Source organism: Pelodiscus sinensis, chromosome 3 (genome assembly GCF_049634645.1).
Source record: "Pelodiscus sinensis isolate JC-2024 chromosome 3, ASM4963464v1, whole genome shotgun sequence".
Lineage (NCBI taxonomy): Eukaryota > Metazoa > Chordata > Testudines > Trionychidae > Pelodiscus > Pelodiscus sinensis.
This window is the reverse complement of record NC_134713.1, coordinates 994661-1054899: the sequence shown is the minus strand read 5'-3', so window position 1 is coordinate 1054899 and position 60239 is coordinate 994661. Positions and strand designations below refer to the sequence as shown.

Below are 60239 nucleotides of genomic sequence, written 5' to 3'. Positions count from 1 at the left end.
TAACAGAACAGTATCTCACACTTGTTGATAAGCTGTAATTCTATCCACAAGAAGTACTGAGAAACAGGAAGATACTAGAGTATGTTGACAATAGCTGAATTCACCAATGAGATAAATTTAACATCAAAGAAGCATGCATAAATCAAACTATCACGCTCACTTCATATTGTCCATATTCCATACATTCAAGTTTATACAAGGTCAAACTTCAGAAATGCCAGTGTCCATTTCAGAGTTGTTATCTGTGGTCTGTATGGGAGGTGTATTCTCTTCGGGACTCCCAATAATTTATGGTAGTCCTTGAAAAACAGTCCAGTAAAACGTGATCCCTGATTGGATTCCACCTATGCAGGGGTCCCCCCATCAAGAGAAGACCTGATCTATGAGGGCCCTGGCTGTGGCTTTTGCAGTAATGGCCTTTACAGGAAATGCCTTTGCCCCCCTTGAAAGAGGATTGACAACCACCAAAAAGTATCGATTACCTCTGAATCCTTGGTAAAAAATATTGCCTCTCCAGGAACTGGTTACAAAAACTTCCTCCCAAAATCCTAATACCCAGATTTTGGGAAACTTGCTGCCACCAAGTGCTTTTGATTCCCAAAATAAAAAAGCAAGCAGGGGTGGACACTTGAAACCAACCCCAGGATACCCCAAGTTCTCTTTCCCCAAAAGAGCTTTCTCTTTTCCCCAAAAGAGAAAACCAAGCTGCAGTCTGTGGTAGCCGACCCCTCAGTCAGGAATGGAGATACAGACAGACATAGACAGGCCTTCCAAGACACAAGAATCAACCAATACCAGCTAATTAGAGAAAAAAAACCAGGCTTTTATTATCAAAACAAAACTACAGTTGCAAGCATAGTAAATTGGCTGGATGGACAGAGCCACTATTCTCATTCTCTCTCTCTCTCTCTCTCTCTCTCTCTCTCTCTCTCTCTCTCTCTCAAAGTCCCTGGGCTGTAATCCTTAGTTACAAAAGATAAAAACACTTAGCCAGCTCAGACATGATTTCCAAACCCCCAAAGAAGGAAAACAATAAACCCTGATGGGCTAACTAAACTTTTCCCTGCTTACACATTTCAAGAAGTCTCAAGTCTGTTCTTGGAGAGAGAAGTGATGCCCATCTCCCTTAATAGCTCCGAGAAACTGCTCTGATCTCAAATATAGAAGAGAGAGATGTAACATTAGTTAGAACCAAGGGCTTTGGTTCAGACTAACATGTCCCAGCGTGTAGTTCCTGGTTCAAATCAGCTGCAATTTGAACTAGTGCACCAGGCAAGATCTTGCTAATGAAGCATGGGATATTTAAATCCCCACTTCATTAGCTATTTCGGTACACTACATTTGCATCTCTATCTCGAGAGAGGGAGCAAGTGTAGATGTGCCCTTAGCCATGGGATGCTGGTCAGCACTCCTGACTATAACAGGGGGCTTCCCAAAGGGCTGTCAAGGCCACTGACACTCGGTTTCTTGCTCTTTGGGGCTTCTTGCCACCCTGTCTTGATAGGCCATCTCCCTGGTCTTCTCCAGCCATGGCACAGGGCTGAGAATCCTGTCTCTCCCCATCCCTCAGATGTTCCCAAGAAGCAATAAAACACTGAACCTCTTCAGGTACAAGGAAAGTGCAGTTTAGACCCAGCTTCCCAGGAAACTACTCTCCAAATGGGATCAGCACCCCAAATGAATGAGTTAGGTAAGCCCCCTTCAACAGTGAAAGGAGGATGTGCACAGCGATTGCTCCCCCAGGCAACAATTATTTACACTGAATAGAAAATAAAAGTGATTTGATTAAGTACAAGCAGTAGAATTTAAGTGGTTGTAAGTGAGAACAGGCAGAGCAAAGTAGATTACAAACTTAAAATAACAGAAAATGCTTTGCTAATTCTACACTGAATCCTCAGTACAAACTTCTTATAAACTCACCCTAAAATTGCGCTTGTTCCAGCTAAGCCTTCAAAACCAGGGATGTCTCCTTTTCCCTGGAGTCTGTAGTCAACCTCCTGGGTGTGTCATATCAGCCAAAAGACAAAAATCTACTAGTTCCCAAATTGTTCTAAAGATTCCACTTTGGATGGGAATTCTGTTTCTACATTCCACCATTTCATTAGTTGGTCAGCCCCTACCAGTTGCAATGGACTTGTGACTTCCTCAGACCAACCACTGCTAACACTTGTAGGACAATGGAGACCATTTACAGCTGGTCATCTAGTCCTTGAGGGTAACACCCTTGATGGCTTTCAGTTGCACATTTAAAACCATAAAGCATGCCATACGCCGTATCTCGAACTTCACACACAAGTATAATACATGCGCCAAAATGCCCAGTGGCTTGTGGCATGAGGATTGATAAGTTACATGAGATAATTTATCCAAAGCACCTTTGAGTTAGTCATATCCATGTCCTCAAGTCCATTTCCTAAGTCATGGGATGGAGGGGTCTGTCACAGCCACCATCTCACAAATACAAGATGTTGAACAGTTTTGTCCACTCCCTGGTGTCTCTTTCTGTTCTGGAAAGTTCTTGGATGCCTCTCACTACATCTTTAGCCCATTTCTGCATCCCTTTTAAGTCGGGTACAGCAGACTGTTCAATCTTAGCTACAGCAATTGAACACTAGGGACTAATGGTAGAAATGGAGTATTCCTGGTCACTTGCTTTCCAAGATTCCCCTGACCAAGCTCCTTCTCGGGCCATTTTATCAGCCTTTCCTCGTTCTGTAGCACAGGGTTCTAACATGCAATGGGCCTTGATGTATTCGCTGTGATTGGCCAGCCCGGCACTGTGGTTTGTACTGCTAACCAACGGATGCATCTCATCAATGATGCATATTTAATGGGTGAGCCAGCGGAAGATGTCAACACATTTGTTTCCCAACATGGCAGAAACACTGTGGCTGTGTCTACACTAGCCACTTATTCCGGAAAAGTGGCTGCTTTTCTGGAATAACTTGCCAGCTGTCTACACTGGCCGCTTGCTTTTCCGGAAAAGCAATGATGATCTAATGTAAAATCGTCATTGTTTTTCCGGAAAAACTATGCTGCTCCCATTTGGGCAAAAGTCCTTTTCCGGAAAAACTGTTCCGGAAAAGGGCCAGTGTAGATAGCCCAGTAGTCTTTTCCGCAAAAAAGCCCCGATCGCGAAAATGACGATCGGGGCTTTTTTGCGGAAAAGCGCGTCTAGATTGGCACGGACGCTTTTCCGGAAAAAGTGCTTTTCCGGAAAAGCATCCTGCTAATGTAGACATTCTTTTTCCGGAAATACTTATAATGGAAAACTGTTCCGTTTTAAGCATTTCCGGAAAAGGGTGCCAATGTAGATGTAGCCTGTGGGTATGTCTACACTACATGGCTCCGTCAACGGAGCCATGTAGATTACCTTTGTAGATATAGGAAAATGAAGCGGCGATTTAAATAATCGCCACTTCATTTAAATTAAAATGGCTGCTGCACTGTGCCAATCAGCTGTTTGTTGCCACAACACTGTAGTCTAGACGCTCCGTGGTCAACATCAAAGCCATTTGTTGACCTCCCCAGTAAACCTCATCCCATGAGGCATACCGGGGCGGTCGACAAATGCCTTTGATGTCAACCGCGGAGCGTCCAGACTACAGCGCTGTGCAGCCAAACAGCTGATAGGCACAGCGTGGCAGCCAAAGTTCTGCTTTTCCCTCCGGAGGAATTGTATATATTCCAAATGAGGTGAAAGGCTTTCCATAATGGTAAAATTCCATCCACCTATAAAGAAATAGTACCTCTTAAAGGAATCTAATTCCTGGATCAAAAGGTTGGAAAAGTTTTGGTTTGGTTTAGGATTTTTTTGCATCTTTCCCCTTAGATCCAGCTGGTCAGAATCAGGACACAGATGTGGCTCTCCTAGGTACGGTAAGGCAGTTGGTAACAGAGATGGGGTCCTAATAGGCTTTACTGCAATATCTTTTCTATACAGTAACAATGACCAATGGGCTAGGCGAGTGTTTGAGACTTGCCCACCTTTTACTCTGTTGGACAGTATGGCAAAGTGCCAGCCGTGCCCCTGGTCTCGTGCTGCTGGCGGATGGTATTAGCCTCAGAGACTCGCTGTGGTCCTATACACGACCCCGTTCTCTTTACAGAAGGCAGAGCCCACGGCTTAGTGAGCCATGCTCCTCACAGGCTAGTCCGTGGTTTGGGGGTAAAACCCCTTGAGAAGCCTGACCTCCCTTCCTGGCTCTGTGTTGGCAGGGGGAGAGTAGGGGGAAGGAAGGCTTGGGGGGAACCCAGGCCCACTCAATACTCCAGGTTCCAGCCCAGGGACCCTACAACAGCAGCAGGCAAGGTTGTTTTCCCTTGTGACCTGGCAGCTTTTCCCTGGGCCACTTCCCCCAAACAACCCCTCCAAAGTGCCTCCCTCTGGTGCCTGTTAACCAGCTCTCAGCTCCCACATTGTCTTGTTCCTCCCTTTCTCCTTCCAGTCCGTCACACTTCATCTTCCGTGTTCCTTGCCTGGGGGACCCCTTTTAAAGCAACTCCACTGGCCTTACTGGGCTGCAGGTGCGAGTGACTTGCCTGAAGGAGCAATCTAGCTAACTAGCCCCAGGTGTGTTCTGCTGTCATTGGATTGTGGCAGGCTCCGGTAGTTTATTCTAGGGAGAGAAAACTACTTATCCAGCTCCCTGTAGACCTGCCTCCACCAGAGTGTCCTAGGCTGCTGGACCCTCTGACCTGACCCTGTCACAATCCTTATTTTCCTCCCCCCCCCCCCTTCTCCAGTAGGAGGGTGATGGTGGGGGGCTGTGGCAGGCAGGCAGGCAGGCAGGCAGGGAGGCCTTGGCTGTCTTTCATTCCGGGCCAGGCCCCTCTTCCTCTTCTCTCCTGCTGTTTGCAGGCAGCTTCCTCCTCCCTCACCTCAGCTATCTGTCGAGGCTGCTGGATGTGGGAGTGAGTGGAGGCCTCTGCTGCCCTGCCCCTCTGCAGGGGAGGGGGGTGGACTCTGTCTTCCATCTTCCTGACTCCTTTCTTCTCCACTGCTGCAGGCCTGGCCTCCACTTTTCCTGCTACTGCTGCTCCCCCTGGGACAGAGGCGGTAAGGGGGCTGCTGTAGGGTAGCTCCTGGGGTCCTCTCTCCCCACAGCTTGCTCTGCCATGAAAGTCCTGGAGAGGAGTTTTTAAGGGGCTCTCTTTCCTGCTGTAGGGTCGCCAGATGGTTTCAGAAAAAATACTGAACAAAAATTTAAAAAAAAACATGCCAGGAAAAAGTTTGTTGGGAGAAAAAAAAAAAGTATTTAAGGTGTCTGGTATTTTCTGAATTTTTTACTGGACAGGAGGTGAAAATACCAGAGTGTCCAGTTCAACACTGGACATCTGGCAACCCTATCCATCTGGGTACCTAGGTGGTGGCTGGTACATTTCCTGTGGGGCGCTGGGGGTGCTGGGTGGCTCCCCCCACCTCTCCGCTGGTTCCCCTGCATCTCTGCTGCTGCCACCGCTACTGCTGTTCCCTCCCCAGCCCCAGGTGCTGCAGGGGCCCTTTCCATGCTTGGCCCCACTGCTCACCTCCCTGCCCCTCCTTTGCTCTGTTGGGTCCTGCAGCAGGTGCTGGGGGCCTGTCCCAGGTGCCCGTGGGCACACGGGTTTCCTCCTCCCCCAGCAGTGTCTAGCTGCCCCCTTGCGTCTTGAGCAGGCACCTCCTCTCTGCCTGCCTTCCCTCTCCACCATTCCCCTCCCCCTTCTCCTGTGCCCGTGCCCCCCTCTGTCATCTTGTTTGGTGCCTGAGCCTCCCTTTTTTATTAGTTCCCCTCCCCCCACGCCCGTTTCACTTCCCCCTTGTCCTTCAAATAATTTCCCAGTGAAGCCAGAGGAGCTGCTCCTGATCCACTCAGGCCACCTCCCAGAATTCAATCCCCAGTGACCGCAGCCCCTTCCCCACCCCAACCAGGAGAGACGGGGTCCATTGCCTCCTGGTGGCGGCCGTGCCCCATGTGGAGACCTACGTGGGGCGTTAGCATGTGTGGTGGGGCCCGTGGCCGTGGTGGCGGCCTCCAAGATGTTTGGGAAGGTGGTTTTCTTCCTGGCATCCAAGGCCGCCACCCAGGAGGTGATGGAGAAGAGTTTGGCGGTGGGCGGAGTCCACATCCCACTCGAGCCTCTGGAGGACCTGGGCATACAGGTGGTATTTTCCTCTGTTCCTCCCCAATGCTGCCTTTCCTCTCCACCCTGGGGAGGCCTCTGTCAGTCCTGAGTCTCCTTCCTTTGGGCTGCAAGGACCCTACCCTCCGCCACGTTCTCTCCTTCCGCCAGCAGGTTCAAGTCCAACTACTGCCAGTGGGGTGTGGTGGAGAAGCCCTAGAAGGGTCATTTCTGGTGCCCCATCAAGGGGCCCAGTACCGGGTGTACTACACCATGGGGGAGGCCTGGTGTTTTCTCTGTCGGGCAATGGGGCACATCCAAAGGGACTGCCCCCTGGCCTGGCTCAGAGAGGCATCCAGGACCTTCCTCTACCGGGCAGTGGAGGCTTCGTCAGAGGGGGATCAGCATGTCCTGGAGGGACAACAGTTGGCCTCTCCTTCCTCTTCTGACCCAGCACTCTCCCTTCACCCTGCCTCCGGCCACTGAATCCCTGGGGGCACCTAGTGGGTGGGAGTTCCCAGCACCCCTGGTGCTGGGGAGGAACTAACTTCCCCCACCACTGTCACTGATCCCCTGCCCTGAGAGGAGGCACCGCATCCCAGTGCCTCTTCCACTGAGGCTTCTGACCCTGCTCCTGCTCCTACTCCTAACCCTTGCCCCACTCCTGCTCCCGGTTCAGCCCCTCCTCCCACTTCCCTTGCACCCCCTCCTCTTCCTCCTCTCCCTGATCCCTTCCCTGACTTCTTTTCTTCCCCTTCCCCTATTGCTGTCACCTCTGGGGCTGCCACATGCAGTTCAAGCGTTAGCCCCTAGGAGGTGGTTTTTGTTTCTTATCTCCCAGCACGTCCAGCGCTGTTCTCTTTCCGCCTACCCCTACCATTTTCCCAGCAGGGACTTCAGGGTTCTTGCCTTCCCGTGTCGATTGGATGCGGGGTTCACAGGGGGGTCTGGCCCAAGGGCATTCAGGGGCCTGAAGCCCCGATGCCCAATGCGCTGAGGAGCAAGATGCGCAACTTCTTGGAAGACATCAGTGGCTCCAAGAACAAGGTGGCTCTCATCCTTCAGCGCTGGGGAGATTTGGGTACGGTCATGCTTTGCTGCGGGGCCCAATGGGGATTGCCAGCACTCCTGCCAGCGAGGATCTTCCCCAGCGCTCTCTATGCCGCCATTCATCCTTACCCCTCTGTACAGCCGGGGCCGCAGACTGGGTCTCTGCCGGTGTCAGGTGCTCTCCTTCCACACTGCTCCAGCCGCCAAATCCATCTGGCAGCTGGAATGGGGAAACAGGGTCTATTTCAACCACCTGTAGGCCTGTCAAGCTGGGGTGGTGTCCCTGTTCTCCCTGAACCTGCAGCCCGAGGTGCTAGGGACAGCCAAGGTTGTACAAGGGCCACCTGCTGCACCTCTGGGTTCGGGTGAAAGGACTGACGTTAAAGCTCATCAACGTCTACACCCCAACATCCAGCCCAGAGAGGATCCGCTTCTACCAGCAGGTATCCGCCTTCCTTGGCTCTCTGGATCCTCACGAGTGCCTTGTCCTGGGTGGGAATTTCAGCTGGTGGCCAATAAGTACTTCTCACAATTCTCATATTTGAGTTCAATTAATGGGAGGGACAGGCCATAGGTCTGATTTCCCATGTCTCTCGAGAAGCCACAGATGCTAGTACATTGGCATGCTCCGCTACCTCCAGATGACAGGGTATCTCAGGATTTAGAATGAAAAACACAGGAACCGTGACAATGGCTTGTTTCACTTGTGATACCGCTTCCATGTACTGTTCAGTCCGTTCCCACCTGGCACCTTTCTTTAACAGTTGGTTCAAGGGACCTGCAAAGGAAGCAAAGTTGGGGACGAAATAGGAAAAATGATTTCCCTAGGCGGGTGGGGAAGCACTGGGATGGGTTCCCTAGGGAGGAGGTGGAATCTCCATCCCTAGAGGTGTTTAAATCCCGGCTGGACAAAGCCCTGGCTGGGTTGATTTAGTTGGGGTTGGTCCTGCCTTGAGCAGGGGGCTGGACTTGATGACCTTCTGAGGTTCTATGATTCTATGAAATCCTGGTGAGACCCAGACAAACCCAAAAAGGACCTTAAAGCAGTTGGGTCCTGTGGCAGAGGCCACGTTTGGATTCTCTCTCCCTTCTGTTGCGCTGGAGTTTGACCCCATTTTGTCAGGGTCAGAGCTAGGAAAGAGACACGGCTGGACACCAGCTGTACTTGGGCTGGGTTGCATTTCAAGCCTGCGTCCTTCAGGATCGTCAGGAGCTCATCAAGCTTTTCCCAGAGCTCTCTCTTGGTACAGGTCGCTAGACAAAGGTCATCTCCATGCTTCGGGAGTAGAATGATCTGAGTCCCGTCCCTGCTGCCCAATGCCCCGGCAGCCAATGCAGAGCGGAGCTCTCACGCTGCCCCTGGTTGGGTTCCCACCTAGTCTCCCTCGTCTTTTCACGAGCTGCCTCCACCCCCCACACACCCCAGCGAGCTCCTCCCCGTGCGACACACCCACAGCCAGAAGAGCCTCTCCCCTCGCTGCTTCCTCCCCCGTCTGCAACAGCAAGTCACGGCCCTCGGGCCAGGCCCCGCTGTCACAGACCAGCCAGTCCTGGCCCTGCCTCGGCATAGGGGGCTGGACTCCATGGCTGTCCTAGGGCCCTTCCAGCCCCACACAACTCTGGTTTCCCAGGGCGGTGTGTCAGAGCCAGTCCTGGCCTCTGCAGCTCCCCGCAGCTGGGCAAGGGCAGACCCACATCTCTGGGGCCCTGGGCCCTGGTCCCTGGTCCCTGGTCCCACGCAGCTCCCTGGGCTGCCCCGCCCTGATCTCTCTCCGTCTCCCAGCAGCACGTTCCTGCCTGGCCTGGTGCACTGGGTCAATCGCTGCTTCTTCTGGCTCCTCTTCACAGGCAAGGTGGAGAACGTCAGCCTGAGCTATGAGATCTTCAGCTACGAGTCTTGCTTCCGGCAGCACGTCCAGGACTGGGCCGTCCCCATGTGAGCGGCTCGGCGGGGCCCCGTGTCAGGCCTGGCCCAGCTCGGCATGTGCGCTAGAGGGAGGGGAGACATGGCATGGACCCTCTTCCCTTCCTGCCCGGCCACACACAGGCAGCAGCTGGGCTGGAGAAGGGACCTGCCAGTGCCCGGGACTGACGTGGGCGGGGCAAGGATCTTGGTCACATGACTGCCCTAGCCAATGAGATGGAGTTAGACTCTCCCAGGCTGTATAAAGGAAGCTCCACCCCCCCACACACCCCACTCCTCACAATGGCTGAGTGAGTTGTTGGCCTGGCCTGGCTTGGGGTGTGTGCAGGAATGCCCAAGATGTGCAGAGACTCCAGATCCTAACTCCCCATGGCCTAATCCCAATAAGGTCAAAGGGCATGTGGTGCCCAATGCCTGGCAGGGCTGGGCCTGGGTTACCCCTGGAAGGGGGCTAGTGGGGCACATGCTGGTTTTGTCCCCATTGGGGCCAATCAGCAGGTCCCAGCTGTGACGACGCAGTCGGGTTCCCCCGACACTGCAGCCCCGCAGCAGCAAGAACAGGCTCCGCCGGCCAGTAGAACAGGGGGGTTATTGCCCCTCCGGGACAGCCCAGCACAGACGGGACGCGGCTGCAGGAGTCAGGGCCAGGATGCCCCAGACCCCTTGGCGTAGGGGGTCCATTGTCATCACTAGACCCTCAGCTAAGGCTGCTTCCTTCATGTTCCCTGCCAGCAACTGACCCTTCCCTCCAAACCTGGTGTTGGTCTCCCCCTCCCTCCCTTTCTCTCTCCCCGTGGGAATCCTGTTATCTGCTCAGGCTGGGCCCGGGTGTCTGGTCCAATCCACATGTGGGTGAGTCAGTGGGAATCACACAGCCCAGCGCAGGGGAACCCCGGGTCACAGCGCAGACAGACCCCCCCACTGTGTCACACCTGTGCACGCAGGGAACCAGCCTCTGGACACTAGGGCCCCAGCCGGCCCCTCCCTTTGCCTGTTCCTTTCTCTCAGCTCCAGCAGGGTGAACATGTCACCTTGGGGAGCACCTGGCCAGGAGGCACTGAGACACAGGGACTGGCCCTGGCGTTAACCCCCGGGGGGCATGGAGGGAGGGGTGTCTCTGCAAACAAACCCACAGAAACTCAGAGCAGCTTCCCACCCTGTGAGCCTGAGGGGCCCAGCTCTGCTGCAGAGAGAGGGCTCCAGGCCCAGCTTAGTTTGCAGGGTCTTGGCTCTGTGAGAACGGTCTCATCAATTAATCGCCCCTTTGTTATCCCAGGCCTGGGCCCCTCCCCCCCACAGCTCTGCCGTTACCCCTCAGTGAGGGGCTTCTTTGTGGGCAGGACTCTAAGGCTACGTCCAGATTGCAAGCTTATTTTGGAAGAGCGTCCACGCGCCAAAAACACAATGAAATAGCGATGTGCTATTTCGAAAGATAGTGTCCACACTGACTGGCCGCTGCCTCACGTTTAAGGCCACCCACAACCAGTTCAGGCAGGGCTTTAGGTCAGCAGTTGATTCCAAGTGCTGTTGCCTAAGGCTAGTTGAGATTAAGGGTGTTAAAATGTGGTTAACTGACTAGTCGCATTCCTAGGCACTTCCGCATTCCTCCGTTGAAAGTACAAGAGCCCCCGTGTACAGCCCAAGGTGGGAAATCCGGTTGACTCTGGGCTGCATGCAGGTGCCTGCTTTGAAATGCACAAATGTCCCCAGTGGGGGATCTTGTGCATTTCAAAGCCACAGGGCCCAGGGTAAGCTAGGAAGTACCCCAGGGCCTGCTTTTTCCAAAGTGCTGGTTGTAGTCTAGACGCTCTTTTTCGAAAGTATAGTCTAGACGTAGCAAGTGTGAAAAACCAAGAGCGCTCACCTGCTGATCCCTCCCCAGCCTTGGAGGATGCCTGGGAGACATCCAGGCCCAGCATGGTCATGGTGCTTGCTGTCTCCTCCCCCTCCTCCAGCTCCTTTTCCTCCTCCTTCTCCTGGGCTGGGACCCCCAGGTGGGCGTCTCCAGCCCTGAGTCCACCACCAGGGGTAGGGAAGGGGCTGCACCACCCCCCAGGATGCAGTGGAGTTCAAAGCAGAGACAGGAGTGGGGTCCTGCCCTGGAGCAAGAGCTGCACTCCCTGACCCTGGCACAGCCCGTTAACTTTGCTTCGGACCTGCTCAAGACTCTGGTGGTGGCCCCTCATGGCCAAGCTGTCGGCCCAGACTGGAGACCTTCCCAAACAGGCCACACACCAGTCCCACCAAGCGCTTCAGCTGCCTGCTTGATGCCTCATGAGCAAAACCCCTCCGGCACCCCAGCAATATCCGTGCCCCAGATGGCCCCGGGCCTCATACCCAGGTGGGGGGTCCTAGCACCCAATCCCACCTACCCCGAACAAGTTCTGTCCGGTCCCAAGAAACCAGCCACAGATCCCTGGTGAATTTACCCTCTGGACCTTACCCACAAATCACGCTGGGCCAATCCTTCAGAATCTATGATCTAAAGGTTTATTTCTACAATAAAGAAGAGCATGACAGTAAGGTTGTTAAAGGATAGTATGTTACATGCACCGAATCTCCCAGTTCTCGATGCAGGCTCTAGCAGAGATGTTACAGCTGCTGGCTTAAAAGTCCTTGTTGCACATCCTAGATCAGGATGGGTCCAAAGTTCTTTCTGGCTCTTCGATCCCTGCACTGCTGCCTCTGGGATGAAGTGCTGAGCTGAGAACAAAATGGCATCGACCACATGGCCTCTTTATACATCCTTCCTGGCCTCTTCTTGCCTGCAGCAGGTCACCTGGCCAGCGGCCTATCCCTGTGTTCCCTGTTGGCAGCCCTTAGGTGTCGGCCCTCATGCTTTAGGTGTGTCCTTGGCCCATTGAGAGCCATTGTCCCACAGGGCCTCACTAATTAGCATGTCCATGGGCCGGTCTCTGCCCAATGCTCAACCACATTCAGAGAGACTTCCAGTCTCCATACAGATTACAGATTCCTAACTCCACACACAGACATTATACAGATCTATGAAGAGCAGATACAGAATCAGAAGAAAGTAGCTTTTGTTTGACCCTTCACATGGCCCCCTTTGTGCCACTTTTGGGGCGAACAACCCCCTGGGTGCAGCAGTGACCTGGCTGCTCCCCTCACAATCCAATAACGTGACACCCCCAACACAAAATTGATGCAGGAGGTGATGCTAGTAACATCACTGAGGGCATCACAGGCCTCCCCATGCTTTGGCTCTGTGTCATCACGTGTTCTAATCCAATGTTAGAAACAACAGTACAGAGCTGGATCAGTGTATGAGAACCCAGTTTGCCTAAAATAGGCTTCATTACTGCAAGGTCTGTCATAGCGACAACCACATCCTTGCATTGGCACAACCCACTTCTTCAGATGAGTGGAACAAGAGGTAAAGTTTGGCAAACTGGGTGGTTGTGTCTACATTGGCACCCTTTTCCGGAAAAGGGATGCTAATGAGACACTTCGGAATTGCAAATGCCGCAGGGGATTTAAATATCCCCTGCGGCATTTGCATGAACATGGCTGCCGCTTTTTTCCGGCTCGGGGTTTTGCCAGAGAAAAGCGCCAGTCTAGACGGGATCTTGCGGAAAATAAACCCTTTTCCGAAAGATCCCTTATTCCTATTTGAAAGTAGGAAATCCTATGTCAAAAGGTGCCAAGCATAAATTAAATAGGTGGATGTGGATTTAATTCTGGATCCAACATGTGTCCCAGACTTTTCAATAATAGCTGCATCTCATGGTCTCACATCTACTTTCCATATCAAAATAAAATCAAGTCACTCTCTCACAGTAACAACCCCTCTCTCACTCAGAAAAAACAACAATAAAAAAACCCTCTTTTGAAATAAAACCTACCGCCTTTTGAAATGGATCTAGTGTAAGCAATGCAGTGGTGTTTCCCAGTCTTTCAGACAGCTTGAAATGGCATCTTCCACAGACATGAACTGCCTCTAGCTGACTGAAGTGTACACTCTGAAACCTAATGATGACACCATCAATGTCTCTGTTGTTGACTATTTCTTCTGATCCAAGCAGAGAAGAAACAAGCAGAATGATACTATTATGAACATCTGCTCAGTCTACCCAAGTAGCATCTCATTTTGGCATTATGTGTGGATGGGGCTTAGGACTAAGATGACCTAAAGCAAAATCCCTGCAAGCTGCATGGAGAATTTTCAAAGACACCACAATAGAGACCCAACTTCAATGTATAACCCAAATTAAAAACCACAGTAAAAAAAAAGTGCCACCATGGCTTAACAATCAAGTACAAGAAGCAGTAAGAGATAAAAAGGCATCGTTTAAAAAGTAGAAGTCAAATCCTAGTGAGGAAAATAGAAAGGAACATAAATTCTGTCAAATTAAGTGTAAAAATCATATATATAGTAGCCCAGTGTCTGAGGGTACGTCTACACTACAGCGCTAGTTCGAACTAACTTAGTTCGAATTAGTTAATTCGAACTAAGCTAGTTCGAACTAGCGCATCTAGAACTAAAAACTAGTTCGAACTAGCGTTTTGCTAGTTCGAACTAGCGCGTCCACACTGATTGGACGCAGGGGGGCATTTAAGGGCAGCTGAAACCGGTTCTGGCAGGGCATCAGGTCAGCAGTTGCTTTGTGTGGCTGCTGTCTGAGGCTATCTGAGGCTCGTGCTTAAAGGGACCCCCCCTGGACAGCCGGTTCTCAGCTTTTCCTGCTTGCTTGCCAACCTCGCCGAGGGACAGCAAAGCGTCGGTCTCTGTGCCCGTCTGTGTCAGTGCTTCCCTTCGGGGGGGACTGCCGCAGGTGGCAACATGGAGCCACGGCTCGCCCTGCACCTTCTGGTGCACGTTCTGGACTTGCTACTGCAAGCCTGCCAGCAATGGCTCGAGGCTGCCTGGCACCACCTGGGGAACGTCAGCCCCCTGCCTCTCCGCCTGGCCGCCCTGGGGGCCGTGGAGGAGCCGCGGCGGCGCCCCGGCACCGGCGTGCCCCGCCGCATCTGGCGTCTGGACACCAGCAGCGACTGGTGGGACCGCATCGTCCTGGAGCGCTGGGACGACCGACAGTGGACCCAGAACTTTAGGATGAGGAGGGACACCTTCCTGGAGCTCTGCGAGTGGCTCGCCCCTGCCCTGCAAAGAAGGGACACTCGCATGAGGCCCGCCATCCCCCTCCAGAAGCGGGTGGCCATCGCCCTCTGGAAGCTCTCCACGCCGGACAGCTACCGATCCGTCGGGAACCAGTTCGGCGTGGGGAGATCCACTGTCGGAGCAGTGCTCATGCAGGTACGGCGCTCGTCGGCCACCGAGCCGGGGGGGAGGGGGGCTGCGAGGAGGGGATGGGCCGCCCCAGGGACAAAGGGGGGGGCGGGAGGAGGCGAAGGCGCCCCGCACCGGAGGGGTCGGGCTGTCCCGGCCGTACTACACGCCGCCAGGGGGGTTGCTTCCGGGAGTGGGGCGCGGGGCACTGCCAGGGCACGCACGCTCCCAGCCACCCGGGCGCCCCACTGATTGACGCTTTGCTGTGTCTCTCTCCGCAGGTGGTCAAGGCCATCAACCGGGTGCTGCTCCGCAGGGTGGTCCGCCTCGCCAACCCGGATGCCGTCATCCGGGGATTCGGCGCCCTCGGCTTCCCCAACTGCGGGGGGGCCATCGACGGGACGCACATCCCCATCCGTGCCCCGGAACACCAGGCGTCCCGGTACGTGAACCGCAAGGGGTACTTCTCCGTCATCCTGCAGGCCGTGTGTGACCACCGGGGACAGTTGACGGACATAAATGTGGGCTGGTCCGGCAAAGCACACGACGCCCGGGTGTACCGGAACTCCTCCGTGTGCCAGCGGCTGCAGGACGGGACCTTCTTCCCCGACCGCCACATCAGGGTCGGGGACGTGGACATGCCCGTCTGCCTGGTGGGGGATGCCGCCTACCCACTGCAGCCCTGGCTCATGAAGCCCTACACGGGACACCTCAATCCCTCCCGCCAGGCCTTCAATAACAGGCTGAGCAGGGCCCGCATCGTGGTGGAGGGGGCCTTCGGGCGACTGAAAGCCCGCTTTCGATGCCTCCTCACCCGTCTGGACCTGGCCGAGCACAACATCCCTCCCGTGGTGGCGGCATGTTGTGTGCTCCACAATTTGTGTGAGCGGAAGGGGGAGGCTTTCTTGCCAGCCTGGATGGCTGAGGCTGACCGCATGGCTGGACACTACGGTCAGCCCCGCACCGCCGCCGTCCGGGAAGCCCAGCGGGGGGCCATCCGGATCCGGGAAGCCCTGCGGGAGAGCTTCCAGGTGGAGGAGGAGGAGGACTGACCTCTCCCTGCATGCCCCACCGGGGCCTTCTTCCACCCTACCCCCCCCTTCCCCTTTCCCCTCCCTACCTACTGTCAAATAAAGACACCTGTTTTTCCAACAAAAACGTCTGTTTATTTCACAGAACTGGGGTGGGGGAGGGAGGAATGAAGGTGGGAGAAGGGAGGGGGAAACCTGGGACGAGGGAGCTGGAAGGGGAGGGGAGGGAAGGGAGGAAGGGAAAGGAAAGCTCAGGGGTGGGAGTCTGGGTGCCTCTCCCGTCTCGCCACACTGCGGGTCCGGGGGCGTCGGTGGGGAATGGTTGTGGAGGGGGGGGCAGAGAGGACAGGGGGTGTGGAGGAAGCAGGAGCGGAAGCAGGAGCGGAAGCAGGAGGAGCAGGGGGAGCAGGGGGAGCAAGAGGGGGAGCAAGAGGGGGAGCAGGGGGAGCAGGGGGAGGAGGAAATGGAAAGCGGTCTAGCAGGCTCTGGAGGTGGCCTCGCAGGGCACGGCCCTGCTCCTCCAGGGCCTCCAGACTCCTCTGGCGCAGCCTGAGGTCCTCCTGGACCCAGTGGTCCTGGAGACGGAGCTGTCGGTCCAGGAACCGGAGATGCCGCCTCTGGTAGTCCTCCTGGTTCCTGGCTGTCCTGCTTGCCCGGGCGCGGGCGGCTGCTGCAGGCGGTGTGGTGCGCCCTGCAGTCCCCGGTGCTGCAGCTGTGGTGCAAGAAGACCAGCGGTCAATTACCCCAGGGGCCCAGGTGTGTGAAACCCAGCTCCCCTCTGCAAGGCCAGGGCCCCTGCAGGATCCCCAGCTGCTGCTCCGTAGTGGGCAAGGCCCAGGCGCACGGTCCCGGGGCTCCCTCTCGCCCCAGCCCCCCGTACACATAAGGGGAACACGAGGGTACTCACAGGTGGACGCCTCCCCGGCCTCTGATGATGCAGGCGAGCGGCTCTGTGGGGTGCCTCGGGGGTCCCGGGTCCTGGGAAGGCTGGCGGCAGGCTCCTGGCTCTCAGAGCCCTCTTCCTCCTCCTCCGTGTCCAGGAGCGGTCCCTCTGCCCCGGGGTCAATCACGTCCCGGGGGGCAGGGACGGCATGAGGCCCCAGGATGCGGTCCAGGGCATGGAAGTGGGGGCAGGCCTCCGGGTCAGCCCCTGGCAGGCAGGCCCGGGAGTAGGACTGCCGCAAGTCTTTAATCTTGCAGCGCACCTGCTCCCGGCTGCGCTGGTGGCCCCTGGCGGCCAGGCTGGCAGCCATGCGTCCATAGACGGCCGCGTTCCGGTGGCTAGTGCGGAGATCGTGGACATTTGAGGCTTCCCCCCAAACCTCGATGAGGTCCACGATCTCCGCACTTGACCAGGCGGGCGCCCGCCTTTTGCGCCCCCGGGCAGGCTCCCGGGAGCCGCCAGGCTGGTCGTGGGGAGCAGTGGAGGGCTGGGAGCCCTCGGATGGCTGGCTCATCCTGTGGCAGGTGCAGGCTGTGCAGGCACGGGTGCTGGCAGCCTTGCAACTGGCACAAAGTGAGTAGCCAGCCCGTGGCCCTTTAAGGGCTCCGGGGCCGGGAGGGGGGCAATAGAGTTTCCCTGGTGTTGGCCAGAGTGGCCACCAGGGAAACCTGGGAAGCCTTAGCCTCCCACTAGTTCGAACTAAAGGGCTACACAGCCCTTAGTTCGAACTAGCTAGTTCGAACTAGGCGTTAGTCCTCGTAAAATGAGGTTTACCTAGTTCGAACTAAGCGCTCCGTTAGTTCGAATTAAGTTCGAACTAACGGAGCGCTAGTGTAGCGCATAGGAAAGTTAGTTCGAACTAACGTCCGTTAGTTCGAACTAACTTTCTAGTGTAGACATACCCTGAGAGTCTATAACACCAAAATGCTGGCTGTTCCCTCTGGGGGGCACTGTTGCTGAAATGCTGGCTGTTCCCTCTGGGGGGGGCGCTGTTGCCTGAAATGCTGGCTGTTCCCTCTGGGGGGGGCGCTGTTGCCTGAAATGCTGGCTGTTCCCTCTGGGGGGGGCGCTGTTGCCTGAAATGCTGGCTGTTCCCTCTGGGGGGCGCTGTTGCCTGAAATGCTGGCTGTTCCCTCTGGGGGGGGGGGCGCTGTTGCCTGAAATGCTGGCTGTTCCCTCGGGGGGGGCGCTGTTGCCTGAAATGCTGGCTGTTCCCTCGGGGGGGGGGCGCTGTTGCCTGAAATGCTGGCTGTTCCCTCTGGGGGGGGGGCGCTGTTGCTGAAATGCTGGCTGTTCCCTCTGGGGGGGGGGCGCTGTTGCCTGAAATGCTGGCTGTTCCCTCTGGGGGGGGGGGGCGCTGTTGCCTGAAATGCTGGCTGTTCCCTCTGAGGGGGGCGCTGTTGCCTGAAATGCTGGCTGTTCCCTCTGGGGGGGGGGGGCGCTGTTGCCTGAAATGCTGGCTGTTCCCTCTGAGGGGGGCGCTGTTGCCTGAAATGCTGGCTGTTCCCTCTGGGGGGGGGGGCGCTGTTGCCTGAAATGCTGGCTGTTCCCTCTGAGGGGGGCGCTGTTGCCTGAAATGCTGGCTGTTCCCTCTGGGGGGGGGGGCGCTGTTGCCTGAAATGCTGGCTGTTCCCTCTGAGGGGGGCGCTGTTGCCTGAAATGCTGGCTGTTCCCTCTGGGGGGGGCGCTGTTGCCTGAAATGCTGGCTGTTCCCTCTGGGGGGGGGCGCTGTTGCCTGAAATGCTGGCTGTTCCCTCTGGGCGGCCCGTGCTGCATGGGGAGTGCGGGGCCCAAACAGCTGCTTGCGCCGTTTGCTCCCACACGGCAGCCTGGCTGAGCAACACAGAAGTCAGCCAAGCGCTACAGCGGGAGGCGAAGGGGGGCAGAGCAGTGACATGCGATGTGACAGCGGCTCCAGGCCCCGCCCCCTGGCCGTGAATGTCACCGCCCCGCCCCCTTCGCCTCCCGCCGTAGTGCTCAGTTGACTTCTGTGCTGCTCAGCCAGGCCGCCGTGTGGGAGCAAGTGGCACAAGCAACCGTTTGGGCTCCGTACCACCCATGCAGCATGGGAAGGGTGGTGCCCAAATGGCCATTTGGGCTCCGTGGTCCCCCGAGTGAGAGGCACGCGGGGGAAGAGAAGAGAAAGAGAGAGAGGCAGGAGGCGGAGGAGAGCTGAAAGAGAGAGGGGGGGAGGCAGTAGGAAGAGGAGAGAGAGAGAGAAAAAGAGACGGAGCGAGAGACCGGAGGCTCAGGAGAGAAGACCAACATGGAAGAGGGACCTGAAAATCCCATCTTATGACGGACTAATTGGCTAGTGTAATAAGAAAAGTCAAAAAGGAGTTTGAAGAACAGCTAGCCAAAAACTCAGAAAGTAATATTAAAATCTCTTTTAAATACATCAGAAGCAGGAAGCAGGCTAAACAACCAGTGGGGCCTTTCATAGAATCATAGAATAATAGGACTGGAAGGGACCTCAAGAGGTCATCGAGTCCAGCCCCCCGCCCTCAAGGCAGGACCAAGCTCCGTCTACACCATCCCTGACAGATGTCTATCTAACCTGTTCTTAAATATCTCCAGAGAGGGAGATTCCACCACCTCCCTTGGCAATTTATTCCAATATTTGACCATCCTGACAGTTAGGAATTTTTTCCTAATGTCCAATCTAAACCTCCCCTGCTGCACTTTAAGCCCATTACTCCTTGTCCTGTCCTCAGAAACCAAGAGGAACAAATTTTCTCCTTCCTCCTTGTGACACCCTTTTAGATATTTGAAAACCGCTCTCATGTCCCCCCTTAATCTTCTTTTTTCCAAACTAAACAAGCCCAGTTCATGAAGCCTGGCTTCATAGGTCATGTTCTCTAGACCTTTAATCATTCTTGTCGCTCTTCTCTGTATCCTTTCCAATTTCTCCACATCTTTCTTGAAATGTGGTGCCCAGAACTGGACACAGTACTCCAGCTGAGGCCTAACTAGTGCAGAGTAGAGCGGCAGAATGACTTCACGAGTTTTGCTTTGGATGACCAAGATGCTAATGGAGCCCTCAGAGATGATAAAGTCATTGTGGAGAAGCTGTGGAAGAAAACATTGTCCTCATTCTGAGTTTGTAAGCAACAAGTAGCCAGAGGCAGTTTTATTACGAGCTGCAGCAAGGGAAAAACTGGTTCGGGCAGGGGGGGAGTCCCCCCCCACCGAGGCAGATCTTCGAATACAAGCAATTATGAAGCAGTTTATATACTGTCTATTATATATAATAACAATAACAATTAGTCTCCTTCCCATTACAAACATCAATGGCTAACAGTTATTTAGTTCCACCCAGATGCTCCTTATCTCAAGGTCCCTACCAGAGTCAGCATTCTATCCTTATCTCCGTATGGAGGCGAGAGGCGAAGGCAGCGTCTAATTACAGATCTCGCGTTGTCAGGCCACAGAGTTAGCCTGACTCTTGCTCTCTTGTTAACAAGACCAAGATGGCTGCACACAAATTCCCTTATTCCCTTTTCCTGCCTCCACAAAGCTAAATTAATTCTTTGCTTCTGTCTTCATGGTTGAGGATATTGGGAGATTCTGCGCTGATTAGGCCTCAGTTGGAATATTGTGTCCAGTTCTGGGTGCCACATTTCAAGAAAGATGTGGAGAAACTGGAGAATGTCCAGAGAAGAGCAACAAGAATGATTAAAGGTCTAGAGAACATGACCTATGAGGGAAGGCTGAAAGAATTGGGCTTGTTTAGTTTGGAAAAGAGAAGACTGAGGGGGGACATGAGAGCGGTTTTCAGGTATCTGAGGGTATGTCTACACTACCCCGCTAGTGCGAACTAGCGGGGTAATGTATGCATACCGAACGTGCAAATGAAGCCCGGGATTTGAATTTCCCGGGCTTTATTTGCATAAGCCGGCCGGCGCCATTTTTAAATGCCGGCTTGTTCGAACCCCGTGCCGCGCGGCTACACGCGGCACGGGGTTCGAACAAGCCGGCATTTAAAAATGGCGCCGGCCAGCTTATGCAAATAAAGCCTGGGAAATTCAAATCCCGGGCTTCATTTGCACGTTCGGTATGCATACATTACCCCGCTAGTTCGCACTAGCGGGGTAGTGTAGACATACCCTAAAAGAGTGTCATAAAGAGAAGGGAGAAAACGTGTTCTTCCTGGCCTCTGAGGACAGGACAAGAAGCAATGGGCTTAAACTGCAGCAAGGGAGGTTTAGGTTGGACATTAGGAAAACGTTCCTAACTGTCCAGGTGGTCAAACACTGGAATAAATTGCCCTGGGAGGTTGTGGAATCTCCATCTGTGGAGATATTTAAGAGTAGGTTAGATAATATCTATCAGGGATGGTCTAGAGTGCACTGGAAAACATAATCCCAGCTATAAATACAATATGATGGGGACTAATTTAGCTACAGCTACTTAAGAGAGAAATCTTGGAGTCATTGTGGATAGTTCTCTGAAAACATCCACTCAGTGTGCAGCTACAATCAAAAAAGCCAACAGAATGTTAGGAATCATTAAGGGTGTGTCTAGACTACATGCCTCCTTCGACGGAGGCATGTAGATTAGCCAGATCGGAAGAGGGAAATGAAGCCGCGATTAAAATAATCGCGGCTTCATTTAAATTTAAATGGCTGCCCCGATCTGCCGATCAGCTGTTTGTCGGCAGATTGGGGCAGTCTGGACGCGACGCGCCGACAAAGAAGCCTTTCTTCATCGGCACAGGTAAGCCTCGTGAAACCAGGTTTACCTGTGCCGATGAAGAAAGGCTTCTTTGTCGGCGCATCGCGTCCAGACTGCCCCGATCTGCCGACAAACAGCTGATCGGCAGATCGGGGCAGCCATTTAAATTTAAATGAAGCCGCGATTATTTTAATTGCGGCTTCATTTCCCTCTTCCGATCTGGCTAATCTACATGCCTCCGTCGAAGGAGGCATGTAGTCTAGACACACTCTAAGAAAGGGATAGAGAATAGTTTATTGCCTCTCTATAAATCCATGGGATGCCCACATCTGGAATACTGAGTACAGATGAGGTCTCCTTTTCTCAAAAAAGATACACTGGCATTGGAAAAGGTTCAGAAAAGGGCAACAAAAATGATTAGTGGTTTGGAACGGGTCCCATATGAGGCAAGAGTAAAAAGACTTGGACTTTTCAGTGTAGAAATGAGAAGACTACAGGGTGTGGAATCCATCTTGTAAATAGCTGCCATTTCATGTAGGCGAGAAGGTCACGTGTTTTGAAAATGTGAGAAAGTGAAACATTTTATCATAAAAGAGTATGTAATCATGCTGAAAGTTTGCCCAGTAACAAGCATGCGCAGAGTGATAGTTTGTTATTGTAGCTCCTACTATAAAAGAAGTTGTAGTTGTATTCTAAGGTAGAACACACTTTGGTGGGTTCTCACTATGCTGCATCATTTATAAATAAACTATTCTCCGTACCTTTTACTGAGTGTGAAGCTCGTTTCTACAAAGGGAGCTAGGATAGAAGTCTATAAAATCATGACGGGTGTGGAGAAAGTGAATAAGGAAAAGTTCTTTACTTGTTCCCACAATATAAGAACGAGGGGTCACTGAATGAAAGGAAAAGGCAGCAGGTTTAAAACAAACAAAAGGAAGTTCTTCTTCAGTCAGGGCACATTCAACCTGTGGAACTCCTCGCCAGAGGATGTGGTGAAGACTAGGACTATAACAGGATACAAAAAAGAGCTAGATAGATTCATGGAGGTTAGGTCCATCAATGGCTATTAGCCAGGATGGGTAGGGGTGGTGTCCCTGGCCTCTCTCTGGAAATGGGTGACAGGGGAGGGATCACGTGAGGATTCCCTGTTCTGTTCCCTCCCTCTGGGGCACCTGGCATTGGCTACTGTCAGCAGACTGGACACTGGGCTGGATGGGCCTTTGGTCTGACACAGCCTGGCTGCTCTTATGTTCTTATGACCCCTACTGAAATCTCCAGACAGCATTGAGCATTTATGTGTTTTGAACTGACTTGTGTGCTCACCTCTTTCTTACAGGAAACCTCTGCCCTTGTGGAGAATTGGCAGGCGGGAGGGTGGCTGGTTTCTATATGACAGCAGACCAGAAGCCAGCTTCTCAGAGGAAGCCACATCAGGCAGCGTGAACATAAACAGGCTAGTCTGCAGAAAGCCAGTGGGGACGGAGGAGGGAGATGCAAAGCATTGGAGAAGGATGGAGCAGTCTTCTGAAGCCGGTATTTTCCCTTGGGGTGGGGTGGGAGGGTTTTCTCGTGCCTATGTCTGTGTGATCTCTGTTTGTCCCGTGCTCTGCTGGGTTACACTGGATGCCAGGGAAGGATCCTGGGACCATCCTGCTGCAGTTTAGGCCTGAGAACAAAGGCTAGTGAGATGCAATGAAGAAGTCAGGGCTCCCAGTGAGGAAGAGTGGAGCAAAAGTGGGTATGGGCCCAGGAGCCATCTTGGGAAGGGGAGGGATGCTGGGAGAGTTTGGGGGGGGGGGGGGCAGTGGAGTTCAGGAGCAGCCTGAGAAGAGTAATGTGTTGGGGAAAGGTGCCAGGGGCAGGCTGGCAGGGCTGATGGGGGAGGTCCTGGGCTGACAGGCAGTAAATACGTCCAGCAGCTGAGAGCAGGTTATAGGGGCTAAAGGGAAGGAGGTAGGTCTGGAGTGTGGGGGAGGACAGGAGGAGAGTCCTAACAAGCTACTAACAAGGAGGACAGAGGGAACCACAGGAGCAGAGGGGATAAAGAAGGATTCCCAGTTCAAGCCTGTGAATGGAGCATAAATATGGGGCCCAGGTTCAGGAGCAGGGTGGGGGTGTTAATCTGGACGCTCAGGGTTCAGGTCTGTAGAGACTTTTTGCCATCAGTTTCCATGGAAGGAGGCTTTACCTGCCAGCCCCACAAGGAGAGGCCTGGCACAGACCTTCCCCTTTGGGGCAAATTAACTCTTCTGGGCTAGTGATTCTGATGAGGCCGCCTGGGGTGGGGTCAAAATAAGAGGGTCAGTGTGGAGGAGTGGGGTGGGGTTCAGGGTCTGGGCAGGAGGTAGGGTACAGACATGGGATGGGGATGCAGGGGATGCATGGGAGGGGTGGCAGAAGCAGGCTGGAGTGGTGGTGTGGGGTGTGGGTGGGAGGAGGTGGAGTGTGGCAGAGGACTGGGGTGCTACTTGGCACAGCTCCTGCGGGTACATGGCTCCGTACTACCATACTTACAGGTACCACTCTCTGCTCCCATTGGCTGTGATTCCCAGCCAATGGAACTGATGGGGTGCAGCCTTAAGCCCGTTCAGGGACAAAGCCACCCTGCACTGGGGGAATGGCAGTGCAAAGAGCTGCTCCTCCTGCCTGCCTCCCTCCCCACCAATCTGATCCCTCACGCCAGATGTGGCTGGTGCTTTGATCCGTCCCGCAAGGCTGGTGCTGCCTCCCCAGCCATGAAGATGGTTCACTCCTCTGCAGGGGGCATCAAGGTTGTAGGTTCCCCATCCCTGGTCTACAGAAGGGGGCATCTCATTTTTGGCTTCATGTGTGGATGAGGTTTAGGCGTGTCCTGTAGCCTCTCCCCAAACCTCACCCCTGCTGAACTGCGCAGCACCTGACACATTTTTAAAGTGCTTATTCACAAATGCCAGAAGTCTAAATAGTAAAATGGGTGAACTAGAGTGCCTAGTTTTAAAAGGAGGAGATTGACATCATGGGCATCACAGAAACTTGGTGGAATGAGGACAATCAATGGAACACAGTCATACCAGAGTACAAAATATATCGGAAGGACAGAGCAGGTTGTGCTGGTGGGGAAGGGGCACTATATGTGAAAGAAAATGTAGAATCAAATGAAGTAAAAATCTTAAATGAGCCAAACTGTTCCATAGAATCTCTCTGGATAGTAATTCAATGCTCCAATAAGAAGAATATAGCAGTAGGGATATGTTATTGACCACCTGCTCAGGACAGTGATAGTGGCTATGAAATGTTTAAGATTAAGGGGGGACATGATAGCGGTTTTCAAATATCTAAAAGGGTGTCACAAGGAGGAAGGAGAAAATTTGTTCCTCTTGGTTTCTGAGGACAGGACAAGGAGTAATGGGCTTAAAGTGCAGCAGGGGAGGTTTAGATTGGACATTAGGAAAAAATTCCTAACTGTCAGGATGGTCAAATATTGGAATAAATTACCAAGGGAGGTGGTGGAATCTCCCTCTCTGGAGATATTTAAGAACAGGTTAGATAGACATCTGTCAGGGATGGTGTAGACGGAGCTTGGTCCTGCCTTGAGGGCGGGGGGCTGGACTCGATGACCTCTCGAGGTCCCTTCCAGTCCTATTATTCTATGATTCTATGATTCTATGATTCTATGTTAATGGAGAGCCAATCAAAATAAAAAACTCAGTAAAAGTACGTGATTTCAACTATCCCCATGTTGACTGGTACACATTACCTCAGGATGGGATGCAGAGATAAAATTTCTTTATACCTGAAATGACGACTTCTTGGAGAAGCTGGTTCTGGAATCCACAAGGGGAGCGACTATTCTTGATATAGCCCGAGGTGAAACACAGAATCTAGTCCAAGAGGTAAATATAACTGGACCTCTTGGAAACAGTTACATTACCATAATGTAATAAAATATAACATCCTTGTGGTGGGAAAAACACCTCAGCAGCCGAACAATGTGGCATTTAATTTCAGAAAGGGAAACTACACAAAAATGACAAGGTTAGTTAAACAGAAATTAAAAGGTACAATGGCAAAAGTAAAATCTTTGCAAGTGGTGGAAACTTTTCAAAGACTCCATAATACAGTCCCAACTTCAATGTACACCCCAAATTAAAAAACACACTAAGATAACCCCAAAAGTGCCATTGTGGCTTAACAACTAAGGAAAAGAAGCAGTGTCAGATAAAAAGATATCTTTTAAAAAGTGGAAGTCAAATCCTAGTGAAGAAAACTGAACGTAGCATAAACTCTATTAATTAATTTTCAAAATATAATAATAAAAGCCAAAAGAGAGTTTGAAGAACAGCTAGCCAAAAACTCAAAAAATAATAGCAAAATGTTCTTTAAGTACATCAGAAGCAAGAAGCCGGCTAAACAACCAGTGGGGCCCTTGGACAATGAAGATGATGAAAGAGCACTCAAAGATGATAAAGTTATTGAGGAGAGGCTAACTGAATTCTTTGCTTCAGTCTTCAAGCAAACAAATTGAAACAGTCTTCAATAACAAATTGATCAATTTAACAGTAACAAGTGACTAGGAACAAATGGAATTTACCCAAGAGTTCTGAAAGAACTCGAATGGGAAATTGCAGATCTATTAACTGTCATTGTGCATAGTTCTCTCAAAACATCCAGGCAGTGTGCAGTCGCAGTCAAAACAGCAAACCTGTTTTGGGAATGTTGGGAATCATAAAAAAAGGGATAGAGAATAAGACAGAGAATAGCTTATTGCCCCTATATAAAACCATGGGACGCCCACATCTTGAATACTGTGTATAGATGTGGTCGCCTCATCTCAAAAAAGATGTACTGGCATTGGAAAAAGTTCAGGAAAGGGCAACAAAAATGATGAGGGGTTTGGAACGGGTCCCATATGAAGAGAGATTAAAAAGTCTTGGACTTTTTAGCTTAGAAAAGAAGAGACTAAGGGGGATACGACAGAGATCTATACAATCACAACTGGTATGGAAAAAGTGAATAAAGGAAAGTTATTTACTTGTTCCCACAATATAAGAACTAGGGGTCACCAAGTGAAATGAACAGGCAGCAGGATCAAAACAAACAAAAGAAAGTTTTTCTTTACTCAAGGCACAGTCAACCTGTGGAACTCCCTGCCGAAAGATGTTATGAAGTCTAGGACTTTCACAGGATTCCAAAAAGTGCTAGATAGCTTGATGGAGGTTAGGTCCATCAAAGGCCAGGATGGGAAGGAATGCTGTCCCTAGCCTCTGTTTGTCTGGATGTGGGTGACAGGGGAGGGATCACATGAGGACACATGTTGTGTTCGCTCCCTCTGGGGCACCTGGCACTGGCCACTGTGGGCAGACAGGACCCTGGGCCAGATGGACCTTTGGTCTGACCCCGTCTGGCCACTCTTATGTTGTTATGTATGTCAGAACTGAAGGGCACACAGGGCTGTGGGAACAGTTCATGCTGCACAGGAGTGCTCAGGTCTGAGGGAAGATCGGGGGTCAGGGGTCAGAGGTTATGTGAAAGCAGGAGCCGGGTGAGATAGCAACCAGGCACCCAGTTAGCAATAGGCTGAGTGGAAGGAGTTGTTCTGTGTGACGAGAAAGCCGGGTGTGGTGACAGAGCAGGGACTGGAGCAGAGAGCTGTGGTGGAGAAGGAAGGGGCGACCTTTGGATGTTAGTGATTTTCCCTGAGCGCAGAGAGGGCGTTTCTGACAGAGCCTGTCTGTCCCTTTGGGAGTCTCATTAGAACCCTGCTCTCGGTTTAACACACGGTAGTTATTGGGGCCCGTCGTCCAACACGCACAGCTTGTGTCATGCACAGCTCATCCTATGGTCTTAGGGATTCTGCTCTCAACTCAGCTTCTTGCTTGCCATGTGGAGGCTGCTTCAGCTTCTCTGCATTTGCTGAGCCATCACAGACTTCTCTGCTGGGTGATGGGGGCCAAGCAGGGACCTTGCGGGTGTGAGAAAATAGCTGCTCCAGTGCAGTGTAGAAATCAGAGCCCACAGGAGCTCAGGGAGCAGAGGCAGGCATGGGCCCAGGATCAGGACAGGTGGCGTTAAGGGGGCAGATGCAGGGACAGGCTGGTAGGGAGCAGGGAGCAGGCAGGGGTCAGGAAAAGAGGGGGGCAGGCTCAGGAGCAGTCTGGGGAGATTAGAGTGTCAGGAAAGGATGCTGGGGACAGATTGCACCTAAGGCTGACGTGCCAGAGCTCATGGAGCAGGCTGGCAGGGCTAAAGGGGGGGAACAAGCAGCAGCTGGCAGAGCTAGGGCATGGGGGGTAGGGTCATAAGCCAGCTGTCAAGACTTAGAATGGAGGCCTGGGGTCAGGGCTGGCCAGCAGGGCTGAGGGGGAGAGGGCAGAGCTGGGGGTACCTTGGTGGGGTTAAATGTGGGGCTGGGGGCTGGACGCAGGTTGGGGATAAATGTTGGGTGGGGCTGGTTTAGCATCAGGTCAGGAGACAAAACTGGGGACAGCTGCCGGAGCAGAGTGGGAGGGATAAGTATAAGGGGCCAGCTTCAGGACCAAGTCAGCTGGCCCCAATTCAGGAATCTGGAGGGTTAAGACTAGTGCCCAGGGCTGCCCACAGACTGCTGGATCCCAGGGCGTGGTGATTTAAAGGGCCCCAGCCCTCAGCTGCTGCCACTGCCACCGTAACAGCAGTGGTGGCCAAGAGTCCTGGGGCCCTTTAAATCATTGGGCCCCGGAGCAGCTGCCCCTGTTGCCCCCTCTCCTAGGGGCACTATTTCAGATTATGAGGGGGAGGGGGCAACTCATGCATGCCACAGTAGTGGGGGAGGGGGGCAAAGTGAGGACAGTGGCTTCAGCAGTGTTACTGAGCATGCTCAGTACAAGCCACGCAGCAAATCAGCATGGAGGGGAGACTAACCCCATCCACCCATCACCAAGGAGCAGATACATTTCAGCTCTATAAAAGACCATCAGAATGACCAGACGGGGTCAGACCAATGATCCTTCCAGCCCCATATCCTGTCTTCCAACAGTGGCCTTGCCAGGTGCTTCAGAAGGAATAAAGAGAAGAGACAATCATCATGCTCCTTCCCCTGTCACCTACTTTGTTGGGTTTAAATCTGCTGCCTATAAATTTAATTGGGTCGGCTTCTTGTGTTATGTTAGTGAAGGAATAAATACCATTTCTTTATTCTATTTCTCCACACCATCCTTCAATCTCTAGGCCTCTAACATATCCCCCCACTCTTTTAATCATTTCTTTTCCAAGCTGAAAAGTCCCAGTCTTCTTAATCTCTCCTCATATGGAAGCTGTTCCTTACACCTCATCATCTCTGTTGCCTTTTCTGTAACATTCTTAAAGCCATCAGAGGGGGAGCTGTGTTAGTCTGAATCTGCAAAAGCGACAAGGAGTCCTGTAGCACCTTCGCATGCATCTGACGAAGTGGGTCTTTGCTCATGAAAGCTTATACTCCAACACTTCAGGTACCACAGGACTCCTCGCCGCTTTTGCAGATTAAGACTAACACAGCTACCCCTCTGATACTGTAGCACCTTATAGACTAACAGATGTATTGGAACATTAGTTTTCATGAGCAAAGACCCACTTCGTCAGATGCATGTAGTGGAAATTTCCAGAGGCAGGTATAAATATGCAAGCAAGAATCAAGCTAGAGATAATGAGGTAAATTCAATCAAGGAGGATGAGGCGCACTTCTAGCAGCTGATCTGGAGGTGTGAACACCAACAGAGAAGAAACTGCTTTTGTACTTGCCTAGCCATTCACAGTTTTTTTTAATCCTGAGCTGATGGTGTCAAATTTGCAGATGAACTGCAACTCAGCAGTTTCTCTCTGAAGTCTGGTCCTGAAGTTTTTTTGCTGCAGGATGGCTACCTTTAAATCTGCCAGCAAAGGGGCATTGCTGGCACATGATGGCGTATATTACATTGGTAGATGTGTAGGTGGATGAGCCTGTGATGGTGTGTCTGGTGTAGATATGAGGGCAGAGTTGGCACCGAGGTTTGTTGCAGGGATTGGTTCCCAAGTTAGAGTTAGAATCATAGAATCATAGAATCATAGGACTGGAAGGGACCTCGAGAGGTCATCGAGTCCAGCCCCCCGCCCTCAAGGCAGGACCAAGCTCCACCTACACCATCCCTGACAGATGTCTATCTAACCTGTCAGTTACTGTGGTGCGGTGTATAGTTGCTGGTGGTTGGCGGGTTGTCTGTAGGCAAGGACCGGCCTGCTTCCCAAGGCCTGTGAAAGTGAGGGATCATTGTCCAAGATGGGTTGTAGATCACTGATGATGCATTGAAGAGGTTTTAGCTGAGGAATGTAGGTGACGGCCAGTGGTGTTCTGTTGGTTTTTTTGGGGGGGTTGTCCCGCAGCAGGAGGATTCTGGGTACACGTCTGGGTCTGTTAATCTGTTTCCTCACTTTCTCATGTGGGTATCGTATTTTAAAAAGTGCTTGGTGAAGATCTTGTAGGTGTAGGTCTCTGTCTGAGGGGTTGGAGCATATGCGGTTGTACCTCAGTGCTTGGCTGTAGACAATGGATCATGTGGTGTGTCCGGAATGGAAGCTGGAGGCATGAAGATAGGCATAGCGGTCAGTAGGTTTTTGGTATAGGGTGGTGTACATGTGACTGTCACTTATTTGCACCATGGTGTCCATTCTTAAAGCTATATGCCCTGGTGCCAAAGACAGTTCACAAATGCAACAGTTGGAGCTCTTTGCAGCTTTGCCTTTGGGGCAGGGAGTTTGTCATGCACCTCTTCATCAATTATTTAGATATTGGCATAGAGAGGACGCTTATTAAGTTTGCAGATGATACCAAGCTGGGAGGTGTGGCAACTGCTCTGAAGGATAGAGTCATAATTCAAAATGATCTGGACAAATTGGAGAAATGGTCTGAGTTAAACAGGATGACGTTGAATAAGTACAAAAGCAAAGTGCTCCACTTAGGAAGGAACAATCAGTTTCACACATACAGACTGGGAAGCGACTGTCTAGGGAGGAGCCCTGCAGAAAGGGATCTAGGGGTTATAGTGGACCACAAGCTAAATATGAGTCAACTATATGACACTGTTGCAAAAAAAGCAAACATGATTCTGGGAAGTATTAACAGGTGTGTTGTGAGCAAGACACGAGAAGTCATTCTTCCGCTCTACTCTGCGCTGATTAGGCCTCAGCTAGAGTATTGTGTCCAGTTCTGGGCACCACATTTCAGGAAAGATGTGGAGAAATTGGAGAAGGTCCAGAGAAGAGCAATAAGAATGATGAAAGGTCTAGAGAACATGAGCTCTGAGGGAAGACTGAAAGAATTGGGCTTGTTTAGTTTGGAAAAGAGAAGATTGAGGGGGGACATGATAGCGGTTTTCAGGTATCTAAGGGTATGTCTACACTACCCCGCTAGTTCGAACTAGTGGGGTAATGTATGCATACCGCACTTGCTAATGAAGCCCGGGATTTGAATTTCCCGGGCTTCATTAGCATAAGCGGGGAGCCGCCATTTTTAAATCCCCGCTGCTTTGAACCCCGTGCAGCGCGGATACACGGGGCTCGAACTAGGTAGTTCGGACTAGGGTCCTATTCCGAACTACCGTTACTCCTCGTGAAACGAGGTGTACCGGTAGTTCGGAATAGGCACCCTAGTCCGAACTACCTAGTTCGAGCCCCGTGTAGCCGCGCTGCACGGGGTTCGAAGCAGCGGGGATTTAAAAATGGCGGCTCCCCGCTTATGCTAATGAAGCCCGGGAAATTCAAATCCCGGGCTTCATTAGCAAGTGCGGTATGCATACAATACCCTCTTAGTTCGAACTAGGAGGGTAGTGTAGACATACCCTAAAAGGGTGTCATAAGAAGGAGGGAGAAAACTTGTTCTTCCGGGCCTGTGAGGATAGAACAAGCAGCAATGGGCTTAAACTGCAGCAAGGGAGGTTTAGGCTGGACATTAGGAAAAAGTTCCTGTCTGTCCGGGTGGTTAAACACTGGAATAAATCGCCCAGGGAGGTTGTGGAATCTCCAAGAGATATGTGGAGATATTTAAGAGCAGGTTAGATAAATGTCTATCAGGGATGGTCTAGAAACAGTACTAGGTCCTGCCATGGGGGCAGGGGACTGGACTCGATGACCTCTCGAGGTCCCTTCCAGTCCTAGTGTTCTATGATTCTATGATGCTGGAATGCAGAGGCAGGAAGGTGGGACATCTTCATTAAAGTCCTGATATTGTTTGTCTGCTCCATTTCACAGCTGTGTCTATGGGAGAGGAAAGCCCCAGGCATTCCGCTGAGGGAGATGCTGCAAAGGATGATCTAGCCCAGCGACTGGAAGCCGTGGGTCTGAGTGCAGAGTACTGGCTGCCTAAACTGCACACACAGCTGGGCGTTACCTCTGCCCAAGCCTTGAAACACCTGCGGTCTGAAGACTGCGTGAAGTTAGAACGTGACATACGACATGAGTGGGAAAAGCAGGCGCTCCGAGAACTATGCAGTACAGACAGCAAGGCAACAATGCAGCAGCAGAAGGGGGAGCACATGGAGATGCTGAAGAGCCAGGAGCTGAGAAAGCTGACACTGCAGGAGATAAAACTGATGCAGGAGAAAGCTGTGAAGAAGAAAGAGGAGGAGCTGCAGCAAGCGATGGACGTAGCCCCCCAGTATTGGGCTCCATCTCAGAAGTCGCTGCGAGAGGTGGTGGAGAATGCGCACAAGCAGTTAGACCTCTCCGAGGAGTCGATGTCCCAGAGTGAGACTCTCCCTGACAGGGAAGTTGTGAGACGGGCGTCGGGGGGGCTGGCCCTGCAGGGCATTTACAAAACCAACCAGCTTGCCGAGATGGTGGAGAAGCGCGAGCAGCTCCTAGAGCTCCAAGACGGGTTGGAGCTCTTTGGCCCACAGCAAGGGCCCTTGTCTGAGATGAAGGAGTTTTCATCGGCCGCAGCAGAGTCCACGTTCACACGGACCATGGAAACACTGGGCTACAGCCTGAGCCTCGCAGCCAAGGCTGGGTTTGGGGGGGTTAGTGTGGACACCACCACCGACTGCAGAAGCTCTTCAGAGTCGGAAGACACCCACAGGCCATGCTCTGAGCACACCTACCTCTGCACCACCAAGTACAGCTACATCCCCCTGGCCTCCTGCTACTTCCCCAAGGACCGGCTCCGACTGTCCAGCGCCGCGCTGCAGGAGTTAAAAGAGATCGAGCAGCTTTTGAGTCTCACCCCAGAGCCCGACAAGCTCCCCCTGCTGAAGAGCCGGGCCGGGAATTTCTTCAAGCGATTCGGGTCTCACGTGAACCAGGGTCCCCTCCACCTGGGCGGGATATTCTGGTGGAAAGCGGCGTCGCAGGGATTCCGGGCAGAGCAGCTGGACGAGGTGAAGAAACGAGCATCTGATGAGCTCCGCTCTTACGTCGGGGGAAGCTACAGCGGCTTGGGCTGGGGCATTGCAGCTGGTGTCACTGTATCCAAGTCAGAGTCTGAAGGCACAGACAGAAAACAGGAGCAAACAGAGATTCAGCTGCGTGTGACCAAGACGGGCGGCCCCCCTGGAGTGGAGTCACTTGAGGCATGGAAATCTGGGCTGCTGGCCAGTAACAAAACCTGGTCTGTGATTGACAGAGGCTCTCAGCTGACTCCAGTGTGGGACATAATCCTGGCCAATCACAGACAAGATTTTAAAGATGTTTATCAAATGGGCAGCAGCCTCACAAGGGCCTATGAAGCCCTAACAACCCTAACTGCCAGCCCATTGGCTGGGGAGGGAACCATCAGTGCAGTGGAAGAGGCCAGATCCTTCCTAGAGGAAATGAAGACCTGGGCAGTCACAGGGGATGAAGGGCAGCTGGTGACGCTGCTCAAGTTCAAAGAGAAGCTGAATGAAAAGACAAGAAGCCCGAGTATGTGGATCGACATTTGCCTCTCAGACAAGAGGCTTCAAGATTTCCTGGAACATACAGTGAGAGTCACCTGCAGAGAGTCACCTGTCCCAAATGAGAGGTACATCAGATGTGTGCTGTACTGCCTTCTGGATCCTTACATCTATTCCGTTAGGAATTTCCCCAAATCTTCTTTCATTATGCAATGGATTTTCCCGTCAGCAGCAGAACAAGCAGATCAGAGCTCCAGCCCCAGCTCTGAACTTACAGATTTCACTCAAGTTTTACAGCAAATGGAAAGTGACATCAGGGATGTTACCAGTATCTCTTTGAATTCTCCAGCAGCAGAGCATGAAACAAAGAGAAAAGCTACTCTGACTCTCAGCTTATCCATCTATTCATTACTGCAGGCTCTAAGACAGAGAGCCGAGACCGACATAGAACTGTTACTACTCTCAATTGCAGCCAGCGTAGGCTACCGTGTGGACAGTCACACTTTTCAGTATCTCCTCAGATGCTCAGAAATTAACTTCCTGCTAAAAGAAATGCAAACAGCATATGGGACATATTTGACCCTTAGGGATCAGGGTGTTCCCAGAGCTCAGGCTTTCTTGCTGCTGACAGGTCTGACAGTAGCAGCTAAAAATCAAGTGATGGTCCCCGAAGAGAAGAAGAAACGTTTGAATTTTATTAAAGATCACATGGGCAACTTGCTGTCAGAGGAAGTTACTTTTGTCCTTAAAAAGCACAAAAAGCTCACTGATTGGGAAGCACTGGAAAGAGATTTGAATTCCCTTGTAAATGGAACATTTGAAGCCACAAATGATGATCAGCAGAAAGAATATATAAAAAAAGAACTAGAAAATGTTTTTCAAGAGAGTAAGCTGGTAAATTCAGCAGTGTCAACCAGCGAAGAAGTACAACCCACAGGCACTAAGACAAAGGAATTTCCTCAAACTGCAGGATTTCAAAAATTAATCAAGCAACTTAATCTTGAAAGTTACTATCCAAATAAAATGGGGATGGCAGACTTCCAGAAAATTCGCAAAACATCTTTACATGACCGCTACCCCAGCAATGAAAGTGAGCTGCCATTTTACTTTTTGGATAAGCTGTTGATGCTGGACTATCGGGCAAGAAGTTTCATATGCAAGAATGACAGTAAAACAGAACAAGACATGGCCAAGACAACAAACACCAGTGATGATGTGATCGAACCCTCAGATGATCTAGATAAATTGTTTAATGATGATGATGAATCTAACGAATTTGCTGAAAGTAATGAGGATCAGGTGCACCCTATGGATGTCCAGATGGCAATTTTTCTCTGTGCAGATGATTTCATGAGGCAATATATTTCAACAAAGCTCGCTTTATGTCAATTTGCTCTCCCACTTCTGGTGCCAGATCCACATTCTCCACAAATAGAACTTCCTCTTTGGTCCTTTTGCCAAGTTAACAAGAAATGGCAGAGTCATCAAGAATCACAAAACAAGGCTGTGGTTAGGAAATGCGAAGATAAATTGATATATCAGGCAGATATACCAGTGGTGTCCTTCATAAGATTTGGTGCGTCTTCTTTTTCTAAATCTCAGCTTTTAAATACACTGCTGAGTAAGCAAAAGCATAATATTTTTTTCCATCGTCACTGTAGAGGCAGTATTAAAAACTGCCTCTTGATGGAAGGTGTAGTAGAAATCACCTGGTACTGTCCAGGTGGAAAGGATGACGACAGTTTTGAGAACTGCATCGCGTTCACCAATCTTCATGGAGATGCAAGAGAACATGAGCGACAAGTCAAATTTTTACGGGAAATAGCGTCAGTCAGCGTGGTCCTCTTGTCAGAGGTTGATCAGAATGAAAAGGGCAAGAAGGTTTTAAAAGACCTCCTAAAATCTCCCAAACCTCTCATCTTTCTCTGTACTGACAAAGAGCGAACACCAGTTAACAAGACTAGAAATCGAGTAAAAATAGCTGTAAAGAACCAGAATGAGGCACGATTAATGGATGCACTGACCACTGCAATTAAAAGTGCCATGGAAATTTCGAATATTTCTTGTAGCCTTGGTAAATGTGCAAACATTGCACGAGAGCATGGATTCCACATTGATGAAGACAAAAGAGAATGCAAGGACGGCAAAGAACTGGCACAAACAGTGACAGGTTATCTGAAACAGAAAGGTATTTTAGATGTTAAGGAGGAATTATTACCTCTCCAAGGAAAATTGTGGCATGAGTGGTGTAAGACGGATAAAAAGCATGCCCATTTGCAGGACAATGAGAGCATGAGTATAGAACAGCAGCTAAGCCAAATAAAATCAGAAAAGAATGCAATACGAAAGGATCAGTTACAGAAAGCATTTCCCCTGAAGGAACTAATGAGGTCAGTGCTTTCAACCCTGAATTTATCTTCCCACAAAACTAAAGTTTACTTTTTACAGTGGCTGCAAGTATTTATAGCTGATCTGTCTTCTGATCATCTTCCAGAGCTTCACCAAAAATACCATGAGTTGTGGTCACAAGACCAAAGAAGAAAAAATAATGACTTGCAAAAACAATTAGAAGAATTATCACATAAAATAAATGAATCTACTTTTGGTCTTGAGCATCTTTTGAGAGAGGTGGGTCAGATTTATGAAGCTCTGGATGCACTACCTGGACATGATGTATGCCATCTTAAACTGCCGCAGGTTGTAGCTGATTTGATGGTTTCAGGGTATCCTATCGAGCTGCTGGATGGTGACACTTCTTATGTGCCATTGAAATGGATCGGCGCCATCTTTGACAAGTTAATTGAGAAGCTCGGAGACAAAAAGGTGTTTGTTCTTTCTGTGCTTGGCATCCAGAGCACTGGGAAATCAACCCTCCTGAACGCCATGTTTGGCCTCCAGTTTAAAGTCAGTGCAGGGAGGTGCACCAGGGGAGCCTTCATGCAGCTAGTTAAGGTGGATGATGAGCTCAGAGAAGAGCTGAACTTTGACTTTGTGGTGGTTATCGACACTGAAGGACTTCGGGCCACAGAGCTAGAAAACAGATCAGCACTCAGTCATGACAATGAGCTAGCCACTTTTGTCATTGGTCTGGGCAACACAACGATGATCAATATCTTTGGCGAGAACCCTTCAGAAATGCAAGATATCCTGCAGATCGCTGTCCAGGCGTTTCTGAGGATGAAGCAAGTCAAGCTCTCCCCGAGCTGCTTGTTCGTGCACCAGAATGTTGGCGACATAACGGCAAAAGAACAGAATATGGGAGGACGAAGATGCCTTCAGGAAAAGTTAGATGAAATGGCCGTTACTGCAGCCCAGCAAGAATCCTGTGATGTAACCTGCTTTAGTGACGTTATCCGATTTGATGTCAACACTCACATCCATTACTTTCCTCACCTCTGGGAAGGGGACCCACCCATGGCACCTCCCAACCCCAGCTACAGCCAAAGTGTGCAGGGACTAAAGAGAAAGATTCTTGTGACTGCCATGGAAAAATCTGAACATGGATTTCTAAGTCTGTCAGACTTAAAAAAGCGTACTCAGGACCTGTGGGCGGCTTTGTTAAATGAGAACTTTGTATTCAGTTTTAAAAATACTCTGGAGATTGAAGTGTACACCAGACTGGAAAACAACTACAGCAAATGGACCTGGGAACTGAGACGTTTCATGCTTGGTCTGCAGAACAAGCTGAACATCCAAATTCAGAATGGAATAATCTCCGACATAGATAGAGCAGATATTGAGAAAAGAGTTCAAGAAAAATATGATGCTACTGAAAAGGATCTAGAAAGTTATTTTAGCTTGGACAAGTACAGTGACATACTGATTCAGTGGAAAGCAAATATTAAAAGTAGAATGAACTTTTTCAGACAAGATCTGATTGACAGCATCTGTAGAAGGGGTCAAGAACAGATTGATCTGAAGAATCGTCAAAACAGTTTTGAACAAAAGAAATCCACCTATAAAGATGAGTTGCTTAGAAAAAGCAAAGAGTTGGCCCGAGATTTCAGAGATAAGGAATTGAGTGAAAGTGATCTTAGAACTCAGTTTATACTTGTGTGGAACGACTGGATTACTGACGTGTCCTCTGCTGCCCATCGTGTGGATGAGCCCAATATTCATCTTGACATGGAAACTTTCCTTCTGGGTCATTTTAAATCAGAACATGATATACGTAACAGGATTAGAGCATCCTTTGAATGGACTGATTTTCCTCTGGACTTTTCTGAGCATGGGACGAAGTCATGGAATCTACTGAAGAAGACTGATAAAAGTGATGTTCAGAAAATGAAAGACTCCCTAAAGGAGCATATCTGTGAATACACTGAGTCCAAAGCAAGAGAGATAATGAATTACAGCTCCAGTTACTTTCATGAAATAGTGGACTTAATAAGCAAGAAGTTAGAATCTGATTCAAAGAAAGTAAATTCTACATTAACACCTTCATACAAAGTGGATATATCTCTATATTTTTGCCAAATGGCCTCAAGAAAGTTTAGAGAAACACTCAAAGCATTCCAGGAGTCAAATAATCCAGCCTTATATCTTGAAAGTAAGAGAGAGGAGTTCTTTAGCTCTTTCAAAATTGCCTGCCAAGGAGCAACATCCACTGCAACTTTTGCAGATATTTTATGCAGCAATCTTAAATTTGCTATCCGTGATGCAGTCTATGACAGGACTGCCATTGACATCGCAAATGAGATGAAATCGAACCATGAAGCCTTCAATGGCAATCGAAGGAAATTGGAAATATTCATACTACATGATCTTTTAGTTCAGGAAGATTTTGAAAGATACCAAGAGTATATCTATAACCCAGGTTATTGTATGGAAGGTTTTATCAGACGAGCTGTTGATAGCTATTGCTTAGATAAAAAAAATCCAAAATTGAAAAAATTCTTAAATTCAAATCTTGATTCTTTCCAAGCTCTCGTTCTTTCAGCAGTTCATGAATCAACTAATGTTGTCAAAGACAAACATGGCAATGTAGCTTTGTGGTTGGATGAATTTTGTACCAGGCTTGGAGATGATTTGTGCCTTCCCAGAAGCAGTCTGCAAAGCATCGAACATCAAGAGATAACAGACATACAATTTCTGAAAGAAGTGGTGAGTGAGTCACTGATTCCTGTCTTAGAACAGCTGAAACAAACATTCTCTGAGACTGATTTGGACCCATTTCCCTCAAAACCTCATGAAATCCTATTTGAGCAGTTCCGTGGGTGTTTGAAGCAGTGTCCCTTTTGCAAGGCTGTCTGCACAAACACAATTCCTGGTCATGATGGAGACCACAGCACTGATTTCCACCGTCCCCAGGCCATGACTGGCATCCAGTGGGAAGGAACAAATCATCTAGTCACGGACATCTGCTCCAGCCTTGCAGGAAATGACTCCAAAATAGTCCTTGGTGAAAAAACAATTCCATTCAAAAATTATCGAGAAACAGGACCTGACTTTGCAAATTGGAACATCAAACCAGATACCTCACAAATGTCTTATTGGAAATGGTTTGTCAGTCATTTCAGATCTGACTTAGAAAAAGCTCATAATGGAAAATTTGAAGGGAAGGGTGCAATCCCAAGAGGTTGGGAAAATATAGACAAGACCGATGCAGCCAAACATATACTAATTTTAATGTTGAGTGGCCTTAATGATAAATATCTTGAATTTACAAGAAATTATGCTGTTAAAGGGATATGAAAGAAAGTTTGCAATGAGTACTGCTTGAATAGATTTAGCAAGGAACTTTTTCATTCAAAAATAATGTACGTATGGAATCTTTGTCATATTTTCCTTTAACAAAACAGTACTTCTTGTAGGGCTCGAGGGAGGAGTTCTTTGAAAACTTTGGAAAAGATTTTATATTTCAAGGACTCTTGCAAAGAGAAGCACTATAAAAAGTAATCTTGTGCCATTCTCTTTCTTATTAACAATACAATTCACCATTTCCATCATGCTTTTTTCCACTTGGAGAAGCCACTCCCAGATAAGAATTCAAATGCAGCGAGTCTTATTTGGTAGCAATAATTTCAAGAAGTGTTAAAATATTTATGACATTGTGTGAGAAAGGGAGAGACTACTTCTTCAACATGTAGGGTATGTCTAAACTACATGGTTCTGTTGATGGAGCCATGTAGATCAGTTTACTAGACATAGGAAAATTAAGAGGCAATTTAAATAATCACCACTTCATTTACATAAAAATGGCCACCACGCTAAGCTGTTTGGTGGCACAGCGAGGCAGTCTGGATGCTCCGCGGTCAACAACGGAAGCCTTTGTCGACCGCTCCATTATGCCTCGTGGAATAAGGTTTACTGGAGCAGTCGACAAAGGCTTCTGTTGTTGACTGCGGAGTGTCCAGACTGCCCTGCTGTGCCAACAAACATCTGATCAGCACAGCGTGGTGGCCATTTTCATGTAAATTATTTAAATCACTGCTTCATTTTCCTATGTCTAGTAAACTCATCTATATTGCTCCGTCGATGGAGCCATGTAGTCTAGACACACCCATAGAGAAAATCAGGTCCTGGCAAAACACTGCAAGAGAGAAATCAAGTCTAGCCTATAGTTCTGTACACAGAAAAGGACTGAACACTTATTTTAATAGTTACAGGTAAATTGTTCATGTGATGGCTTATATGACAAACTCAATCTTGTTACTGTACTTTTCCACCTTCAAAACAATGGGAGTTCCTCCTCATGGGCTTAGATATAAAAGGCCCATCTTCCCTCTTACCTCTTTCCTGCTCCAGCTTCTCTGTTGCTCAGCCTCTGGTCTAGGGACTCACACTCATGCTAGTAAAGGGACTGAGGCCCTGCCAATGACTTGAAACTAGAGACCGGTGTATGTATTTGGTTTCTTTGATCAATTTTAACTCTCACTTCTACTTTCTTTTTCTTATGAATAAACCTTTAGATTTTAGACCTGTAAAGGTTTGGCCACAGCATGATTCCTGGTCCTGGTCTGAGTTGTATATTGACCAGAGTGTGGGGCTGGTCCTTTGGCATGGGAAGCAGTTTTTATTTGATGAGATTTATAACCACTCATCTCTGAGCAGTGGAGTGGGATGAGTGACTGGGCAACAAAATGGCAAATGAAATTTAATGTGGCTAAGTGTAAAGTAATGCACATCGGGAAAAATAACCCCAACTATACGTACAGTATGATGGGGGCTAATTTGGCTACGACAAATCAGGAAAGAGATCTTGGAGTTATCGTGGACAGTTCTCTGAGAACTTCCACACAGTGTGCAGTGGCGGTCAAAAAGGCAAATAGGATGCTAGGAATTATTAAGAAAGTATAAAACTATGGTACGCCCACATCTTGAATACTGTGTACAGATGTGGTCTCCTCACCTCAAAAAAGATATTTTGGCCTTGGAAAGGGTTCAGAAAAGGGCAACTAAAATGATTAGGGGTTTGGAAAGGGTCCCATATGAGGAGCGACTAAAGCTACTGGGATTTTTCAGTTTAGAAAAGAGGGGGGATATGATAGAGGTGGGGTCTTTGCCATTGGTTTGAATAGAACCAGAGTTTTGCTCAATACAATGTGTAGCCTTTTTATTGCTCATTGTCTCAGTGGTTGGAGTGAGGCTGCCCTCAGGGACCCAGGTGTGGATAAATCTCTGTAACATTTCCATATAACCAGGGCAAGCGCAGATTGCCTGAACCCGGCTCTTCTGGGTTACAATCTACTCGCCATAGGCGATCCCTGCATATAACCATGTATCATTCTCATTTATGGATGAATCTCAGTAACATTTCCATATAACCATTTGTCAATCTCATATAAGTTTGTATTAAGAACTTCAGGGGGTAGCCAAGTTAGTCTGTTAGGGTATGTCTACACTACCCCGCTAGTTCGAACTAGCGGGGTAATGTATGCATACTGAACTTGCTAATGAAGCCCGGGATTTGAATTTCCCGGGCTTCATTAGCATAAAGCCGGCGCCGCCATTTTTAAAAGCCAGCTAGTGCGAACCCCGTGCCGCGCGGCTACACGCGGCACGGGCTAGATAGTTCGAACTACGTAGCCACTACGTATCTGGAATGAGGTGTACAGATAGTTCGGAATGGCTACGTAGTTCGAACTATCTAGCCCATGCCGCGTGTAGCCGCGCGGCACGGGGTTCGCACTAGCCGGCTTTTAAAAATGGCGGCGCCAGCTTTATGCTAATGAAGCCCGGGAAATTCAAATCCCGGGCTTCATTAGCAAGTTTGGTATGCATACATTACCCCGCTAGTTCGAACTAGCGGGATAGTGTAGACATACCCTTACAGAAAAAAACAACAAATGGTAGACTATAAGGTGCTACCAGACCATTTGTTGTTGTTTTTTTTTATTAAGAGAAACTTTGTAAGTCCAGATAGATGTTGTATAGATCTTTGCTTCTTATAGACCATAGAACGTTGTAATAAGCCCTTTATGTTATAGGCCTTAGGAATAGGAAATTGTCTTTTTCTAGGAGTAGACTAGATATCTCCTTTTCATTGATTGTCCTGTTGAAATGAATGAGGTGTGGATGGAGACGCTTGAGAGGTGAACAGCTGCCAGGGTGGAGAGGGCTGGGAGCCAGATCCAAAGACAACAAGACTTGTGAAGTGAGCTCACTGAAAAGAAGATTGGCCTTGGGAGTCAAGCAGCAAGTGCCAGAAGGACCCTCTTTGAAGCAGAATTAAAAACTGCATCACATGTATCTCACTGCATATGTAGATGATGATTAACTGGCTGCATGAAAGGGATAAATAGGAGATATCTTGCAGAGGGACCCCGGGTTTTTTGTGTTATCAACATGGAAGCATCGACCTGGATCAGCAGAAGCCTGGCTCCACCCCTCTGCCAACTAATTCACGTGGCCAGTGCAGTTAGGGGGAGCAACTACTGGTAACAACACAACGGAGTGTGCTTGTGTGTGCGTGTGTGTGTGTGAGAGGGAGAGAGAGAGAGAGAGAGAGTGCATGAGTGTAGTAGCGGCGAAGAGTCCTGTGGCATTCGAACTTGCAAATGAAGCCTGGGCGCCACCATTTTTAAATGCCCCATAGTCCGGACTACCTGCCCGTGGCTACACATGGCACGGACTAAGTAGTTCAAATTAAAGCTCCTAATTCAAACTACTGTTAAACCTCCCTGGGTATGTCTACACTACCCTCCTAGTTCGAACTAGGAGGGTAATGTATGCATACCGCACTTGCTAATGAAGCCCGGGATTTGAATTTCCCGGGCTTCATTAGCATAAGCGGGGAGCCGCCATTTTTAAATCCCCGCTGCTTCGAACCCCGTGTAGCGCGGCTACACGGGGCTCGAACTAGGTAGTTCGGACTAGGGTGCCTATTCCGAACTACCGGTACACCTCGTTTCACGAGGAGTAACGGTAGTTCGGAATAGGACCCTAGTCCGAACTACCTAGTTCGAGCCCCGTGTAGCCGCGCTACACGGGGTTCGAAGCAGCGGGGATTTAAAAATGGCGGCTCCCCGCTTATGCTAATGAAGCCCGGGAAATTCAAATCCCGGGCTTCATTAGCAAGTGCGGTATGCATACATTACCCCGCTAGTTCGAACTAGCGGGGTAGTGTAGACATACCCCCTGGAACTAGGGTGGCTAATGTAGACATACCCTGAGGTGCCACAGGATTCCTCGCCACTTTTTCAGATTTAGACTAACACGGCTTCCCCTCTGAGTGTAGTGTATCATATGCATATGATGAAGTATTGATTGATCTATGTCTGCTCAATAAATGCGGCATGTGTGAAAAAGATCCCGGCTGCTTCTTTTAAGCACAACACAGGAGGGTTCTCTGAATGGTCTCACACCTCTTGCTGGTCTTTGCTTTGGATATTGAGGGCCAGAGGCACCCAGTGACTGACTGGTGTGAGTGGAGTTACACCAGGAGTGGAGCTGGCTGCCTTGTGCGCCTCCACTGCAGCCAGATCTGTGTAAGCTGCACTAAATCCAACTCGCCTACACCTACTTTCTGAGCAGTGGCCACCCACCCTGTTAGGGTATGTCTACACTACAGCACTAATTCGAACTAACTTAATTCGAATTAGTTAATTCGAACTAAGCTAATTGGAACTAGTGCATCTAGACCTAAAAACTAGTTCGAATTAGAGTTTTGCTAATTCGAACTAGCATGTCCACACTGAGTGGACCCTGAACCGAGGTTAAGGCTGGCCGGAAGCAGTGCCGGCAGGGCATCAGAATAGGACTTAGAGCGTGGAGCTGCTGTCAGAGGCTAGCCGAGGGCTGTGCTTAAAGGGACCTGACCCCCACCCCGGACAGACAGTTCTCAGGGGTTCCCCGCTTGCAAAGCAGTCCTGGTTTGGAGTGCCCTGAGTGCCCACACTCTGCACATCACAGCACTTGGCCATCAGCCCGGCGGCACTTGCCGCAGGCTGCCATCCGGGGAGGGGGGTCAATCAGAGGGCTGCAGGAGAGCTTCCACCCCGAGGAGCCCGCAGAGCCACCCCAGTCCTCCCCATCGGAGGCTCATACCCCATTCCTCCCTCACCTCCTTCCATTTAGCCCTCCTTAGCCCCCCTTCCTGATGTACAAAATAAAGGACACGTGTGTTCAAAAATAGAAACTCTCTTTATTGAACAAAACTGGGGGAGACTGGGAAAAGGAGGTGGGAGAGGGGAAGAGAGAGGGTGGGAGGGGGAGGGCAACTAAAATGATCAGGGGTTTGGAACAGGTCCCATATGAAGAGAGGCTAAAGAGACTGGGACTTCTCAGCTTAGAAAAGAGGAGACTGAGGAGGGATATGATAGAGGTCTATAAAAGAATGAGTGGTGTGGAGAGGGTGCATAAAGAAAAGTTCGTCATTAGTTCCCATAATAGAAGGACTAGAGGACACCAGATGAATTGAATGGGTAGCAGGCTTCAAACTAATAACAGAAAGTTCTTCTTCACAAAGCAAATAGTCAACCTGTGGAACTCCTTGCTGCAGGAGGCTGTGAAGGCTAGAACTAGAACAGAGTTTAAAGAGAAGTGAGATAAAGTCATGGAGGTTGGGTCCATGGAGTGCTATTAGCCAGGGAGTAGAAATGGTGTCCCTGGAAGGCTGGAGATGGATGGCACGAGACAAATGGCTTGGTAATTGTCTTTGGTCCATCCCCTCCAGGGTATTTAGTGTTGGCCGCTGTCGGCAGACAGGCTACTGGGCTAGATGGACCTTTGGTCTGACCCAGTACGGCCATTCTTATGTTCTTATGTTCTAAGCTCAGGGCTCAGGGTCGGGGGTCTCACTGGACTACCTTGATTTTCATGCAAACCTGCTCCTGGGTGGCCAGGCTGGCAGCTCTCCTGCCCTAGACGGCCACTTTCCTGTGCCTAGTGCGGAGGTCGTGGATGAGGTCCATGATGTCTGCACTAGACCAGGCAGGCGCCCACCTCTTGCGGACCTGGGCAGGCTCCCAGGAGCTGCCAGCCTGGTCCTAGGAAGAGGCGGAGGGGCGGCAGCGGGAGGCTGGCTTGAGTCGTGCCAGGTGCAGGGTCTGGTGGCTGGGTGGTGGCAGGCTTGCACCTGGCACGGGCACCGTAGCCAGCCCGTGCCCCTTTAAGGGCTTCGGGGCCAGGAGGGGGGCAGAAGAGTTTCCCTGGTTGTGCCCAGAGTGGCCACCAGGGAAAGCTGGGGAGGGCTAGCCTCCCACTAGTGGCTACACAGCCCTTAATTCGAACTAGTTAATTCGAACTAGGCGTTTATCCTCGTAGAATGAGGTTTACCTAGTTCAAATTAAGCGCTCCGCTAGTTCGAATTAAGTTCGAACTAGCGGTTTGCCTGTGTAGCACCTATCAAAGTTAATTCGAACTAACGTCTGTTAGTTCAAATTAAGTTTGTAGTGTAGACATACCCTTAGTGAATGGAACAGGGGCCTTAGCTGGTTTTGTTACAATTATGTGCCCCTGACCAGCCACTGCTGCCAGTGAATCTGTAAACCTCACAGTCTGGTTGCAGGCAGTTCTCTGCCGCGAAGAAGGCTGTGGCTGTGAGGGCAGCGGATCCTGCCCCTTGAAATTCTCCCCTGGCACTGGGCAGACACGAGCCCTCGGCACCGCTTATGCTCCATCTCAATTTGTCACCTGTTGAGCTGCATCTGCATCACCCGACAGCTCTGGAAAGACCGTCAGGTAACCCCTGGCTGAAGGAAAAGCCGCGTGGGTGGGAGGTGCAGAGCTGTGCCTGAGGCTGGCATCTCTACCCTCCACCCAGCTGATCAATGCACAGGGCACCCCCCTGTGGCAAGAGGGGAGAATGGCATTTGTACCAATACGCTTCTGCTCTTCTCTTTGCCGGGCATAGTCCACATGGGAGAATTGGTTCAGAGGTGGTTCAGAGGTTCAGAGGTGGCTCTTCTCTCCTGGTAGGGGATCCTCCCTCCTTTGGTTTTTCACCCCCACTCCCATTCTAGAGCAGGGTCTGCCCATCCCGACATTAGAAGAGGAGAAGCCTTGTACCCCCAAGGCTGGGAGGTCTGCAGCCAGCACTGCAAGGAGGAAACATAGGGTAGTGGTCATTGGAGACTCTCTTCCGAGGGGGATGGAGACACCCATCTGTCACCCTGGGTATGTCTACACTACCCTCCTAGTTCGAACTAGGAGGGTAATGTATGCATACCGCACTTGCTAATGAAGCCCGGGATTTGAATTTCCCGGGCTTCATTAGCATAAGCGGGGAGCCGCCATTTTTAAATCCCCGCTGCTTCGAACCCCGTGTAGCGCGGCTACACGGGGCTCGAACTAGGTAGTTCGGACTAGGGTGCCTATTCCGAACTACCGGTACACCTCGTTTCACGAGGAGTAACGGTAGTTCGGAATAGGACCCTAGTCCGAACTACCTAGTTCGAGCCCCGTGTAGCCGCGCTACACGGGGTTCGAAGCAGCGGGGATTTAAAAATGGTGGCTCCCCGCTTATGCTAATGAAGCCCGGGAAATTCAAATCCCGGGCTTCATTAGCAAGTGCGGTATGCATACATTACCCCGCTAGTTCGAACTAGCGGGGTAGTGTAGACATACCCCCTGACACGTCGTCTCTGGAGGTGCTGCCTGCCAGGGGCCCGTATCCGAGACGTTACGGAGGCATTGTCGAGGATTATCCAGCCCTCTGGCTACGACTCCATGCTCCTCATCCATGTGGGCATTAAAGACACTGCGAGGTGTGACACTGAGCGGATCAAGAGTGACTCCAGGACTCTGGGGGTGCGGGTGAAGGAGTTTGGTGCATAGGGGGTTCTCTTCATTTCTTCTTGCCAAAGGTTGGGGCCCAGGCAGAGACAGGTGCATCCTGGAGGGGAATGCCTGGCTGCGAAGATGGTGTTGCCAGGAGAGCTTTGGCTGTTCCGAGAAAGATGGCTAAGCAGGGATGGGGTTCACCTTTTGAGGACAGGGAAGATGGTATTGGGATGCAGACTGGCCAACATAGTGAGGAGGGCTTTAAACTAGGTTGGACAGGAGCTGGTAACCAAAGCGCACAGGTAAATGAAGAACATGGTGACCTGGGAGATGGGTTGGAAATAGGAGGGGCTGTGGGCTATAATAGCAGATAGAAAGAAGGGACAAAGCAGAACTGGGAGGCAAAATCAAATCAGTATCTCTGGGTATGTCTATACTACAGTGCTAATTGGAACTAACTTAATTTGAATTATTTAATTCAAAATAAGTTAATTCGAATTAGTGCATCTAGACCTAAAAACTAATTCGAAATAGCATTTTGCTAATTCGAACTACCACGTCCACACTGATTGGACGCTGGGTCTCATTTAAGGGCAGCTGAAACCGGTTCTGGCAGGGCATCAGGTCAGTAGTTGCTTTGTGTGGCTGCTGTCTGAGGCTATCTGAGGCTCGTGCTTAAAGGGACTCCCCTGGACAGCCAGTTCTCAGCTTTTCCGCTTGCTTGCCTACCTCGCCGAGGGACAGCAAAGCGTTTTCCTCTCTGCCTGCCTGTGTCGAAGGTTCCCATTGGGGACGCCACCGCAGTTGGCACCATGGAGCCAGAGCTCGTCCTGGGCATTCTGCTCCAGTTTTTGGATTTGTTGCTGCAAGCCTGGCACCAATGGGTGGAGGCTGACTAGCACCATCTGGTGCACGTCAGCCTCCTGCCTCTCCCCCTGGCCTCCCTGGGGGCCGTGGAGGAGCTTCAGCAGCGCCCGGACGCCAGCGTGCCCTGCCGCATCTGGCATCTGGACACCAGCAGCGACTGGTGGGACTGCATCATCTTGGAGCACTGGGGAGACCAACAGTGGACTCAGAACTTCAGGATGAAGAGGGACACCTTCCTGGAGATCTGCAAGTGGCTCGCCCCTGCTCTGAGGTGACAGGACACTCACATGAGGCCCACCACTCCCCTCCACAAGCAGGTGGCCATTGCCCTGTGGAAGCTCGCCATGCCGGACAGCTACCGATCCGTCGGGAACCAGTTTGGCGTGGGAAATTCCACCGTCAGAGCAGTGCTCATGCAGGTACGGCACTCACCAGCCACTGGGCCGGGGCGGGGGGGGGGGAAGCTGCAAGGAGGGGATGGGCCACCCCAGGGAAAATGAGGGGGAGGAGACGAAAGTGCCCCGCACTGGAGGGTTCGGTCTGTCCTGGCCATACTACACACCGCCCGCGGGGGTTGCTTCTGGGAGTGGGGCACACGGCAGTGCCAGGGAATGAACACTCCCAGCCACCCGGGTGCCCCAATGATTCGTGGTTTGCTGTGTCTCTCTGCAGATGGTGAAGGCCATCAACAGGGTGCTGCTCCACAGGGTGGTCCGCTCACCGACCCAGATGCAGTCATCCAGGGATTCAGCACCCTCGGCTTGGGGCCATCGACAGGACACACATCCCCATCCATGCCCCGGAACACTAGACCTCCCAGTATAACAACTGTAAGGGGTACTTCTCCGTGCTCCTGCAGGCCGTGTGTGACCACCAGGGCCAGTTCACGGACATCAGTGTGGGCTGGTCCGGCAAGGCACACAATGCCAGGGTGTACCGGAACTCCACTGTGTTCCAGAGGCTGCATGCCGGGACCTTCTTCCCCGACCGCCACATCAGAGTCGGGGACGTGGACATGCCTGTGTGCCTGGTGGGGGATGTGGCCTACCCCCTACAGCCCGGGCTGATGAAGCCGTACACGGTGCACCTCAACCCCTCCTGGAAGGCCTTCACTGCCAGGCTCACCAGGGCCCGCATCGTGGTGGATGGGGTCTTCGGACACCTGAAAGCCCGATTCTGATGCCTCCTCACCCACCTCGACCTCGCCGAGCACAATATCCCTCCCGTGGTGGCAGCATGTTGTGTGCTGAGCAATTTATGTGAACGGAAAGGGGAGGCTTTCCTGCCAGCCTGGATGGCTGAGGCAGAAAACTTGTCTGGCCTATACGCACAGCCCTGCACTGCTGCCATTTGGGAGGCCCAGTGGGGGGCGTCCAGATCTGGGAAGCCCTGCAGGAGAGCTTCCTGGTGGAGGAGAACTGAACTCTCCCTGCATGCCCCACTGGTGCCTTCTTCCACCCTCTCCCACTTCCCCTTTCCCCTCCCTATCCCCCTTTCCTAATGTCAAATAAAGACACTTGTTTTGACAAAAAAAACCTCTTTTATTTTAAATAACTGGGGTGAGGGGAGGGAGGAAAAAGGGTGGGAGAGGGGCGGGGGAAACCTGGGAGAAGGGAGCTGGAAGGGGGAGGAAGGGGAGGAAGGGAAGAGAAAGCTCAGGCTTGGGGGTCCTGCTGGCTCTCCCGTCTCACAGCAGTTCGGGTGCAGTGGCGTCGGGGGGGAGGAAGTGGGTGTGGAGGGTGGGGCAGGAGGGACGGGAGGTGCAGAGGAAGCGGGAGGGGGAGCAGGGGTGGGAGGAGGAGCGAGAGCTGGGGCGGCCGCAGGGGCCGGACGGCATGGCCCTGCTCCTCCAGCACCTCCAAGCTCCGCTGCCACAGCTGCAGCCGCAGGTCCTCCCAGACCCAGTGGTCCTGGATGTAGATCTGGTGCTCCAGGAGCCGCAGGTGCCACCGCTGGTAATTCTCCTGGTTCCTGGTGCACCTGCTGGCCCGGGTGCAGGTGGCTGTTGCAGGCGGGGTGGTGCACCCTGCAGTCCCAGGTGCTGTGGCTGTGGTGAAATAAGAGCAGTGGTCAGTTCTTCCTGGGGACACAGTGGGTGAAACCCAGCCCCCCTCTGCAAGGCGAAGTCGGCATGTGGGGAATAGGCCAGGGCCCCTTCATGACACCCAGCTGCTGCTCCATGGTGGGCAAGGCCCAGGCGCATGGTCCCTGGGCTCCCTCTCCCCCCACGACTCCCATACACATAAGGGAAGCACGATGGCACTCACATGTGGAGCCCTCCCCGGCCTTAGACGATACAGCCGATGTGCTCTGTGGGGTGCCTCAGGGGTCCTGGGTCCTGGGCAGGCTCCTCGCAGGTTCCTGTGGCTCCTGGCTCTCGGCATCCTCCTCTTCCTCTGTTTCTGCCCCGGGGTCGATCACTACCCGAGGTCATGGACTTCATGAGCCCCCAGGATGTGGTCCAGGGCCTTGTAATGATGGCAGACCTCTGAGTCAGCCCCTGGCTGGGAGGCCCTAGAGTAGGCCTGCCTCAGGTCCTTGATCTTGCAGTGGACCTGCTCCTGGGTCCGCACGTGACCTCTGGTGGCCAGGCTGTCAGCCATGCGGCTGCAGACGGACGCGTTCCTGTGCCTAGTGTGGAGATCGTGGACGTTGGAGGCCTCCCCCCAAACCTCGATGAGGTCCACAATCTCTGCGCTAGACCAGCCAGGCGCCTGCCTCTTGCAGCCCCGGGCAGGCTCCTGGGAGGCGCCAGCCTGGTCCTGGGAAGAGGCAGAGGGCTGGGTGGCAGCGGGTGGCTGGCTCGTGCCGTGTCAGGTGCAGGGTCTGCTGGCTGGGTGCTGGCAGGCTTGCAACTGGCACAAGCACCGTGGGCAGTCCATGCCCCTTTAAGGGGGTCCGGGTCCGGGGCCGGGAGGGGGGCAGAAGAGTTTTCCTGGTGGTGCCCAGAGTGGCCACCAGGGAAAGCTGGGGAGGGCTAGCCTCCCACTAGTGGCTACACAGCCCTTAATTCGAACTAGTTAATTCGAACTAGGCGTTAGTCCTCGTGGAATGAGGTTTACCTAGTTCAAATTAAGCGCTCCGCTAGTTCGAATTAAATTCGAACTAGCGGTTTGTATGTGTAGCTGCTATTAAAGTTAATTCGAACTAACGGCTGTTAGTTTGAATTACCTTTGTAGTGTAGACATACCCTCCGATCCTTGTATATAAACTCAAAAAGTATGGGGAAAAAATAGGAAGAACTGGAAGTGCTAATAAATTAACACAGCTATGACATTGTTGGTATCACAGAGACTGGTAGGATAATACACACGACTGGAATATTGGCATAGAAGGCTACAGCTTTCTTAGGAAGGACAGGTGAGAGGAGAAGAGTTGCCTTGTGTATTAAAATGTACACACTGGGGGTAGCTCTACACTGCAAGGATCTGTCGGGAAAAGGTACACAAAATGAGCTGATACTTTTTTAGAAAAGGCTTTTCCAAAATTTGGTCTGTCTACACTGGGCCAAATTTTGGAAAAATCCTCCGGTTTTGGAAGATCCCTTCTTCCTCTTGGAATGAGGCAAAAAAACCGGAAAAGCAATCACGTTCCCTGGACGTGGTAGAGTTTCTCTGGGATACCATACCCTTGGACTGAGGAGGAGATGGACGTAGGAGAGAGACGTGTTGAGAGTCTCTGGATTAGGCTAAAAGGGGTAAAAACAAGGGTGATGTCATGCTAGGGGTCTACTACAGGCCCCCTACCCAGGCAGAACAGGTGGATGAGGCTTTTTTTAAACAACTCTCAAAAATCATCCAAAGTTCAGGATTTGGTGGTGATGGGGGACTTCAACTATCCAGACATTTGTTGGGAAACTAACACAGCAGGGCACAGACTATCAGTAAGTTCTTGGACTGCATTGCTGACAATTTTTTATTTCAGAAGGTTGAGAAACCTACTGGGTGGAAGCTGTTCTAGATTTGATTTTAACAAATAGGGAGGAACTGGTTGAGAATTTGAAAGTGGAGGGCAGCTTGGGTGAAAGTGATCATGAAATCTTAGGCTGTGTCCAGACTCAGGGGTTTTTTCGAAAAAAGTAGCCTTTTTTCGAAAAAACCTCACCAGCGTCTAGACTGCAGCCTCGTTCTTTCGAAATTAAATCGAAAGAACGCGGCTTTTCTTTCGATGGCGGTAAACCTCATTTCACGAGGAAGAACGCCTTCTTTCGAAAGTTCCTCTTTCGAAAGAAGGCGTTCTTCAATGTAAATAGGGCTTCTTCAAAAGAGAGCATCCAGACTCACTGGATGCTTTCTTTCGAAAAAGCAAGCCACTTTTTCGAAAGTTCAACGTGCAGTCTAGACGCTCTCTTTCGAAAGAGGCTTGCAGGCTAGACATAGCCATAGAGTTCTATGTGTCTGACAATTTTATTCTTTACTATTGTTTCAACTAGTTTGCCTGGTACTGACGTTAGATTTACTGGTCTGTAATTGCCAGGATCGCCTCTAGAGCCCTTTTTAAATATTGGCATTACATTACCTATTGTATAGTCATTGGGTACAGAAACTGATTTAAAGGATATGTTACAAACCATAGTTGTTAGTTCCGCAATTTGAAACTGGTGCAAGTCAGGTCTACTAAACACTGCCTCTTTTTTTGGGCAATTTGACTACTGAAGATAGAATTTGAAACTGCTGCTATTTGAACCCGTGGTGATTGTGCTATGGGGTCCTGCAAGGCTCCATCTTGTCCCCTATACTATTTAACATCAACATGAAGCCACTGGGAGAGAGGTCATAAGGAGTTTTGGAGGACGGTTGTAGGGTAAACTGAGGCAGACCATGGTATCTTGCTGAGAACTGACAATTCAAATCCAAAATTATTACGTCAGGCCTGAGAAGCACACACACAACAGTTACCATGACCCTGGTTCCCCTGGCAACTACATTCCAAAGGGGCTTCACTCTGATAAGGCCTGTCTGGTACCAGCCAGGCTGTGCAGGCATCTTACTATCTCCTGTGATTTCAGATTAACGATATTGGATCCCAAGGACTGTGCTAACACGAGAAGGAAGTCATCTCGCAGTAGACATCATAATTTCAGCAACACAAACTAACATATGTCCATTTTTGGGACTTCCATCCTATTTATGTTGGCTCATTTAGCTTGTTAGGAATAACTACCTGTATTAGTGATAACATGCTGAATTGGCAATGGGTGGAGATACTGTGTAACTTTTGTTGCTCATTGGCTTATGTGCATATCTCCCTTCCGCTGCTAGACCTATCACATCACTTCCCCTCCGTCCATCTGCTACCTATATAATCTAATGTATGTTTTGATTAAGTTAGTGCTCACCAGATCAACTCCTGATGGGTACTCTCCCAGCTGTGTGAACCAATAAATCCTCTGCTTGTTTTCATCTGCACCCAGTATGTCTCAGCTTGTGCTCCCAGGCTGTGGATTTCTTTTCCTCGGGATATCTGCATGGCACCAATGTTGGCAATCTTTCCATGTCAGGCTGAAGCCGCCCCTTTTACTCCTGCTTTTATTGGTGTTTGAGTCTTTATGTGTGTGTTCCCCTCTCGAGAAGTTTTTAGCAGGTTTTATGCCCCTCTGGGGTCTTGTATTTTTAAATTTTTATATGTATTTGTATTGTGTTTTAAAAAAATGTTGTAAGCCACCTTGAATATTTTAAAGAGAGAGGCAGGGTAAAAATATTTTACATAATTTAAAAAAGGAATAGATACAGAGCTCCTGTCAGCTAATTGCTATGTTGTCTGCAAAAAGGAAATAGAGTTTTCCAGTGCCTAGTAGCCTCAGGGTAGAAATGATGCTTGTGGGGGAGAAATCAGAAGGAATTGGTCTGGCCCCTCCATTTGGTGCTTGATTTGTACAGAGCATGTTCAGTAGCGTTGCTGAAACCACTGTCCTCAGTCTGCTTCCCATGCTCTCATGCTCTCTCCCCCATCTTGGCACACACAGGTCGCCTCTCCAAACTCTGAAATGGCGTCCCTGCTCACAGGCCCGGCCCAGCGCCACTCTCTGTCTGGCGGTGCCAAGTCCACGTTTTGCACCCAGGTCCGGGCCTGCCTGTGGGAGGGGGACAGGGTGAGCAGGGCAGGATGTTCCTTCTCCCATGGCCTCGGGCCTGGCCATCTGATCTGAACCCTGAATAAAGCCCTGGCCAGCCACTGTGGGAACTTGTCCCCTCTGCCCTGGAGTGGGGCTGGGAAAGAAAACCCGGCAGGAAGAGCCCAGGGCTGGGAGACTGGGGAGCAGAGACTCCTAGAGGAGCTGTCAGCAAAACATCAACTTTCAACAGACACCTCACATGGCCCACTTGGTAGAAAATTTGGGGCAAACCCACAGCCGTGGGTGCAGCAGTGTTCTGCAGGACCACATCCAAATCCAACAACGACCCCCAGAGATAGAACCAGGGTCTGGAGAGGAACAAAACATAACAGTGTTATTGGCGAGTGTCGCCTCTCCCAGCACAGCCCAGAGCAGCTGGCTAACGTCTCGTAGGTGGTGGCTGAGGTGTTCTGAGGAGGGAACTGAATGAGGAGAGGGTAGGGGCGCTGTGGACAGGCTGGGGAAGGTGAGCCAAGTGGAAGGGGCAGTGTGGAGAAATGGGTGTTAGAGAACTGAACCGATGGGGGATGGAGTTTGTCGTCGATTCACAGTGGAGGGGCAGGGTCATGTGATGAGAGACAAGAGCACACAGGCAGGGAGAGAAGTGTGTAAATGGTTCAGATCGCAAAGTGGTTTGTACTGACTCATCTGCAGGGGAGGGAAGGACAAGTTCCCCTTCGCATTCTCTTATAGTGCTAGGGGACTGGGGCTAGGGAGTTTTGTTTCTGAACGGTTTAATTGTTCGACCTCATTAAATGTCATGTTATGACGTTATCTGGGTCAGTAATTGAACAAGAGCACTGGGGCGTGACCCTTGGCCCAGGGATCCATGTTGGATCTCCTCAGGTGCTTGCCGGATTTTCCCTCCAAGCAGCCGCGAAGGTTCCATCTCCTCAGGCGCTGGCCGCCACAGACCGGTCGGAACCGGATTTTCCCGCCAAGCAGCCGTGAAGGTTCCGTCCCCTCAGGGCTGCGCTGCCTCTGCCTCAGGGCCGTGTGCCCTAGTGGCAGCAGGCGGGTCCCTCTGCTCTGCCCCTGGTAGCGAGGGGCAGCCCTAGCCACGCCCGCCGGGGGGGCAAAAGGGGATTTACTATCCCCCCCCCCCACACACACACACAGCCTGACCATACTGACACCAGCCTGAGACTCCTCTTCACCCCCCAATGTGGGACGGGACATTGTGGGACTCCCTAGTGTTCCCCCCAAGGGCCTAAATCAGCCTGAGGGGAGCAGGTCCTGGGCACCTCCCCCAGCGCCACGGCCAGTCCTCAGGAGAGAAAAGGCCCAGCACTTAGGGGCTGTTCTTGCCATTTTGAAACACTGATCCAAGGGGTGGGATTTAGTGGGTCTGGCTTCCAGCCCCCATTTGTTGCTGTCACCATCCCCAGTTGGCTCCATGTTTGTTGTAGCTGTGTCGGGTTCCCCATTTCTCCCTCTTTTGCAATCAGTCTCTCAATCAACTCTCACTTTGTTTGCTCCTGAACATCCCCTCCTCTCTCTTTATCGCACCTACCCCACAGGGATCCATTCAGCACTTAATTAATTCACAGGTAGTAGATCCTGATGTAGTGGAGGGCCAATCCCTGATCCTATGCTTCTAGCAAGGGTACCAAGCAGCATTTGTAACCGTGTTTGCTACCAACAGCCTTGGGGTAACACTGGCCAACAAAATGACAGAGGAATTTTAATGTTGATAAATGCAAATTAATGTATATTGGAAAACATAACCTCAACTAGATATAGAAATGCTGGGGTTTAAATTAGCTGTTACCACTCCACAGAGAGATCTTGGAGTCACTGTGGGTAGTTCTCTGAAAACTTCCACTCCATGTGCAGCAGCAGGAGAAAATCAAACAGCATCTTAGGAATCATAAAGAAATTGATAGAAAATAAGATAAAATATCTTATTGCCCCTGTATAACACCATGGTATGTCTAATCTGGAGGATAGGGTCATAATTCAAAATGATCTGGACAAATTGGAAAAAAGTTCTGAGGTAAACAGAATGAAGTATAATAAAGACAAATGCAAAGTGCTCCACTTAGGAAGGAACAATCAGTTTCACACATACAGACTGGGAAGCGACGGTCTGGGAAGGAGCCCTGCAGAAAGGGATCTAGGGGTCATAGTGGACCACAAGTTGAATATGAGTAAGCAGCGTGATGCTGTTGCAAAGAAAGCAAATATGATTCTGGGATGTATTAACAGGTGTGTTGTGAGCAAGACACAAGAAGTCGTTCTTCCGCTCTACTCTGCGCTGGTTAGGCCTCAGTTGGAGTGTTGTGTCCAGTTCTGGGCACCGCATTACAAGAAAGATGTGGAGAAATTGGTAATTGTATGAGTCGGTGGGTTTTCTGTAGAGAGTGGTATCTAATTTACCATTGGTGATTTGTACTGTGGTGTCCAGGAAATGGATCTCTCATGTAGAATGTTCCAGGCTGAGATTGATGGTGGGGAGTAGGTTGTTAAAGTCTCCGTGCAATGCATCTGGTGTTTCTTGGCCATGGGTCCAGATCAGATGGTTAAAGAAAACATAGATAGGGACATCCTTCCTATCCATCCTGACTGATAGTCACTGATGGATTCCATTAATCTCTCTAGCTCTTTTTTGAACCCTGTTAAAGTCCTGGTCTTCACAACCTCCTCTGGCAAGGAGTTCCACAGGTTGACTGCACTGCATGAAAAAAAATCCTTTTGTTTTTTTTAAATCTATTACCTATTAATTTCATTCAGTGACCCCTAGTTCTTATGTTATGGGAAGAAGTAAATAACTTTTTCTTATTCTCTTTCTCCACACCTGTCATGATTTTATAGACCTCTATCCTATCCCCTCTTAGTCTCCTCTTTTCTAAGCTGAAAAGTCCCAGTCTTTTTAATTTCTCTTTATATGGGACCCGTTCCAAACCCCTCAGTATTTTTGTTTCCCTTTTCTGAACCTCTTCCAATCTGTATATATCTCTTTTGAGATAAGATGGCCACAATGACTCCAAGACTTACTTTGCATTTATTAACATTAAAACTCATTTGCCATTTTGTTGCACAGTCTCCCAGTTTAGTGAGATCCTTTTGTAACTCTTCACAGTTTTCTTTGTTCTTAACTATCATGAGCAGTTTGGTGTCATCTGCAAATTTTGCCTCCTCACTGTTTACCCCTTTCTCCAGATCATTTATAAATATGTTGAATGGGATTGGTCCCAGTACGGATCCTTGGGGGACCCCACTAGTTACCTCTTGACACTCTGAAATCCAACTATTTTTTCCTACCCCCCTGTTTCCTGTCTTTTAACCAGTTCTCAATCCATGAAAGGACCTTCCCTCTTATCCCATGGCCATGTAATTTACACACAAGCCTTTGGTGAGTGACCTTATCAAAGGTTCTCTGGAAATCTAAGTGCACTATAGCCACTGGATCCCCTTTGTCCACATGCTTGTTAACCCCTCAAAGAACTCTAGCATTAGTAAGGCATGATTTCTCTTTACAGACACCATCTTGACTTTCCCCTCAACAAATTATGTTCATCTATCTGTCTGACAATTTTATTCTTTCCTATAGTTTCAACTAATTTGCTCAGTACAGATGTTAGACTTACTGGTCTGTAATTGCCAGGATCACCTCTAGAGCCCTTTTGAAATATTGGCATCACATTAACTAACCTTCAGTCATAGAATCACAGAATCTAAGGCTACATCTAGACTGCACACCTTTTTCGACAGAGGCTTTGTCCACAGTATCTGTCGACAAAGCCTTTGTTTACAAAGAGCATCTAGACTACATTATGCATATCGAAAAATCGATCTGCTTTGTCGAAACAGAGCATCCAGACTGCCGGACGCTCTGTCGACAAAAGAAGGCTCCCAGAAGTGGTTCTGGCAGGGCATGAGGGCAGTCTTTATTTCCAGGTGCTGCTGCCTGCCCTTTGCAGAGACGCGTGCTTAAAGGGATCCCCTTGGACAGCCGTTGCTCTGCTCCTGCTTCTGGCTTGCCTACCTCCTAGAGGGAAAGCAAAGCTGCTGCCGTGCTTGCTCTGGTTGCCCTGCTTCCTCGGACACCACAGCAGTTTATTTCCTGGGTTTCTTTCCACTTTTCACCTTTTATTTGGCCCTAGAGCCTGAGCTGCCCCTGGGCAGGCCATGGCCCCACGCTGCCATACTGCAGCTTCTGCTGCATCTGCATGACTCTGTCATGAATCTCCTGCCCCTTATGGACTGGGACTGCACCAAGGAGCTCTGTCCTTGATCCCAAACTTTTTTGGGGACAGGAAGATTTGGAGGCAAGAGACGAGTTCGGACTGATGGAACCGGCTCATTATGCAGCTTTGGGACGATGAACACTGGCTCCGCAACTTCCAGATGCGGAAGGTCACATTCCTGGAGCTGTGTGCCATGGTGCTGCAGGCCCTGCTCGACCACCGGGGACACTACAGACATTTGTGTCGAGTGGTCGGGGCAGGCACATGATGCCTGCATATTCAGGAACTCCTACCTGTACCACAGGTTGCAGGCAGGAACATTTTTCCCACAGCGACACCTCGCGCTCGGGGACGTGCAGGTGCCCATATGCATAGTGGCCGATGCAGCCTACCCCCTGATGCCGTGGCTCATGAAACCCTACACCGGCCACCAGGATGCGAGCAAGGAGCTTTTCAACATGCTTCTTAGCCAGGTTCGTGTCCAGGTGGAATGCGCCTTTCGCCGGCTGAAAGGGAGGTTCCGTTGCCTCCTCACACAGCTGGAGATGGGCGAACGCAACATCCCGGAGGTGGTGGCCGCATGTTGCACCCTCCATAACCTTGTGGAGAGGAAAGGAGAGCCCTTCCTGGCGGGGTGGGGGACAGGTCCTGATGGCGAGGACAGGCCATTTCAGCAGCCCTGAATGGCTGCCATCCGCCAGGCTCGCCAGGCTGGTGTCCAAATCTGAGATGCCCCGAGGGAGAAATTATCAGAAGGAGCCCGTTGACTCTCCCCAGGCCTGGCCTACCCCATCTTTCCATTCACAACCCTCGCCCTCTTTCCATTCAGAACACATAGAAGACCCACTTTTCTTTGTACACAGAAAATTGCTTTATTAGAAACACTAGCAGTAAAGAAAATGCGTGAACTGTTTAATGAAACTTTCTCTTTTAGCTGTTCACCTGTTTATCCACAAAGTAAATCTGTCAGTCAAAAATAAAGATTTTGTAACATAACTGAAATGTCCTTTAACTGGAGTAGTAGGGGACTGAAAACCTGGAGGAGGGGGGTCCGCTGCTTCCCTGATCGCAGGGTCCTGCCACCTTCCTCTGTCCTGGCATCGCCACGGCCTTGGGATCGGGTGGCACAAGACCTAGTCCTGGCCTGGGCAGGAGGGGGGGGCATCTGTTGGGCCTGTGAGGCCTTGGGAGCAGGAGGAGCTGGGAGGGAAGAGGGGCTGGAGGGACTGGGGGGAAAGAGGGGCTGGGAGAGAACAGGGTGAAGAGGAGGCAGGGGAAAGGGGGGGCTGCAGAGGAAGGGGGCTGGAGGGACTGGGGGAAGGGGGGCTGGAGGAGCAGGGGGAGCAGGGGCCTGGCATGCAGGAGGAGCGGTGCCCATGACAGGGGCAGGCAAGATAAAGAACTCCCTCATTGTGGCCCAGATGTCAGTGCGCTGCTGAACTAACTCGTCCAGCAGCCTGGAGCGCCACTTGGCCTCTGCCTGCGTCCTCTACTGGAGGGTCCTGCTGAGGTCCTGCGGGGCCACAACGTGCTCCCTCAGCAGGTCCGTGTAGACCCACCAGTGCGTGCGGGTGCCACGGGTCCGGGATGGTAGTGGGGTGGGTGTGGTGCTCCCCTGTTGGGCAGAGGGTCCGGCTGTGGAGGAAAAGAGGAGGAGACAATCACTGTCTGTGAGCACCCCGCTGTCCTCAAGGGCATGCCGTGGCTGTCAGGGGCTCTCCTTTGGACAGGAGACTCAGGGATGTTCCACGTGACACCGCGTGTGAGTTGGGCAGCAGCCTGAAAACCTCTCAGGGTCCCCATAGTGGAAATGGAGCTAGCTGCCCCCCCCCCCCCCCACACACACACACACTGCCAACCCACCCGTGTGTGGTGACCCCTCAAAGCACTCAACTGATGTTCCCTCTCCACTGTCCACGGATGCCTGGAAGGCCTCTGGGATCTGGGTCTGGGTCTCTGCTGCCTCCTCTTCCTCCTCCTCCTCCTGGTGCAGCTCTCCCGCCTCTCCTGCCTGGTCTTCCTCCCTAAGGAGGGGTTGGTCCACGATGTGGTGGGGTAACCCGGACTCCACCACACACAGTGGAGTCCAAGCTTCCCTACCACCCAGGATCTGCTCCAACTACTGGTAGTTAGGGCAGGTCTCGGAGCAGGAGCTGTGATCCCAGGCCCTGGTATGTCCCTGCCACAGCTCCTTAAGCTTGGCCCTGACTTGTGCCATGGTGCGGGGGTGATTCCCTTTGGTGGCCAGTCCCTGGGCCAGGCTCTCGTAAATGTCCGCATTCCTGCGGCATGTTTGCAGGGCCTGCAGGGCATCTTCCTGGGACCAGAGCTCCAGGAAGTTTTTTATTTCTGGGCCAGACCAGGCTGGTGCCTGCCTTTTGGTGCCCCTGGGTGGGTCCTTGTCTCTGTCCCGAGAAGGGCCAGGGGGCCCTAGAGGCTGGGACATGGCTGGCATGGCTGCTCTGGCTAACTGCCGGCCAGCAAAGCTTGTCTGGGAGCTTGTGCCTTTAAGAGGCTGCAGCCAGGAACCACAGAGGTTCTGTACCTGTAAAGGCTAGACTGTCCACCAGGGCTTCTTCCTGGAGGCCTTTTACATTGACAGAACGGGCTCCCTGCATCCACACACACCCTTTTGTTGACAGATCTCTGTTGACAAAGGCGTTCTTCCTCGTAAAAGGAGGTTTACCACTGTAGACAAAACTACTGCGTTCTGTCGACAGTAAGTAACTCAGCGGTAGTGTAGAGGCAGGTATAGTTTTGTCGACAAAAGGCCACTTTTGTCAACAAAACCCTGTAGTCTAGACACAGCCATAGAGCTGGAAGAGACCTTAGGAGGTCATCAAGTCCAGCCCCCGGCCCAAGGCAGGACCAACCCCACTAAATCAACCCAGCCAGGTCTTTGTCAAGCCAAGACTTAAGCACCTCTAGGGATGGAGATTCCACCCCCTCCCTAGGGAACCCATCCCAGCGCTTCCCCACCCACCTAGAGTATGTCTAAATTACACACCTCTGCCAACAGAGGGATATAGATTAGGCACATCGCTATTGCAAATGAAGCAGGGATTTAAATATCCCGCACTTCATTTGAGTAGAAATG

General features: G+C 50.9%; 2 protein-coding genes across 2 annotated transcripts; one reads left to right on the top strand and one right to left on the bottom strand.

The window, feature by feature from the left end:
• Positions 1-15543: 15543 nt before the first annotated feature.
• On the bottom strand, positions 15544-17202 carry LOC142827716 (uncharacterized). Its single transcript, XM_075923209.1, has 2 exons — positions 16263-17202; positions 15544-16067 (listed from the first exon to the last, which is right to left on the bottom strand). The coding sequence occupies exons 1-2, from the start codon at positions 16810-16812 to the stop codon at positions 15607-15609; spliced, it is 1011 nt and encodes a 336-aa protein (XP_075779324.1). The 5' UTR covers positions 16813-17202; the 3' UTR covers positions 15544-15606.
• Positions 17203-22351: 5149 nt separating this feature from the next.
• LOC102449315 (interferon-induced very large GTPase 1) lies at positions 22352-38599 on the top strand. The gene is made up of 2 exons (XM_075923208.1): positions 22352-22505; positions 31188-38599. The coding sequence occupies exons 1-2, from the start codon at positions 22484-22486 to the stop codon at positions 38498-38500; spliced, it is 7335 nt and encodes a 2444-aa protein (XP_075779323.1). The 5' UTR covers positions 22352-22483; the 3' UTR covers positions 38501-38599.
• Positions 38600-60239: the final 21640 nt, after the last annotated feature.

What these genes read in the sequence shown, in the direction of transcription:
- LOC142827716 (XM_075923209.1), bottom strand. Translation starts at nt 16,812, where the DNA reads ATGAGCCAGCCATCCGAGGGCTCCCAGCCCTCCACTGCTCCCCACGAC. An exon ending in GGCCGGGGAGGCGTCCACCT is followed by an intron (nt 16,068 to 16,262) that starts GTGAGTACCCTC and finishes CTTGCACCACAG; the next exon opens with CTGCAGCACCGGGGACTGCA.
- LOC102449315 (XM_075923208.1), top strand. Translation starts at nt 22,484, where the DNA reads ATGGAGCAGTCTTCTGAAGCCG. An exon ending in GGAGCAGTCTTCTGAAGCCG is followed by an intron (nt 22,506 to 31,187) that starts GTATTTTCCCTT and finishes TCCATTTCACAG; the next exon opens with CTGTGTCTATGGGAGAGGAA.